At 39.0% G+C, this 72,089-nt stretch overlaps 4 protein-coding genes across 4 annotated transcripts; 2 read left to right on the top strand and 2 right to left on the bottom strand.

Annotated features, from left to right (window-relative positions):
* Window positions 1-21,882: 21,882 nt before the first annotated feature.
* On the bottom strand, window positions 21,883-44,595 carry nuak1b (NUAK family, SNF1-like kinase, 1b). Its single transcript, XM_067436068.1, has 7 exons — window positions 43,500-44,595; window positions 32,204-32,324; window positions 29,307-29,458; window positions 27,822-27,887; window positions 27,384-27,503; window positions 26,169-26,301; window positions 21,883-26,052 (listed from the first exon to the last, which is right to left on the bottom strand). The coding sequence occupies exons 1-7, from the start codon at window positions 43,710-43,712 to the stop codon at window positions 25,013-25,015; spliced, it is 1,845 nt and encodes a 614-aa protein (XP_067292169.1). The 5' UTR covers window positions 43,713-44,595; the 3' UTR covers window positions 21,883-25,012.
* Window positions 44,596-48,428: 3,833 nt separating this feature from the next.
* depdc7b (DEP domain containing 7, paralog b) lies at window positions 48,429-51,886 on the top strand. Its single transcript, XM_067435952.1, has 9 exons — window positions 48,429-48,576; window positions 48,656-49,100; window positions 49,189-49,316; window positions 50,291-50,483; window positions 50,559-50,809; window positions 50,885-51,027; window positions 51,113-51,238; window positions 51,310-51,385; window positions 51,616-51,886. The coding sequence occupies exons 1-9, from the start codon at window positions 48,465-48,467 to the stop codon at window positions 51,837-51,839; spliced, it is 1,698 nt and encodes a 565-aa protein (XP_067292053.1). The 5' UTR covers window positions 48,429-48,464; the 3' UTR covers window positions 51,840-51,886.
* Window positions 51,887-58,236: 6,350 nt separating this feature from the next.
* ppib (peptidylprolyl isomerase B (cyclophilin B)) lies at window positions 58,237-60,026 on the top strand. The gene is made up of 5 exons (XM_067435954.1): window positions 58,237-58,447; window positions 58,856-58,969; window positions 59,051-59,144; window positions 59,340-59,524; window positions 59,654-60,026. The coding sequence occupies exons 1-5, from the start codon at window positions 58,313-58,315 to the stop codon at window positions 59,774-59,776; spliced, it is 651 nt and encodes a 216-aa protein (XP_067292055.1). The 5' UTR covers window positions 58,237-58,312; the 3' UTR covers window positions 59,777-60,026.
* A 223-nt stretch (window positions 60,027-60,249) lies between these two features.
* snx22 (sorting nexin 22) lies at window positions 60,250-71,579 on the bottom strand. The gene is made up of 6 exons (XM_067435953.1): window positions 71,328-71,579; window positions 65,062-65,250; window positions 63,887-63,981; window positions 60,929-60,967; window positions 60,761-60,828; window positions 60,250-60,672 (listed from the first exon to the last, which is right to left on the bottom strand). Exons 1-6 carry the CDS (start codon window positions 71,415-71,417, stop codon window positions 60,479-60,481), a joined length of 675 nt encoding a protein of 224 aa, XP_067292054.1. The 5' UTR covers window positions 71,418-71,579; the 3' UTR covers window positions 60,250-60,478.
* Between the last annotated feature and the right edge of the window lie 510 nt (window positions 71,580-72,089).

Genomic DNA, 72,089 nt, shown 5'->3' with positions numbered 1-72,089 from the left:
GAGGCTGAAATAAATTGAACAGGAGAAACGGCAACATCAGGATGTCCGTCTCTGTGGTATGTACTGTATTTAGGGGCCTTTGTGAGTCTTTACGCGCAGTTTATGAGGACATAATTCGGTTTATGGACTATTGTATGTGACTAGACCTTAGAGGTAGCAAGCAAAACGGTTTTGCACGTCAGACTAGTGTAACGTTATACAGAACAACAATGGAGTAACCGTTAGCGCATTTGAATGACGAAGCACGCGATCGTATTGTTTACTGATGTTTACTCATGCGACGGTAGCCAATAGCAGAGACATTTGAAGTTGATTTACTCACCGGCTGCTTCCAAAGAAGGACCGAACCTTTATCGCTGGGACCGCTCTGTCAAAAACACACTTCTTTGGTATGATTTGGTGAAGTCCTGTGACAGCAGTGACCGTGGAAATCCACTTTGCGATGCGACTGAAGCGATGTTGTGAAGCTTCCCGTCATTTCTGCGTTAAAATCGGTTCAAATGCAGCGCTGCCTTCCCGGAATGCTGTGCTGAAGCGTTGAAGTCGCTCGACGTCACCCATAGGAATAAAGTGGACCGCAGCGCGTCATAAGTGTTCACGGACGACTGGATCTGCAGCTGAGAGACTGTTTACGGCGTGCATTTCCTCTCTCTCCCTCTAGTTACGCACGCGCGCGCGCACCCTACCGGGAGAAGAGCCCGTACGGCCCATACAAGGACCTTCCGATCTATTTAACGTCAAGTAGACCCATACTCGAAAAAAACTCGCCGAAACTTGTGAGAAACCGGAAGGAGTATTTTTAACACAGAAATACTCCATCAAACGTCCAACATTAGTTTTTGAAACTTTGTCTATGTTTAGGATGGGAAACCAAGTCTTTAAAGGTGTAAAAAGCTCAGTATGCATGAAACAGCATTTCACCCCCCCCCCCTTTAATGGTTCAGAAATAATATAAACTTTATTTATTTACATGATAATAGGATGCCCCGAAGCAATGTATTAAAGGCAAGTGGTGATAAGATGCTACATTTATTGTTTTTTTTTTAAACACTTTTTCTTCTTTTTTTTCAACTGGAATCTGTTTTGTTTTTTCAATCAAATTGATATTTCATTTTCCAGAGCCAAATATGATACAAAATATATAATAAGCTGATGATAATTTGATGGTTGTCAACTCCACTGATGCTCCGTCCTGACCGGGAAATGAATCTTGGCCGCCGGTTTAAGTGGACGGCTGGTTTCTTTCATTACTCTAGGGGTTTGTTTGTCTTAACTGCCCATTATTAGGACAGTGAACTTCCAAGCCCGTGCTGGAATGACTACCACATGTTTGTGCTTTGAAATTCCAGCCAAAACAAAAGAATAAAAATTCAGCTCGCAATTCCCATGAGGAGCACTGCGGAAAGAACCAGGCGGCCTTGCCATGGTATATATATATATAAGGAAATGCATCCTTTTCTTAACCGCACTGCCCAAGGGGTAAAAACGGGAATTCTGAACTCTCTGATTCTTTCCCCTGGAAACATTTGGGAATAATGGGAAATAAAACACTTTTCCTAAGGGCCAACATGCTGTACATGAACCTGAAAGCAAAGAGGCCTTAACACTACAAAGCAAACCTTTACTCAGATCTCTATGAAGGGTTAAAGTATTTCCTGGCAGTGATGCGCCGAAGGAATCTGCTGGTATTTGGTCTTTCTGTGGCACCCCGGGGCATCGGGTTTGGTAGGATCCAATCTGACCGTGTCTGGATGCAATGAATACCGCTGATGCGGTGAAGAGGAGAGGAGATATAAAACACACACTCTTGAGATAAAAGGACCTGCGAGCTGCGGCTTGAAGTGTCTCGACGGGTGTGTCTGTGGACGTGCCAGTCATTCCTGGTTGAAATCAAAAAAGTGAATCCAAATGAGGGTCTGTGTGGGTGGATTTGCGTGTGAATGTGTGTAAGGTCTGGTGGTGGTGAATGATTTTATGATGGATTGGACAGGAGGAGGAACTGACATCTGTGCTGTTAACAAGAAAGACTCGGTGAAATCAGTTTCATTAGTTCAGCAGATTTTGGTGTCCCTCCTATTATTAAAAACATTTTCTGTGCAGCAGGAAAACATCTGCATCATTCTAAAAAAAAAGAAAAAAAGATGGTTTACATGTATAAAACCCTGTCACAACCTTTTAAAGGGTCTGAAATAAAAGGAATAATTTGTGTAATGTTTTTCATCATATTTGAAATATTAAGTTTTTGTAGCCCTTTTACCCAAATGCAATTACCTGTTTAGAATTCATATTCACACTTAATGGTATAACATGCATTTTGAAACAACTTTGATCGATCGGAAAACGAGTAGACGGCGCTAAATACAGGTGTAAAACTTTTTTGAGTTTGTCCACTTTCGACCATTTCCAGAGAAAGTTGACACAAAGACCGCCACAAAAGACCGCCTAAACGTACCGAGCACTCACCCATTCGTGTTCGTCCTGGTTTCTAACACACACTCACAGTGTTCAGCAGAAATGAAAGCTGAATGCATGTAAATTGTATTAAGCTAATTTCATCCGTTAGACTGAAAGATCAGAAAAAGACGTTTACCCACCCAAAGACCCTACCCTTGAAGAAATCAGGACAGAAGTGGTTGATAGTGGAAAAAAGAGACAAAATGGATCTTAATATGTAAACAGGGCATACAGTTTTTGTGTGTATATCCCAATAAAAACTTATTCTGAAACATTACTTACCAATGCTAGACATGGAAACTGTAAGAGCATTTCAAATTGCACAGCTCATAAGGAAGGAACCTCATAAGTTAAAGTCCCCACTAGGGCTGTGCGATATTGTAGAAAAATGTGATATGCGATATCTTGATAAATAATGCGATATTCGATATGCAATACGATATTGCTATTAGTGTGTACAGTCCATTTAAATTATATTTCTAAAAAAAGTATTTAAAAACTGAGAATGATATTATATGTGATTCACATTCTTTCTGGGAAAATAAAGCATTGCTACAACTTCTGAAAGTGACCAGCAGTGTTTTAGCAAAAATTTATATCATAAATCTGACAATATAATTTTAACATCAATGTAAACAAACAAAAAATGTAATGCACATATTTAAATACCAAAAAGAAACTATTTGCTTGACTTGGTAATATATAGTTATATCAACCTAAAACTGAACATCAAGAACATCCAAGTAAACAATGACTCCTGAACCAGGGGTGGATGATTATTTTTGTTATTTTAATTTATCTTTGTTAGCTTTATCTCTTTTTAACATCAAGCAAGTCACATAAGTAAAAGTCGTGTGCCAGTCTATTCTCTGCTATATACCTCAACCTAAACTGTACACTTTTCACAATGTCGAAGTAACCTATTAAAATCATTCAGATATTGCGTGCCTTTGCGATATGCATATTGCGAAATACATTTGCGATATTTTGATAATTTTGATATATTGCAGAGCCCTAGTCCCCACCAGAATAGAAACACATGCACGCGCACACACGTGCGCGCACACACACACACACACACACACACACACACACACACACACACACACACACACACACACACACACACACACACAGTATTCAGTATGGAATAACATTGTACTCTATATGCAGTTGTTGTTGTTTTTCAACAGAGCACTACAACAAAATTCATAAATTCCCTTGGCAGCTAAATTTGAAGTCAAGACAAAATCAAGACAAACAGGTTCATATTGTATTTCTTATCTAGGGAACATAGCATCTTTTCACAAACATAACTGCATTCTTAAAAATAAAGGTTCTTTATTGGCCATGGAATTTATTTTTATAGTGTGTGAAAAAGGTTCTCTGAAAACCCCCCCAAAAAACGGAAACTGTGGCTTTAGCCTGTGACTATATTTAAAAGCTAAAACAGGAAATCAATGAAGAAGAAAAGAGAAGAAGCTGACAGAAACTCTGCAGGTGTCAAGAAATTTTGATCTTAACCCTTTCGTGCAATTAATCATCCAGTCAGGATTTTTCCCTGTGTTCATATTGCCCTATAGGACATGAAAGATTTGAAATGTAATTTTTTATTACATATTTTTCAAAGAAATGTTCAGATACTGTTCAGAAATGTACAGATACGGAAATACTTTGTGCATTTAACAATTGTATAAAATCACATGAAAAGTATAAAATACAAAAAATAAATATAGATGTGAAATATTGCGAACAAAATTTGAACACTATCTTTGATCTCAGACCATGAGGATGTGATTCCATCAAAGATCTCTACAACCTGTCAACTGTGGAAACCCAACTCAGACGCTCCTTCCACTGTAGCATGTCTATTGACCCTTATTAGCTAATAATTCTGATAATGTTTCTACCATAGCTCTCCTCTGACAAAATCTAGCGATCAAGTATTTTCAGTCTCATCTGAAGTACATAACGTAATCACATTATTTTTTTGATGTAACAAGTGGAGTAACACATTACAAGTCACATACAATACGTAAATCAACTTATTTACTTTTTTTTGATGATAGTACAAATTACATTATAATAACACAAATCCATTTTTTCAGTAGAAAAAAACCCCCTGCAGATTAAGTATTTTCAAAAACAACAGTCACAATAATAGTATTAATTGAAGCTGCAATATAGCAACTGATGCATGATGATTTTCTCCCAATCTAAAATCAATACTTTAGCTATTGCATGATGCTACAACATTTTACCTGCAAGTCTATAGAAGGTATGAATGGATATTCTGACTGGCCATTGGCCATCTTGGTTTGGGGGGGTGATATATAAAGGCTTGCCACTGTATAGGATGACGCACAAGGGTCAACTTTAGAAGTTGGTGTGCAACTATGCCATCAAAACCCATGCATATCCAAGAAAATGCTTTTTGAATAGCTGTCCACTGTAGTGACCTCTATGCGTGAAAGAGTTCAAGCACCAAGAGCTGCAATGCTTACTTTTAGTGTTTCTTTCTGTAATATTTGCAATCAATTTGGAAATGTTTGACGTTTTTCTTTGAAGCTGGTAACTGACATAATCAGATATGTAATGCACTCTTTTACATTGCAAAGCATTTTAAATATCATATTGATTGCTACCTTTTATTTTTTGCATACCTTTTTATTTGGCAATCTTTAAAGTTGAAATCTGTAACCTCAAACCATTTCCTCTTGTCCTCATTTCAACAACAGATCATGTGCAGGTTTAAACAGACCTGATGATGTTAATGCCGTTTCTGTTCCATATCATTTGTTGAACATCTTGTGGTTTTTGCATGCATGCATGCTCAATCTTCAAAAAGCAATGTTGTCTCAAAAGCTTGCTACCATAAGAATCTTGACTTGATCTTGACTTGACATGAGAATCTTCACTTCTTTCCTACTCAGTGTTTCATGTGAATTGAATGTGATTTGCTTTTGTTGCTAACAATTAGGAAGAAGAAGAAGCTGACAGAGATAACAAGAAGAAGCTGGTGTTATCAAGAATTTTTAACATTAACGAATTAAGAGCTGCAATGATTTCCTGGGATAATATTATGTTCTTAATAAAGGGAACCCACAAGAATTTTGACGTGATTGAGGAAAATGACACAGGCCTACCATCAGCAGATAAGATTAAAAATGGAGACCTTCTTATGAGGAAAATGAAAAATTTAAAATTTTACCACGTTGGGGTTTACGACAGAGGTCTCGTCATTGATTTTACAGGTAATAATTCCTCTTCATAAACTGATTTCTCATTTGAAAGTTAATGTCTGTCTTGGGGTTAAAAATTAACTAACAGAGGGTGTAGAAATATACCTTTAAAAAAAAAATAAAAGTTACCTAAAGACTTTGTTGTTTCTCACAGCTCCTGAAAATTCCAATTCCTCATGGTTAAGTAGTTCATCACGTAATGAGTCTGGGATAATAAACAAGAAAAGTGTGAAGATCTTCATTGCAAAAAGGCCATATCGTGTCGTCCGTCTAAGGATGGCTATTCCTGAGGATTTCTATGATTTGGTTGATGAAGCTATGGATTATGATGGGGTGTACAATCTTTTGACAAATAACTGTCTTCATTTCGCACTCAGACTGCTGAAGGTAGGTAAATGAGTCTGACAGATTACATATTCATTAATAAAAGTGTTATATGGCAATGCATGAAAAGATTGAACAAATGTTTATTTTTTCTTCTATGCAGCTGGAACCGGTTCCGATTCCAAAAAGGTACACTGTATTACTTAACCTTTATTCATGTCCAAAGGAACTGTTTATTCTAAATATTCAATATTAGAAGATTTGTTGTTATTTTTTAGTTATTAACATTTTAAATAACCATTAAATAACCAAATGTATATTTAAACTTGAAAAATGTTCACCAACTGTTAATGTTTTTCTGATCTCTTCTCCAGAATGCCACGGCAAAGAGGTGTTATTGTTTTCTGTCTTATTTTGATATATTTGAAACTATAATGGCATGTTTTCAGAATTCGTACACCTTTTCAAATGTCAAAGGATTTCAAGCACCCGTACGAATGATGTGGAACAAAGAGCTGCTTTGACACAGTGAGAAAGAGTTTCAAAACAACATGGAAATAAAGTGAACATTAAAAGTAGAAGATAAAACATTGATCAACTAATTATATTTGTAACATTACTAATATTGATTAATATCAAGCTACTGTTCCTGCCTCAAAGATTAGAAATTATTGTAATCCTATTTGATTTATGGCCATATGGACATCTTCAGTGTCACATGATCCTTCAGAAACCATTATCATATGATGATTTAATGCTCAAGAAACATTTATGATTACTATCAATGTTGAAACAGTTGTGTAAAACATTTTTTTAAGGATTCTTTGATGAATAGAAAGTTCAAAAAGAACAGCATTTATCTGAAATATAAAGCTTATATTTCTATATATTCTATCATTTCTGTGAACAAATAAAGGTAATGATTTCACATTAATGGTTTTATTTCATATTTAAAGTTTAAATACAGTTGACTTATAGCAAAAGGTGAACAAATCTCCTACAGAAAGAGGATATATGGTCATATCAGGAGAGATCGTATTGACATATCAGAGAGTGAACTATAAAAAATAGAGGACGAAGTGGTGAACGGTCTAATGAAGATGCAATGTGCAAAAATAGTAATGAGGTTTATTAATAAACTAGGCAAACAGATAATCCAAAAGGGAGCAAATACCAATGAAACAGCATGCCATGCACAAACAATACCAGAAAATAAACAGAACAAACGGCAGGACTTAAATATACATCGCTAATGAACTAAAATACAAACAAAGGAAACAAAGATGAGCAAACTAAAAGTGTTTGAGAATTTAAAAAAAAAACTGATTAAACTGAGCATAATTGTGACATAATGCTCCCTTCAAGTTTAAATGATAGGTAGGAGGTGGACAATCCTCCCACAGACCCTTTACAAACATAGCCTGACAAGCCAGACCCACATCAAGATGTTTGGTCTGGAAACTCACCATTGACAGCTCAATCCGAGGGGCGGGATAAACGGTTGTCTTGCAAACTCCCTCTGCACGCGATAGGATAGCGCTACACCAACCGGAGCAACGAAGGTGAAACGGAGCTCGCTGACTGATTAAACATTCGCCGTATCCGGTCGGCTAAACTCAGAACACATCTTCTCTTCTTAAGAATGACTTCAGTGCCGTTCTTTGTTCTTTTCTCAGAGAAAAGCTTAACTCCAAGTCCTCCAGTCACGCGGTCAAAGCTGATTCGAAAGACCGCCGTTCGCCAGTTCTGTGTTTACTAGAAGCACGCAAACGCAACTCGGCCGTCATTATATTAAGCCCCGCCCACCGACTCTATACACGATGTGATTGGCCCGTCCAGAGTTTGTTGTTTACAGCTCAGAAGGGTATTGAGAGTTCCTAGACGACACTCGCGGCAGATTAGATTTGCTGCGGCTAGGGTGAGTTTAGATTTCTAGGCTATTACAAACATATATTACAGCAATAATTACAGATCAAATAGATGCTTTTCATTTCATGCAACTTTTCTAAGAATTCATATATTTGTTAAGATTTATAGTAATAAACCACCTCAAAATGAATATTGTATCATAATTTACTCAACCTAAAGATGTTTCAAACCTGTGTGAATTTCTTTCTTCAGTTGAACACAAAGAAAGATATTTTAAAGAATGTAAGTAACCAAACAGTTGATGGTTCCCATTGACTTCCATAGTATTTTTTTTTTCCTACTATGGGAGTCCCATATTGAACTTTAAATGAGACCCATCAACTGTCTGGTTACTGACATTCTTCAAAATATCTTTCTTTGTGTTCAGCAGAAGAAAGAAATTCATACAGGTTTGAAACATCTTTAGAGTGAGTAAATTATGACAATATTAATTTTGAGGTGAACTATTACTTTAAAGCAAAACATTTATAAACCAGACTATACATTTTAGTGTGTGCCTAAAATGCTGCTTAGTTAGGCTGCTCACTATCTGGAAAAGGGCTAATGTCTCTGCTGCTAATTTTACCTATCAAGTGGAGATATATGATCTGTGAGTTTGTTTTGTTAGGTAAAATCTGAGGTGGTGAAGTCATCTGTGAGGAATGTGAGGCAGTGTGTTAATCTCGGCCGCTCAGCACACTCGCAGGATTGTGATTACCGTGCGATGGATGGCTGTTTGGAGAGCGTGAAGCCCTTCATTACCAGCTTTGATGTTTTCATGACTAAAATGCTTAAACATTTAACAGCTCAAGGACTTAAAGAGGCAGAAAGCAGCCTGCAGGTGCTCGCGAAGACAAGCCCAAAAGCTCTCAGCACTCATGTTTTGATAGAGACCAGCATAAATCAACTGAGAAGCAGAGCTGGCCGAGGTCCACGCCTTCATTCAGACCGTCTGTGGAGAAACAGCCGATCAACCAACACAAGTCTCCAGCTGGAGAGAGAAATTAACTTTGCAATCGATTGAAGAAGTTTATACATAAATATTTCTTACAGGCCATTGCATGTGTTTTTCATTGTTATGTATATATACTTTAAAATCTGAAAGCTGAACTTTCATCAGCCATTACTCCAGCTGTCAGTGTCACATGACCCGTGAGAAATCATTCTGATATGATGATTTATTATTAATGTTGGAATATTTTTGCTGCTTAATATTTCTTAAAACCTGTGATAAAATAACTTTTTCAGGATTCTTTGATGAATAAAAAGTTTTGTTTTTTAAAATTTAAAATAGAAATATTTTATCTATTTATTTTATTTACATATTTTATCAATACACACTATATATTTCAAATGTTTAGGGTCAATACATTTTCTTTTTTTAAATGAAATGAATACTTTTATACAGTAAGGATGCGCTAAATTGATTTAAAAAAAGTAATAGTAACGCCTTCTATTGTTATAAAAGATTTCTATTATATTATATTATTTTCTACATTCTATATATTCTTTTAATATAGACATTTTTTTATTTGCATTTAATATAAATGTTTAAACACTTTTTATCTATAAATTACCTTGCAACATTCCTAACATTCCTATAATATATTTGTGTGTGTGTGTGTGTGTGTGTGTGTGTGTGTGTGTGTGTGTGTGTGAGCCTGTTAATGTGGTTTATGAGGACACAAATTTGTATAACTACATGAGTATTACACTGGTATTACACTATAAATGTGGTTTATGAGGACATATCAAATGTCCTCATAATTCAAATGGCCTTAAAAACATACTAAATGATGATTTTTTGAGAAAGAAAAAATGCAGAATGTTTCCTGTGATGGGTAGGTTTAGGGGCAGTGTGTGTGTGTGATGGGTAGGTTTAGGGGCAGGGGCAGTGTTTGTGTGTGATGGGTAGGTTTAGGGGCAGGGGCAGTGTTTGTGTGTGATGGGTAGGTTTAGGGGCAGGGGCAGTGTAAGGGTATAGAAAATACGGTTTGTACAGTATAAAAACCATTACGCCTATGGAGAGTCCCTGTAAACCACATAGACCAACGTGTGTGTGTGTGTGTATGTGTGTGTGTGTGTGTGTGTGTGTGTGTGTGTGTGTGTGTGTGTGTGTGTGTGTGTGTGTGTGTGTGTGTGTGTGTGTGTGTATGTGTGTGTGTTTGTGTGTGTCAAAAAAACAGTCATATGGGTAATTTAATTTTTTTGTTGAAAATCTGGAGTCTGAGGATGCACAAAATATTTTGAAAATCACCTTTAAAGTTGTCCAAATTAAGTATTACAACTAATAATATTTTTATTCATATTTCAATAGGACATTTACAATTTATGATATTTAATATATCTCCATGGAACACAATCTTTACTTATTATCCTAATGATTTTTGGCATTAAAGAAAAATTAATAAAAAAGTATTGTTGGCTATTGCCACAAAAATACCAGTGAGACTTATGACTGGTGAAGTGCTCCAGTGTCAAATATATAAAGTTAAACATTGTTTAATAAAAGTTTTTATACATAAATATTAGGGATGTGCCGATATCAATTTTTCATGTTGCGATTAATTGATGAAGTTTTATCACGATATACGATATTATCACGATATTGAAATAAGTTGCAAAAAAAGTGTTGCCATAGCATAACAGCTTTAAGAACAAAAATAACTGAATGTTTAAATACAATAATGCACCAAAAATATATACAGCTCTGGAAAAAAAATTAAGAGACCCCCTCATTGAGAAATCAATTTTAAGTGGTCTCTTGATTTTTTTCAGAGCTGTAAAAGTACAATTTTCAAACAGATTAAATTGCAAAATAATTAGGCTATAAAGAACAACAGATAGGCTTACAAATTACAATAAGGTCTCATTATTTAATGCATTAACTAAGATTGAGCAATCTACATTTGGTACAGAAAGTATAATGTTTTTGGTAATGTTGGTTAAGAAATACTGATTGTTAGTTGTTCATTGTTAGCTTTATCTTAGGTCCATTAAAAAAAAGTTATTTTGATTTTGATTTTAATGTCATTAAACAGTAACTAAGAAATTAACATAAAATGATTAATTCTTTATAAGTATTTTTCATTGTCAGTTTGGTAATAATGAATTAACATGTTAACTAATGAAGTCGTATGTCTCAAAGTTTTACTGAACAATAACAAATAATCAGAACAGTTCTAATCATTAGGGCATGTTGTAGTCCAGATTAAAACATAAAAATGTTTGAAAATAAATAGCCTATTAAGTCTTTAAGTATTAAGTATTTGGTGCTGTGATGAACAACATTGAGATTACAAAAACGAATGGCTGTTTTAAAAACTACACGCGTTTTTTTGTTTGTTTGCTGGTTTCCGGGGTAACAGCCGCATTCTGCAGTTCATCAGCGCCCTCTGCTGTCACTGAGCGGCACTTCAGCAGCGCGTCTCCTTCACCGGTTCAGTCGTGTGCAAACGCACGTTGGGCTTGTTTATATCTGAGCGCGTCCCTTTGACGCAGAAAACAGCGGTGTTGAGCATTTATACGGTTGATGGGCAAAGTATTCTTGAGTGCATTTTAAAAAAAGTATAAATTGTAAATAAATTATTATTTACCATATTTTAAAGTGCCCACGATAACAATATCATGCATATTCATTATCGTGATAAATCGCATTATCGAAAATCGGCACATGTCTAAAAAATATATTTGGTTACTTTAACTATGTAGTTCAGTAAACCTTAGTTATTTAAAATAATATAATCGATAACCTAACCAAAATATCACTGTATGAAAATGAGAATCTGACTTAATAGGGCTGTTTGTAATCCGGCATTATTTTTGCAGTACCGTTGACTCTACTGGCACACCAAAAAAATGAGTTTGTCACCTGCTTGTTTATATTTATCTTGAGAACATCTCGCTCCTTATCTCGTTCCTTTCATTCTGCATCTCCTGTCCTCTCTCACCCCCTCCTTCCATCTGTCTTCCCGACCCTTTTCTCCTCCTCTCAGGTTTTCCTGAGAGTTGCGTGCGATGGAAAGAGGGGAAGGAGGAGGGGATCTTTCATCAGCCTGCCCGAGCGACTGGGGGGTCAGACCGCGGAGAGAAGGATTGCTTTTCAAAGGACTATCTCTTCATTTGTTTTCCCAGCAAAATTTCACTGCTGTTCTACAGAAGAGTAAAGAGTAAAAACACTCCCTTTTAAGAGAAAAAGGGGGCATAAGGCCATCCGTCATAAAGGGTGATTTCAGAAAGGCCAATTTAGCTTTGATATCAGGAGTTTTCCTCCCTTCGTGACAGCTAAGGAAGATGGTATTTTAAACTTTCCCTCTCAAAATAGCTGCTCTCACACACTCACACTACGGGAAAATAGGCTGGGTGTGTAAATCCAACGAGCCCTGAGTCAAACCTATGATATTCAGAATGATTGTGAGTGAGATTGCCTGTAAACAGTTCCATAAAGTCAAAATTGAGCATTTTAGACACAATTATTTCCCGTTGCTTTGTTCATCTCTCCTTCGCAATACTTCCAAATGAAGTCAAAGCAGAATTATAACTTTGCTTTTCCATTCAACATGCAAGTAATGCAATTCCTGAATGATTCAGTGTGGTTGAACTAATCAGTTGAATGAATGATTCAATTGCTATGTTTCCATCCAAAGTTACAAATGTAACTTACGCGCAAAATTGCAATATCACATAAAAAAATCCAGTGAGTCAAAGAGAACATAATCGTCACTTCCTGATAAATGACCGCTAAAAATTGTTATGAAAAATAGGAGAAATCACTATATATAATCTTTTTTATATAATAATAAATGGCAATAATGGCAATAATAGCATTTTAGCACTTCCAGTTCCCAAATCCCAAAGTCAATGGACTTTTTTGAATGAGGTTTTGGCTAACCTCTTTTGAGAATTTTCTGAAACTGACATACCCAAACAAATTTGTCCGAATTGTCTATTCACACCAAGTGCAAATTGCAAATAGCATGCCTTGTTGGCAAGTGCAATTCGCACTAGCTCCGCCTCACAATGCCTGGTTGTGCCCAACAACATAATAAAAACACTTGTGATTTAATATCTTCAGTGGCACAATCAGTAAAACGTACATCTAATCAAATGTTGTTTTGATGCGATCAACACGGGTTCGAATCTGCCTTTTGCAGAGCTTGCTCTTCTCTCTTTTCTCATAAAAATTCACATCGGAAAGGCATTTACTTTAAAAAAAAATTAAGAAAAATTAAGAATTAAGTTAAATTAAAATGCTCTAAATGTTGCTTAGGGGTCAGTGTAGGGAGGACTTTTAGTGTCCCTTTATGACGGCGTCCATTTAATACTTTAAATAAATATAATAATTTACACTCTTATTATTATTATCTTATTATTATATAATGATATAATTATCATTAAGAAAAGATGATATTTTCTCTGAGTGTAAATATAATCTAGTTGCTATTTACACAGTGCAAATAACCACTACCACAATTGTCTGCAGCTCTTAAGCTCTGCTAGCCTGACAAGCCAGACCCACATCAAGATGTTTGGTCTGGAAACTCACCATTGGCAGCTCAATCCGAGGGGCGGGATAAACGGTTGTCTTTCAAACTCCCTCTGCACGCGATAGGATAGCGCTACACCAACCAGAGCAACGAAGGTGAAACAGAGCTCGCTGACAGATTAAACTTTCGAAGTATCCGGTCGGCTAAACTCCGAACACATCTTCCTTTCTGACTTCAGTGCCGTTCTTTGTTCTTTTCTCAGAGAAAAGCTTAACTCCAAGTCTTCCAGAGTCGCGGTCAGAGCTGATTCGAAAGACCGCCGTTCGCCAGTTTCTGTGTTTACTAGAAGCACGCAAACGCAACTCGGCCGTCATTATATTAAGCCCCGCCCGCCGACTCTATACACGATGTGATTGGCCCGACAAGTGTTTGGCGTTTACAGCTCAGAAGTGTATTGAGAGTTGCTAGACGACACTCGCGGCAAATTAGATTTGCTGCCACTAGGGTGCGTCTAGATTTCTAGGCTAAAGCTCTGCAGCATATTTCGATTAATTATGACAGATGCAATATTGGACCCACGGGTGGGGCGCTGAGTTGAATTGGTTAAACCCTATGGTCTATATTCATAAATCTGGTCTTATTTTAAAATAGACACTTGGGTAATTTTGTTACCCAATAGTCATAATAACTCAAAGTAGTATAGGAACAGAGTAAAATGAGGGAAAATGCAAGTGACTTTTTTTTTAATAGATGAAATAAGGTCTGTGGTGAACACAGGCTCAAAACTTTCACGTTTTTCCTTCTTCTTTGCTGTCTACTTTTAATTGAATTGCTTGTTATATCTGTTATGTGTATGACTATGTATAATTGTACAATATTTAATTTACGGTATTTCTGTAGCCTCTTGGCCAGGTCATGTAAATGAGAAGTAGTATTCAAACAGTTTACCTGGTTAAATAAAAGGTTAAAAAAAGAACCAAAAAAACTTAAAAAAAACTAAGTTAGCTTCACTTCCTGTATACTGAGATACTTGGATGTCATACACCAATCGTTCCGCACAGCACCACTTCAAGATGAACACCTGATGAATGGTATTGTATATTAAATTGGTTGGATGGGATGGATGGATTCAATGATTCACTCATAAAGATGTCACTTTAATTTCTGAATGAATTCTGTGTCTATATGAATCGGTTGAATGAATGATTCGATGACTAACTTATACAGTAACTTGTCAGCACCTACTGGCAGAAAAAGTTTGAAATTGACTGTTACTGTATTAAATTAAGAATTTTAGAGCATCACAGTCGGCTTCCATCCTCTTAGCCTAGCTCAGGGCTTAAACTATTTATGGCCTGGTTTCACAGACAAGGCCTAAATTAAGCCAGGTAGGACATTTAAGTAGCTTTTATTAACATGCCTTAGAAAACAACATCTTGAGACAAAAAAATGGCACTGATATATTAAGATATATCAACGCAAGTTACTTTCAGTTAAAACTGCATTTTAGTCTGGGACTAGCTTAAGGCTTGTCTGTGAAACTGAGAGTATGCAAACACTCAGGATAGTCAGAGAGATAATGTTGTTGAGTGAGAGAAATTATGCATGTGTTTTTTGTATCCTGATGGAAAAGAGATAAAGGCTGTGTGTGTGTGTTTTTAGAGAGGTGACCTCACAGATTTTTACAAGAGCTGTGAACCACAAGGGCCAAATCTGGCATCATAAACCTTTAACTATGACAGGTAGAGACCACCACGAATTCAAAACCCTACTGGCTTTCAGCTTTGTGTCTTTGAATCCCATCCCTCTTTCTATTCCCTCCTCTTTTGGGTCACTCCTGCTTCTGTTTATTTTCAAGAAGGGTCTGTCCGTAGCAGTGGCGATTTCTTTAAGACTGCAAGGGAAGCTCGGCTTCCCTTATAATGTCACAAAATTAATGGTCAAATATATACTATTATATTAACATTGTATTGACTAAAAATGCGTTAGAAAACGTTCATCTCAAAGACGAGTTCGTTCAGAATCAGTTACATATAGCAGGTCGGCTGACTCGATTTCCTTCTCATACATTCCCGCAGAGTGCATTTCCCTATTGAAGCCCAGCGTCCATTGACTTCAATGGGGCTGCTTTGAACGTTTTTTTTCAGTGCTTCGAAACTAGACGGTCATTGGATAAACGCTGCGATTATGTCCCGCCCACGGACGCTCAGCGTCTCTGGGAGTGAATGGGGAGTGGGCTGGCCCGGACTCCGGGCTTCTGCGTGTTGATTGGACGGTCTGCATCTCCTTTTGACTGACAGCGATTCTGTACTATAAGGAATCACTGAAGCTATTCGCGCTCACGCCGCTCAGTCCCATCGCGGATTTCTCAAGTTCAGTCGAAATAAAAACTTCTGCAACGTATTTCTTTGATATTTGTTTGGCGAAATTGCTTGATTTTCATCATACATTTCACACAATTATACACCACATTCCTTGTTTCAGTTTTACAGAGTTTAATATTTTTTTAGATCGTTCACTCATTCACAGGGCAAAAGACCATTTTCTTGAAAAGGAACGTAGGGCAGAATTTACTTTTAAATAAATAAGACAATTGGCCAAAAATGAGCTTCCCCTCTCTGACAGACCAGTAGCCGCCACTGGTCCGTAGTGTACGATGGACACGTTACTATCCCATGAGGCCATAGGGGAGGATTTGTGATTGGCAGTGAAGTGACGTAACTGACACTGGTAGGTCACATGATAAAGACAACATGGCGAATATATGTCCAGATTATATTCATACTACACACACTCATACTATAAAGAACATACTCTTTTAACAGAGCATGAACAGTGTTGGAGAAAGTTACTTTGAAATATAATGCATTGCAATATTGCGTTACTTAGGTTTTTTTAAAGAAAAGTAATGCATTTTCGTTAGTTTTGCTCACACGGCCTGGGCTTTTTTATTTTTATAACAAAAAAGTTTTATTTTGAGGCAAATGTAAAGGCTGTTTGTTTGTCACACCAAAAATGAAATAATAAGGCTGAGGTAAATTCACGCCTGTAGCTTACAGCAGAGTGCAGCTAAAAAAAAAAAAAACCCTGTTTAAGTGCATCTACCGACCCTAAAAACGTAAAAAGTCGGTAAGATTTTTTCTACAATCACGTGAAAAAAACAGCCGCTCGGGTTCCTCTCCAATTCTAACGTAAATGGGGATCTTATTATAATATTATCACATTTTTCCACCCACGGCTAACAGTGAACAAGACCCTTGTGTGTATTTGACAGTTTAAACAAAACAACAACAACAAAATGTCAAAGAGAAGTTACTTACAAGACTTGACATCTGACAGAGTTGTCTGTGTGCATGTGCTTCAGAAAAGTGCACTTAGAAAACGATCCATTTGAAGTTTAAACAAATATAGCTTTAAAACACGTGGGAAAATACACTTTTATGATGAAAGAACTATGCTAGAGTGATCGCGATATAGAAAATAATTAAAACAAAGCAGTTGTTAGTATTTGGCAGAGAATCCGATTGAGACAGGAACTGTGGAGAGGGGGCGTGGCAAGCAGCAGCTCATTTGCATTTAAAGGCACATACACGAAAACAGTATGTTCTTGACTGTGGTCAGAAATGGGTATCTATAACATGGATTTATATATGATCTGTCTGGTATTTTAAGCTGAAACTTCATAGACAGATTCTAGAGACACCTGAGATTAAAAGGGATAGTTCACCCAAAAATGAAAATTAGCCCATGATTTACTCACCCTCAAGCCATACGAGGTGTATATGACATTCTTCTTTCAGACAAATAAAATTTGAGTTATTTTAAAAAAGTCCTGGCTAATCCAAGCTTTATAATGGCAGTAATTGTTGCTCTGTTTTTGAAGTCAATAAAAAATGCATCTGTCCGTCAAATAACATGCTCCACATGGGTCCGAAGGTTAATAAACGCCTTCTGAAACAAATCGATGTGTTTACCCATATTTAAAACTTTATAAAATACCGATAAAATTTATTTTATATTTTACCTTTATAAAATTTATTTGTCTGGTAGAAGAATGTCATTTCACCTAGGATGACTTGAGGGTGAGTAAATCATGGGCTAATTTTCATTTTGGGGTGAACTAATGCTTTAAATTATATCTTTAATTTAAAATGTTTAAATTTACTTAAATTTACATTTTTGCTTATGATTTAATTGAATCATCGAAGGTCTGCAGCAAGTGCATTGGTCAATAAAGTGAGATAAAATGCATAGCATACATTTTGTTTAATTTAACATATTTAATTATTGGAGGTTTGCGTATATTCTGATGCATTTCACTGATTTTATTCATTTCTTTCTTACTTATTTCATTTTATTTAGACCGTTGCCAAAATGTTGGGAAATTGAGCCCTGAACTTTTTTCTTTTTTTTTAATGATCAAAAAGTAATACATTTTTCCAGTTCTAAAATGACTGAAATTCTGCTGGTGTAACAAAGCTGTATAGGCAGATCCAATCAAATCAGGATGTCCTGCCACAAAAAAAAACTTCACTGAGACAACACAATATGGACGTTTTTTAATGAAAATAATAAAAAGCAAATTGAGAGATGATTCCAGTATGCGTTCTGAGGCTTTAGTGAGCTCTTAAAGAATAGAATCCTACACTTTTAACAGGACGAATCAGTCACACATCTTATTTTCCTATGGCTAACGTGCTCTATTTCCCCGTTTATCATGGGCTGGGCTGAAATCAGGCCACGCTTGTAATCCCGCCTGAATGAAGGTTAACTAGAGTCTTCACATGCCAAACGCTCTCGGCTTCGCTTTAAATCTACGGCATGTAGAATCCATCAGCAGTTTCTTTAGCGCTTTCCCACAAATAAAATCTCAAAGATTCCACTCACAGCCCGTTCCAAACTGCTCTCAGGCATAAACGCTTTTCCTCTCTCAGATTCAGACGGTAAAGTTTATTTGAAGGAGGCTGAATAAGAGAAAGCGAGAGGAATGGAAAGAAGGATAAAAGAAGCTTTAATCACAGAAAATCGGCCCTGGAAAAAAATCTGAGAAGTTGTAGCTGGGCGATGCATTCAGAAGCAAAGAGAAGATCATCTAGGCTACTTCATATATTTATTTGGCCTATGAAATGTATTTTAATGATTTAAATAGCACAAGAAAGATGTAAAAAGAAGATGCATTTTGATCTAATCATTCAAACCAGCCACACAGAATCACATTGAATTTGCAGAGTAAACGCTATGCTAAATGTAATAACTTTAAACGAGTGAACAGATTCACAATTCTGTAAACAAATCTGTCACTGTGAATCAGTTCGTTGAGACTGAAGAGCCATTTTAAGGCCTATCTGTCTTTGTACTGAATCACTGACTCTCAAATAAAACACAGCTGCAACCCCAAGTGTTTGCTTTAAAACTGTTTCCATTCCTACTAAAAAAGAGGGCAGATGTTCCAAAAAATCTCTCTTCCTCCACCAACGAGAGACATAAAGCTCTTTATGCATCAGTGAGTGTTTCCCGCAGCTTTAAGTATGATATCAAAAGATAGAGCACAAGTGGTCGGATGGAGGAAATGAAGGCTTCCCAGCATCCACAGAAGATATTTCCTGACTTCCTCAGAAGTTCCGAACACAACGCTCGACTCGATGGGTGCTAAAAGAGTTTCAGAGGAAAGAGCTCTTGAGTTGATGGACAGGAGTTTATCCTGGGATAGAGATGTCTAAATGAGAATATTTTGGTGGTGTGATATTCTTTACTGTGTATTTACAGCGCTGGTTAAAACACAGCAGGAGCTCAGAAACTGAATCACAGCCAGACACATGCTAGAACTTATAGTAAAGGTACTGTAGAAGAACCATGGTTCATTAAGATAGTAATATCATAATTTAATACAAAAACTACCATCATACTGCCATGATATTTTGGTCACGTGTTCTTGGAAGAACCATGGATATCTAAATATAGTATGCTAATCATTCAGGATTATATAAAACTTAACATGCTACCATGTTTTTTGGGGGTATTACCATTAGTAGTACCATGTAACTACCATAGCACATGCTATTATTTTCAGTACCATTGTATATTTTAAAGTACCATAATATTACTGATCTGCTCTTTCTGATACAGTACTTTTTTTTAAGGATATATTTCTGATATGATAATACTAGGCTTTTTGGACATTTGCTGTGGCAATACCATTGTATTAATTGGAATACCATGTAAATACAGTACATTGGTACATGTTTATAAATGTGTGAATCATTCAGCATCAAAACAAAATGTACCATGTGTTTGGACATGCACTATAGTATTCTTAGAAATGCGATGGTATATTACCTTAGTATGACTATCTGACTTAATACATGTATGACAATTCTACGGTAGGCCTATATGTTGAATTACCTTAAATGATAAATACATATAAATATGGTAATCATTAAGCATTACTTACAAAAAGTATCATGGTACTACCATTGTTTTTGGACATGTATAGTAGGCTACTGTGTTCTTTGAACGACCATATGCCATGTAAATACATGTGTGGTATTATTTATGTGGTATGTGGTATTATTTTTTAGAACCATTTCAAAGTATTAGTATAACCATCGGTCTACTTGCTATCACTGTGCTTGCAAAGGTGTATTTTCTGGACATAAACCATGGTAATTGTTAAATTACCTTGAAGTGTTGTATAAATACAATCTATATGCTAATCATTCAATAAAAAGTATCAAAACAATACTATTTTGCCTGGTATTATTTTCAGTACCATGGTATATTTCAGTAGATTGCCTGATCTGCCGGCAGTTTGATTTCGCCCGGCAGCTCAGTCTGGAAACCCATACATTAATTTCTACTGCTTCTGTCACACTTTTGTGGGAACCAATCACAGACTGGCTTATCCACCTGGCACACTATTGGCAGGTTTAACACGATGACAGATAGAGAAGTGATGGGTCGTTGCCCGGTGCTCTGATTGGTTGAAGGACTGTCCAATTGCGCACAGAGTCATTTGAACTATGCCCGTTGATCACGCCTCTTGTGCATTAGAAAATACAGAGCAGACTCTCCAGACCAATGTTCAATTTTAAACTGAGCTTGTTCTCGTGATAGCCAGACCAATATTCCAATGTACCACAAACCTATTATAGCTATCTGATACCATGCTAAAGCAAAAGTACTTTTGTTTTTTGTAAGAGTAGGCCTACATTCACAGTAGTGGCAAAAAAGGTGTATTTGGAATATTGTGCTATTACCATTGTACCTTTTTTGTAAAGATTAGTCTTTTTTTTTTACTTAGCACTTCATGATCTCTTTATGGTTCTATGGATATGGTGGTATTTATTTCGTAGGCCTAGCATGGTGCCGCCAGAGTATCCTTTTTCTAAACTTCTTTCTTACTTTCATCAAATCGTCCTCGTCTCTATTTTTAGCCGCTGTCCTGCTATTCTGGAATTCATTGCTGACTGGCTGCTGCCGAGCGCAATCCTTTCAGGAATGTCTGGAACTTTCTCAAACCACTACAGAGAGAAAGCGAGTGAGAGGTTGAGCCGTGGGGAGGGGGGAGAGGAAAGAAGAAAGCAGATGTGTCTGTTCTTCTGTTGTGGACTATACAGTAAGTCTGAATATGTGCGAGTGCGATCAGGTCTTCGTCCATGAGCTTATACGTCTCTTGGATTGATTAGCATTAGCGCGTGAGATGACTTGTCTTTCTGTGTGTGGTCCATTTAGCAATCAGCCATAAGATCTCAGTTCATGGATCGGTATTTCAGCATCAAAGAACAAGATCAGAGTAAAAAAAAAACTTGTCGAAAACCAATCTGTCCCATGGGTCAAGTTTTGCCTAAATTGCATCAAAATAGTGCCTTTGTCTTCCTACATTTTAACTTTTTGAAGATTTAAGAAGACATAATGACATTTTTGGCAAGTAATTATAATGAGTAACCTATGCCTATTGGTTTTTAAGGTGCATTCTGGGAGTTTTTCCTGCCATTTCGACAATGGGACTCCTTAGGAAATGTATTACTAAAGTAGACACACAGAGGGAGGACCGTAGTAGAACAACTGTATTTGGGTCGGTCTGGTTCGTGCAGAAAGTCTGCTAAATTTATTTATTTTCTCTCTGGCACACGGCAGAAATGGTCTCTTGTTCTGTTTCCTTTGGTCTTGGAGAGCAGCTCTGGATCAAATTAAAGCTGGCAAAGACAGCTGCCGCTCCTTTATATATTTCTCCCTGCAGATCTTGTCTCTCTTGTTCATGTGCACTTTTCCGTACTCTGGTCGTGTGTAAAAAACAGAATTCTGTCATCATTTGCTCACCCTTATATCCGTTATAAGCCTGTTTATCTGATCCAAATCAGTGATCCAAGTGGTTCATTGGTCTACTAAATAAGAAATGTTAGATGCAGAATATTCCTTGACTTATGCATGCAAGAATAAAGTGCACGCAAATAAAGTAGACACTGATATCAGCTTTGAAATGATCTGTTTATTGAGTTGGTTTTACACAGATTTGGTTTTGTGGTACAAAACACTGCTGGCTAGTGAGATATCTCCACCAAACAACAACCAAAGCAGCTGAATACACAACCAAAGCTTTACAACACAACCACAATGCACCGTCTTTCCGTTATTTTGCTCTTCCAGTTGTCTTTCAGTGTTTGTTTGTGTCTAAACAACACACACTCACACATGCACACTTTGTATGAGTGCCGTTAAATGAAATTAAATGGCTTCACCACCAATAAATAGAGTATAAAAAAAATGCAATTGTAATTATTTTTATTATAAAAAATAAAAAAAATCAAAAGATAGCAAAGGCACTGAACGAAAAATACCTTGGCAGTCCAGGTTTTTCAAACTAATACCAAACCCCCAAAAAAGATTATGGCATTGACCAACAAAAGTAATTAACCATAATAAAACAATGCATAAATAACATAATACTAATATCCAGTCAAGTTTTCCTCTATGCTGACTTTTGACTAAAATGCACCAGGTATTTCCAGTTTGGCTGAAAGCATGTTTGCATTTGATTTGCAATGGCCGCCTCTCTTATAATCTCAGTCACGCTGGCACTTTGGTTAGCAATGACATATTTGAGTGGATGCGCAACTTTGTCCTAATGTATTAAGACAAATAAGGTTGATAGCGAATATCGTGACACCAAATATTGGGTCAGACCTGTGAGACGGCGTTTGAGATTTCTAACACATCAAATGACCCTGATAAAACTGCAGTAGTTGTGATTTATCATCTGTTTATGCAAATGCTATACATTAGCATTAGCACTGCATGTTTTGCACTGAAAACCTGTAGAATCCAGAAGGAATCGTTGATTATACGCACAACGTCCTTCTGTAAGGTAAATCAAGAAAAACGATATTTTGGAGAATCAAAAACAGAAGCGCAATAACATAAAAATACTAACATAGTATAATTTGATCACTGAATCCAGTTGACAATACAATGCAATACAGAAATGCAGTACGATATGATACACATTAGGTGTGTCTATAATATCTACCCAGGACCTCCTTTAAACAAAACGCATCCCATTATCTTTTTTCTTTTTTCGGTGCAAAATGTATTTTCCCATTCTTAGCTGATTAGCTAACTTAGCATCTCTTTGACATTTCTACCCATAAACACCTTCTTTGGTACAAAATACTTCCCTTATCCTTTCATCTACTTTCTTCATCTCACTATTTCTACACATGCACTAGTCTTTCTTCACATGTAGCAAAATACAAAGCTACATCGCACTTTCCAGTGAATAATTCCGTGTCCCTCTTACTGGAAAAGTGTCCTTCATCCATAAAAGCGTTCATGAACATACCTTGTTAAATACCTCTTTCTACAACAGCTACTTCACACGTACCTTCTAAAAACATTTAGACAACAGCCTTAAAACTAAAATCGCACTTTCATTGCAGGTAGACTACAAAGGACTAAAAATTCTGAAACAATAAAGCTTCTGTGCCATTAAACCTACAACACAGGGAAGCTCTCTAGTCCAAACATGTCTCTAAAGAGCCTTTGGAATTTGCTGCCTCATCACGGCTTTGAAACTAATCGGTCTACTTGTTATTTTAGCCCTAACAGGAGTGTTTTGGGCATCAAAGTTCAACAGAGAACCAATAATCCGGTATTCTTAGAGCTGAGCAATTATGATCCCTAAGCATCAACAGATAAACCCCAGGACAGACAATGTTCCTACAGTCAAAAACGTTTGGAAATAGTCAAACAAGCTTGTCTTCTCCTGACACATTCTTTAGAGCTGAGCTTGTGTCTGACATTTCTACCTTGTGTTAAACCTTGTTAAGGTGAAGTTGTCCAGAAACCCCAAACAGTCAGTCACCTAACCCAATCAAGAAACCACAAGAGTATCATTCCAGAGAAACACATGCTGCATGCACACGTTCCTGTCAGGACCGGATCAGAAACAACCAATCCAGCATGCTGGAACTTCTGGAAATTAACTCTTTTTCAAGGTGATCACAGACTAACTATTCTTCTTCTGGAACAATGGACTGCAAAGCACTGGTCTCTTGTTAGTAGTGGGGCAAATTGAACCTTGAAATCAGGTCGTTTTGTAGGGTAGGCTTTGTGCTCAGAGGTCCTGGGCCTCTTCTAAGCATTCAATACAAACTCAAAAATAAAATTAAAATAATAAAATTAAAATAATAAGACGCTGTTCAGCTGATGACAGCTTCCTCTGGCATCTCTCTCCACCTTAAGGAAATGACATACATAATTTAACTAACTTTAAAAATAAAAAAACAAACAAAAAGGCACTTCTATAAGTCCATAGATATGATTCTACTCATAGGATCAATATGATTTCGATCGTGACATACACAGTTTAAATGACATATCGCAATAACCAAGAAAGAAATATAACAATTATATATGTCAGTTCCAATCAAGGACAAGGAGAGATTTGAGTTTTCTTATTCTTCCAGTACTGCCAGACCACACCAGTTTTGTATCACTAAATCTACAAAAAAATATTAATAAATAATACATATCAACAGTTCATTTGGAGCAAGACCCTGGTTTCTTTTGTTTTTTGGAAGTAAAGACCACAATGTGCTCTGTGTGAGTTTTAAGGTGCTTGATAAACTCCGGTTGGCTCTTATTTTTGTATCAAAGGCTGCCGTTACATGATGCCTTATTGTGACTCTAACTCACCTTTTACTTAATATGTAAACATTTCATTTCTTGCCTGTAGGGGGGATAATGTCACAAAGTAACCAACTTTGACTATGACTTGAAAATTTGACTTACTTCAAACCTTTGAATCCCCCAAGGCTGTACTTCCCCAAGTTGTATTTGATACAAATTTTGAATATGTATAAAATTGGGTACGGTTAAGGTAAGGAAGGATAGGGTAGGGTAGGATTAGGGTTAAGGGTTAGGAGTTAGGAGTTAGGTTTAAGGTTTGGTTGTACACAACCTCCAATATCATCCCATTGAAAAAGAACTCACATTCATAGAATCCCAGTTTTGCACTGGTCGTCAACAACATGCCAAACTAACACCTTCCACTTGCTCCGCCTTCTTTCTTTCCAGGCCCCTCTCAACTGGCCCCTATCTCTATGACAGATTGTTGCTGATGTCCAGGGCTTGTTGGTACACCTGAGTCATATCATCAAGATCTCCTAACAGAGAGAAGCTGCTGTTATCCCCTGGAGAGCCCTGTGTTCCTCGACTGAATTTCCCACTATGTATGGGAGGAGCTGCCTGGAGACCTTTAAAGTTGGCCAGCTGAAGGAGGTTTTCTGCAGACACGCAGCCTCTGATGTTAGGGCGAGTTCTGGTTGGTGGCCAGTCAGTGCCGCTGAAGGAACTGTTGGTGATGGGGTCGCTATCCTCCCTTACAATACTGGATGGGCGACTCTGACTGCGGGATAAACCTGAATCGGCAGGTGCCGGTTCCCCAAGGACACTCATAGGAGGAGCGCTGCTGTATGTAGAATACTTCCCGTTGCGTTTCAAGATGCCTTTTCTACCAACCGCTCGCTTTGGTGGTGAGCTGGCGGCGAGAGGTGTGACGTTGCCACCTAGAAGGTCAGAGGACTCACTGCGCTCTGGGGAAGAATAGTACCCTGATTCCCGTTGTTGGTTGTTCTTTAGGATTCCCTTCTTTGGAAGGATGGACACCGTCTTGGTAGGAGAACTGCCTGTTAGTCCCTGCTCCTCCTCGCCCTCTTCACCCTCAGGCCCAGATTCCTTCTCTGGGGTTCCCGGACCGGACTCTATCTCCTCCAGACTTGGAGAGTGTTGCTCTTCAGAGGTTCTTGTCTTCAGGATGCCCTTTGGTCTCTTTAGGCCCAGGCTGTCCTCTCCATTACAGTGGGACACTCCAACATCATTCTCTTTCTTGGACTTTTTGGGTCGTTGACGGACAAGCAGGAATGGTTCAGACCGGATGGCTTTAGTGGCTCGTGGCTCGGTCCGGTTCTGCCAGTCAATGAGACGAGCCAGCATGGGCGAGCCAGCATCCCTTTGCGATTCACAGTCACACACACTGGTCTTCCATCCCCAGTTTACCCACCAGTGATTGGCGATGTCTTCCACTGTGGCCCGTCGCTCAGGGTTGACCATCAGCATCCAGCGAATCAGACCACGAGCATCTAACAAAAGACCAGATCCTTGTTTAGCATAATCAGAGACAAGTTTACCAGGATACACATTTCTCTATACAAAAGGCATTTTGAACTTTGTCTTCAGAGTTTAATAGTTTCAATACCTGATGACTGGGATGGTTCTCGATACTCTCCATTGCTGATTTGCCGAATTAGATTTTTGTGGTCCCCTCCATCGAAAGGCATACTGCCATAGACCAGTGTATACAGCAACACACCCAGAGCCCAGCTGTCCACCTACAAATAATGGATGGCATTGAGGTCAGCTTAATCTGAAAGAACATTGAGTTACCGCTAAATGTTGAATAACACTTCAGATATCCTGTCATACAGAGGGGGTAATAGAAATCACTTGACAAGACTGGGTTGGTAAGACTGTGCTTTCAAGCAAGAATTTATTTATAGCACAACTTTTTGGACTTTTTTGGAAATCAATAGGAGCCGTAACAGCATTAGACGGTACCAGTCTCCCGCTTTTGCTGGTTTCAGGGTGTTTTTTCAGCTTCAAAACACTTTATGCTATCCGTCTGCTTTGAAGCATTCGATTACACAACATATCACCCTGAGAAGTCAGTTATGTAAGTCCTGTGGAGGGTGAGGTGAAAGGACAAGGTATGTAGACTAGAAATCTCATGACCGCCCCAGCAACCTGAATGGCTTTCTAGGTCCTTGAGTTGTCAGTTCACAGGAAATCACTAATGGACCTGAGTGATTGTTAGCTCAAGGCGGCCACCATGGCAAGAGACTTAATTGATTGCGAGGTTTGGCTTTTTGATGACATTGTAGTGTTTTCTCTACCCCTGAGGAAAATTGCAGCAAATGATTGCATGCTAAAGTCTATAAAGTACACTGAACTACTTCTGTCTTAAAATGCCCTGGGCTTTATACCACAAGAGAGACGCATGTAAAGCTCTAAAGAACCTTTTAACTCTGACCCAGGATTGACATATATAATAAGAGATACTTGGAGAAAGAAACTCCAGCTGGTCTCCACGTTCATTGGGGAAGCAGCACAAGCGTGTGTTTGCCTGATCCCGGGGGTCTGTGGAAGGATAATCCCATCAAAGAGCAGAACGAGGCTTCACTAACCACACAGACTGTCTCTGATAGATCACAGCCGCTCACAGTGGATTTCACACGCTAACATAATGAAACCATGGGGTGTTTCATTTACGACGATGCAAACCTCAAGGGTTTATGCATGTGCATCACGTCATGCAGGCCTGAAGTAAACCATTCCAGCATGTTTTTATGACCCTGGAAAGAAGTTCAACATAAAGAGTGGCTTGTGTAGCTTTCTTTATCTGAGCATGCCTCACCTCTGGACCACGGTACGGTCTGCCGTTGACGATCTCCGGGGACGCGTACAGTGGACTACCACAGAAGGTCTGGAGGAGCTTGTCTTTATGATACAGGTTGGACAACCCAAAATCAGCAATCTGTATGAACAAACAAACAAGTTGTTCTGTTTTAAAGAACCAGCGCAGCTAAAATTGTATTTTTCTGGTTTAGTAAGTGTTTGTTTTCATGAGGAGTTTCATTGTTTTATTCAACGTTCTACAAGCGTTTCATAAATGAAGCCCATAATTTCTTAATTTTTAAGTTCACATGTTTACATTTGAATCCTACTGAATCCTAATTAAAACAATGTACTGTTATTTGAGATGCACTAATCCTAATGTGTTAAACTATATAGTGCGGATGTCAACTAGGAGTAGCCACAGTTTCAGGACCACAAAAAAACAAAACCTTCTCACCTTTATGTTACAGTTTTCATCCAGTAGCACATTTTCCAGTTTCAGGTCCCGGTGAACAACACCATTCTGTAAAGAAAACATAAGAATACATTTTAGAGATTGGAGATAATATTATCATAGCCAACAGAGTACGACCAAATAACCACTGACATCTGTTCCACAAACACTATCTCTAATTACAGTTCGGTTAAGACACCAGCTCTCGACTGGAACATGATTGTGCAGTTAGTCCTTGTGTTATACAGCACACCCGGAAAACCCAATCCCAAGAGCTTTAAGATCTGAGAGAGTTCATTACAGATGTCTGACGGCCTTGAAAGACGCATGTGTTCAACATGCGCAGCTTTTAGCAGATGGACTATAAATTGACAGTTTTACAAGGCTGCTTTCTTGTGTTGTCTGGCGGACCCCACCCCAAAAAAAAAAACCCACATTGTGGTTGCCCATGGTGATGATGACTTATTACCCTCCCCTCTGGTGTCTGGGAGCTCCCCTGCCCTGAAATATGACATCACGTCATCTTCAGCTGCAAACCAGCCCACCCAGTGCAGGTCCACGGAGACCTCGATTGACTCTGAGCAGTGCATCATGGGGGAACGGGACTGTCTCATTTGTTAGATGTGATGCAAAACTCTAGTCTAGGTTTCAAAATCTAGTGATCTGCCTAATTAGACAGCATTTTAATGTGCTGTTCTATAAGGCATGTGAACGCAATCCCACAATGCATTTCAACAAGCACAGGGATAATAAAAAATCACCCATAAATGGTGGATGAAACCAGAGAAATGTCAGTGTCCCTGACCCAAATGGCACACTTTATATGCACTTTCGGGTCTTGTGGACTTACAAACGGCTGCTGCATGTGTGTATCCGTTTAGTCCATGAGACTGTAGGATGTCCCATTTGTCATTTTAGGTTTCAGAAGGGTCATCGTGAGCCTTCGCGGTCGATACGTGCCCTCGATGCGCACTTTTGTTGAGCACGCACTGAGGCGAGCTCCGCCGTGACTTTAAGTCATGAAAGTGTGGACTTGTAAGAAGACTTGCAAGTGTTTAAGGGGCCATATATAGATATTCACCGTGTTGACAGGTTTAAAAAAAAAAATCTATTCAGAATGGGTTTTCTTTTATCTAGTATTTTTTTGGGTTCATTTACAAGAAAAGGTCTGATTGTAAGAAACTGGAAAGACCTTATTCACAGAAATGTACAGTTGGCCGGTTTATTACACCATTGACAGCTCTGCTAAAAGATAGAATGTGTAACCCATGATGCAAAGCTGTTTCACATCATTTGTCTGTTCCAAGATTCCTCCCAAACTAACAAGAGCCAAAGATAATAGACTCGCACTGCAGAGCCCGATTTCATCGAATAACTGCACGTGCAGGTCTGCAGGAACCCCCGATGACACATGAGGCTCTTTTTGGAAAGAGAAAAGGATTGAGAAAGAGACAGAGTGGAAAAGAGAGAGATTGGAGAGGTGCGTACCTTGTGGCAGTAGTGCACAGCAGAGACAATCTGCCTGAAGAAGTGTCGGGTTTCTCTCTCGGTCAGGCGTCTTCGTTCGCTGATGTAGTCATAAAGTTCGCCTTTACTGGCGTATTCCATGACGATCACTATCTTGTCTTTATTTTCAAACACTGCAAAACAAAACAACATCATGCTGAAATATATATATATATATATATATATATATATATATATATATATATATATATATATATATATATATATATATATAAATTATATTTGCATATGTATGTTATAATATAGATGTAAGAAAAATCTGGATACATTTGGAGCCCTCTGTAATTGACCAGTTGGTTATCGTGACCTATGTCTAGTTTAGGCCAAGTCTTCAATAAGGAGGCGTCCAGTCAAAAATAACATGTACGGTGGCGCCTTGTTTCTTCAGAATGCAACCCACAATGAACAAGTACAAGTAAAAAAACTACAGGATGCATAACATTGAAAATACTTTGTTTTGTAGTGGCCAGTCCAGAAAGTTCATCATCAGTCACAGCAGAATCCACTAACGACCAGGAGAAGCCGAAAAATCCAGAGGAACAAACACTGCAAATTACAGTCCGACACAGCAGAAAGTGGCTGTTTCTGCAAAACCCCAAAAATCCTTGTACGGATCACCCCACCCAAGCGTTTGGCGCTGCCGCCGGCTCCTGTCACACGTCCAGAATCAGCTCTCATCTTTTTACAGAATCTCTTGCGTCCGCCACCACTTTCCACAGAACAGCAGGGAATGTGAGCGCAAGGCCTTCTGGGATTGAGCAAGATTGAGTTTAGAGAGCGAGGGTAATCGAGTTAACAGCACAGTCACAGTCTTCTCAAAGTGCTGCATACCGAACCTCAGTGACAAATTCTACAGTCATGTGAGAAAATCTATCTGACAAATCCACCGTGGCCTGAAGGAAAGGAAAATCACAAATGAGATCTCCGTAACTGTTTTTCCTAGGTCACAATGAGCTAAATAGAGACGTTGCTCAAGTCTCCTCTTTCTCCTGTAAATTAATGAGTTAGTTGACTAAATTGCAAGGTTGCTTACAGATAGTTTAAAATAACCAAAAACAAGACCCCAGTCATTTCAAATTTCTCACTGTGCTCAAATTTACCAAACAAGTCTGCAATCAAAGGTCAGAGATCTCAATATGAGCATTGGTTTTATTGTCTTAGTGAATGTTAACAATTGTCTCAGTTGTGTGGAATTTTAGGAGAAGCAATCGACACACTTTCGACATTTGAACCATAGCCCTAAATCTCCTGAGCAATTAAAGAGCAACCTCTGAGTAATAAAATGTTCCTCTGGGAAAGTTAACGCTGCTTAACGGGCACGCAAGCAATTCACATTCATTCCTCGATTCGAAAAATTCCACGACCAGCCCAAACCCATAAACATAATTTAACACGGCAAGATTAAATTAAAAGAGAAAGACACTCTGACACTGGAGCAATGAAAGACAAAGCCAGACACAAGAAAAAAAAGTCTCTGGAGACTCATTTAAAGCTGGTAACTCCAGAGACTTGTTTAAAGAGGTGTTCTCCCTTCTTTGAGTCGAGCCAACCACAACACAGGCGGAGTCATGACACAGAACAAAGATGAATACGGCAAACTTTTCAAAAAATAAACTGCCCTATAAACCCAGACGGACTTTGAGCGGAAAACCGCCGAGTCAGCGCGCCGAGTGCTCGCCAGGCCCGCCGTGGCACAGAATCAGCAGAAGAAACCAGACGGCAGCAAAAACGCCTTTAGAGATCATCAACAGAGGGTTTCACGGGAGATATTAACTGTTGAAACTCATGCTGGTCAGGAATGAGGAGGGTCATATTCACTGAGGCTCATCATGTTTAATTAGTTTAGGTTAACACAAAAGGCCTTTACTTCACAACACAAGCCTATTAGTCAATGAAAGATTCCTATGAGCCATTAGAATTGTATTTTTATTTATTGTTGAGTGGATTGATTAACAGACAGACAGACAGATAGACAGATACAGACAGACAGACAGACAGACAGACAGACAGACAGACAGACAGACAGATAGACAGATAGATAGATAGATAGATAGATAGATAGATAGATAGATAGATAGATAGATAGATAGATAGATAGATAGATAGATAGATAGACACAGACAGACAGACAGATAGATAGATAGATAGATAGATAGATAGATAGATAGATAGATAGATAGATAGATAGATAGATAGATAGATAGATAGATAGATAGATAGACACAGACAGACAGACAGATAGATAGATAGATAGATAGATAGATAGATAGATAGATAGATAGATAGATAGATAGATAGATAGATAGATAGATAGATAGATAGATAGATAGATAGATAGATAGATAGATAGATAGACACAGACAGACTGACAGACAGATAGATAGATAGATAGATAGATAGATAGATAGATAGATAGATAGATAGATAGATAGATAGATAGATAGATAGATAGATAGATAGATAGATAGATAGATAGATAGATACAGACAGACAGACAGACAGACAGACAGACAGACAGACAGATACAGACAGACAGACAGACAGACAGACAGACAGACAGACAGACAGATAGATAGATAGATAGATAGATAGATAGATAGATAGATAGATAGATAGATAGATAGATAGATAGATAGATACAGACACAGACAGACAGACAGACAGACAGACAGACAGATACAGACAGACAGACAGACAGACAGACAGACAGACAGACAGACAGACAGACAGACAAATAGATAGATAGATAGATAGATAGATAGATAGATAGATAGATAGATAGATAGATAGATAGATAGATAGATAGATAGATAGATAGATAGATAGATAGATAGATAGATAGATAGATAGATAGATACCTTCATATATAGAGATGATATGTGGGTGGCGAAGAGACGACATGATCTCGATTTCTCGTCGAATGTGAACCATGTCCTGTTCATCTTTAATCTTCTCCTTCTTAATAGACTTGATGGCAACCTGAAGACAAGAAAGAGTTTCAAATGTTATTCAGTCTTTAATCAAATTTAAAAAATGCTATCAAAGTGTTTGTAAAAGATGTTCATTTTGGTTGATCTGTAACTAAATTACCCTGGGACACACTAGACCGATTTTAAAACCACGGGAGGAGAGACCACGGGCATGAGGACAGTTTCAACCCATTTTAAACATTACAATTCTCCGAACGCAAACACCAGACAATTCGGCCAGACCGTGAGACCACACACCTGCCAACTGTAGTAGCGATTCAACAGACATGAGATCTCACAGAAAGTCACGTGAACAAATGTGACTTCAGAAGAAAAACAAATATGGATGAAGATCGTCAACGTCAGCCGGGGCTCCTGCCGTGAACGGTACATTATAAAGGCACTCGTACTGCTGCCACAGTCAGATCTGCTTCCTCAATACTCCCCTGTCATGACATGTTTATGGCTGCCATGTTTCATCTATAAAAACACACAACATCCGAATAGTGACGCATGCTCGCTCGTATTTGTCATTGAATCATTCATTCAAGAGTTTCATTAAAAAAAATAAAAAACATGAAACTAGTGAAGTATTTATGAATCATTCAAAAGTATTCTAATTAATTAAACACTTTCAAATAAACTGAAGCAATTCCTATTTTGTCAGAACCTGAATTGTGCAAGCCTGACAAGTCAGACCCACATCAAGATGTTTGGTCTGGAAACTCATCATAGACAGCTCAATCCGAGGGGCGGGATAAGCGGTTGTCTTTCAAACTCCCTCTGCACGCGATAGGATAGCGCTACAACCAACCAGAGCAACGAAGGTGAGACAGAGCTCGCTGACAGATTAAACATTCGCCGTATCCGGTCCGCAAAACTCTGAACACATCTTTCCTTTTTAAGAATGACTTCAGTCAGGGGCGTGGGACTGGGGGGATAAAGGGTACTGAGTAACCAGGGCCCAAGGCAGGGAAGTCCGTTTTCTATACATACACATACATGGTACGGGGGCCCAGCAAGATGGTTTGTACCCAGGGCCCAAAATTTGGTGCTACGCCCCTGACTTCAGTGCCGTTCTTTGTTCTTTTCTCAGAGAAAAGCTTAACTCCAAGTCTTCCAGAGTCGCGGTCAGAGCTGATTCGAAAGACCGCCGTTCGCCAGTTTCTGTGTCTACTAGAAGCACGCAAACGCAACTCGGCCGTCGTCATTATGGCCCCGCCCGCCGACTCTATACACGATGTGATTGGCCCGACAAGAGTTAGGCTAATACAGCTCAGAAGGGTATTGAGAGTTGCTAGACGACACTCGCGGGCAGATTAAATTTGCTGCCGCTAGGGTGCGTCTAGATTTCTAGGCTAGAATTGTGCAGCTTTACACACAATTGAGGATTTGATTTGGACATTTTTTGGCTTACAATCTTCAAGTGTTTGGCCAGCATTAGCCACTCTTCTTCTTCTCCTTTTTTACAGGAAATGACAGCTAAAATTGTTCAAGCACGTGCACTAACCACTGTAACAAACACATCTATTCTTGAATGTCAGAAAAACACCTGAGTGGATTCTTCAGACAGAGAGGTGCAATCATCCCATCACACACACAGAATTATCCCATAAACACCTCACGACGGAGCATCGTTTCAACCTCTTGCTGTGTAATTTTAAAGTTTTTTTGTGGTTTTGTTTTTTTGGAAAATGAGGGTGCGGTGTTTGGAAGTGGAATAAAGGCTACCTTGTGTGTTTATTGGGCTCCCGCGGCACGGACCCTTAGGACACTGCACTGACGTCTCTATAAGAGCATCACATGACCTGAACACACCAAAACTGGAGATGAGATGTGACCTGATGGATGATGTCATCAGGAGGAAAGAGGAAATGATATCTGGGTAGTGTTTTCCTGTCTATTTCTGTCCCAGGCGTGTGCTACACGTCCATTTAAAGAACAAATGGAACAATGAGTGAGCCGATGACAGACCATCGTCGGAGTCCTTTATCAGTTGTGTTTGTTTTGTGAAGTTATACACACTGACCGGTCACTAAAACAGGCCTATCCGCTCCAGCATGTGGCTTCTCATCATCGCTCTAGTTCTCAGAACAGGGTCTTCTTCACATTAATGGCGAGCATGCAGGCAGACCGCTGCTTTTCTCAGAGAAACCAAAACCACATGTTTCCGAGGAGCTGAAGGTAAATCACGACTACATCCATAAAAGGAAAGCCCTAGCGGAATGCTTCAAAACTGATTATGTGGAATAAAAAGACATAAACAAATCCAGAAACCGGGGCCTGTTCTCGAAAAGCAGAACGGGCAAGTCCTGCTCTTTATTGGAAAGCCATCACGGAGTGTTTTCCATGAGCTCATGAAGTTATGCGCAGTTGAAGGTATTCACCTCCCGCCAGGTCCGCTGGAGACGCCAGGAATACTAATGTTGCAGTTTGTTCATACGCAGCAGGAGCGAGAGTTTAAAATAATCTCCAGGAAGATAGTAACAGGATTCCGGCCAGTGGAGCTTTTTATTTGTTTATCTGTGTGCAAGCCAAATGATCAGACAGTCCTAATAAAAGTGTAGATGAGTTTTCGCATTTCATTAATGATGTTTGCAAAGAGTTAGGGATTTGAACAAGTATTATGCTTTGGTTTTGTAACACAAATTCTACCTCAAAACTTTCAGTGGATGTCGGTGATATAGCTAGCGCGCCGATATATAGCGCAACTGAGTTGGATTCCCCAGCTCAAGGTCCTTTGGCGATCTGTTCCCCTCTCTGTCCACCCGCGTGAGTATTACATGTTCAGTTTATTTGCGCGTAGTGTTTCTTTACAAAGTCACACCGCCATCTACTGGCATTAATAATAGTGTTTTTAGTTATTTTCGAGGATCCATGTGAACGGGGATCATTTTGACAACGACGTTGATGTCTGTATGCAAAAAACACAAAGGAAACGATTCTGTTTTTAGTAGATGTTGTCATCTAAACGTGCATTCCCTTACTTAATAAATAAACATTAGCGGCCATAGGCGGAGCCAATGATTTTGTCTGATATAAATAAAATAAAATAAAAAATATATATATAATCATATTTTCTCATTTTATTTGTCTTACCCTTATCTTATGGTGACATCATGCACATGCATGTTTGATATTCACACATGAGTATTACATGTTTGCGGGGTGTTTTTTGACAAAATTACATCGCCCACTAGTGGCCTGACATGCATAACACAGCCTTTTTTGTCATTTTCGCAGATTCGTGTGAACTGGGACTGATGTTTTTAGAACACCGTTGTCTGTAAACATACCCTCATTTTATTGGATCTGTGCATCTCTTAAAGTGACAGCAGCCTAATATTCCAGTGTCCATCAGTTTTTAATGTTAATCAATCAACCGACTCACTCTCTGCTCTTGTGCTATTGCTTGTAGCTTGCTCGGCTGTTTACTTGACTTTGATAGTGTTTGAAATGTATATTTTTTATTTATATATTACATTTATGCAATTTTTTCAGTTGCATTGTTCTTGCATTCCATGTAAAAAGTCTGCCGAGTAAAATAAAAAATGTACTAACCAATGGCTACTCGAGTTTAAGGCCACATTTACATATGCCGGGTATTTCGAGAAATTAATACCCCCCCCAAAAAAAATAACATTGTGCACAAAACATCGTTTTCAAAAAAGTTGTTGTTTATATATGGGCGGCAGTGTAGGGAGAAGGATAAAGCCATGCAAGCCAATCAGAATCCTCAAAATCGACAACAACGAATAGCACGAGCGACTTCCTGTTCCTTTCAAAACAACAGACATGACGCAAGGTTCGTTTGTGTGGACAGACAGTGGAGTGGAGTTAAAAGCGTTTGCACTAAAGTAAAAATGAGTACCACCTTAAAGCTACACTGTGTGATATTTTCCCCCATCTAGCGGTGAAAAGGTACATGACCATCCAGTGAATATTAGTTTCTGTTCCGCTCAATTCTGATTTTGTTTTAACTCCTACGGTGGCCCATTTAGTCCAAGATTAACACGGCCATCCCCTCTTCACATTCGACACGGTGCCATCGAGTGTTAAAACGTGAAAGGCGAAGCTTGAGTTTACGGGTATGTCCCTCTTTGGCTAATGTACTTTCAAGATGAAGGGGCAACATGGCGACCGGCACTCGAACCCCTCACCCGTATGTATTTTCAATGGCATATTATAAACTTACGAGAATACTTTATTACTTGAAAGAAGTAAATAAACATTAATGAGCACATATATTTTTGAAAGAACTAAGTGTTTTTAGCTAAGAATAGAATAAAAAAGTTACACAGTGTAGCTTTAACAGCATCCATGATCAAACAAACTCTAAACATAGGGTGCTCACATGACGTAATTATTTTCTGGTGCATAATGTGACATTTGAGAACTTAAAACCCTGTTTTTCCTAGTTCACACGGCAACACATAACAGGTGTTTTCAGAAATCTCCACTTTGGCCGGAGTTTTTAGAAATAATCGTTTTCTGGGATAAAAACTGCGTTTTCGTGTAAATGACAGGACAAAACGAAGGGCAATATCTGCGTTTTCCCATCGTGTAAACGGGGCCTAAGTGTGTCCAAAGAGGGTTGAGAGGTATGCTGCTTTAATTAAATAAAACAGAAAAAATATCAGATCCATGGAGGCAGCCACCTACAACATGCTGGACTAATTTCCTGACAACTGTCTCCACTACAACCGCAAGAGGCCGCCAGCTTCCTATGAAAACACTGAAGCAAACACCAGATCAGTTTTGTTTCCTTTTGATGACCGAGAGGATCTCAATCATAATTCAGAGCCTCTTGCCTTTCTATTATGCAGTTTTGGCCCTGTACAGGATATTAACGCTTTCATTTCCTGCTCAAGATGGACTTGTTTGTTTACTTGCACACTGTCCCAGTGACCTTTCGCCTTCAGACAGACATGCACGCACAAACACACTCATATGATAGACAGGACCAATTCATCACACGCCGTGGAAAGAATGCTCGCCGTTATGTTCTGTGGACATCCGATCTTGTTTGTACACTCAAATGCAATGCAAACACGTAGAGAACTGACCTCATACGTGCGAGAGCTCACACACACACACACACACATGCTCTCTGTCTGTCTGCTCCGGTCATTAGGCTGTATCAGAGGCTGCTAAAGCCATAAAGAAGAATATGTTGTGCAATTTCTGTGCCACAGGGTAGGGATAAAGGTCAAGACTGAACTGGATTGTAGCTAACATATATCAACAGTTAGAACTTTGTGTTTGTCTGTGTACTTGATAACAGATAGTAAAGCATTATCATGGTAAAATAAACATTTGCATTCAGCAACAAAAGTATGTTTGTTTAACAAGGGACATCACCAAGAGGCACTAAACTAAATAGATGAGCTGCTTGTATTGGCTGGTTATGGAGGTTCATCTGTCATATCTCAAGAGATTTAGTGCAGATCTCAGATATGTTTGATTTAAGTATTAACAGTATCATCACGTTTTGAAAGTAACTCGACTCCTCAAATAAAGATGGTATCTTTATTTGTATTGTATTGCAACGTTACACCAGTAGATGGCGACAAGTGTCTTAAAAATGTATTTGTCATTGAATTATTAATTCGAGATGTGCTCAAAAACACTGATTCATCCAGTAATGAAACAACCTTATTAATATTTTGTCAGAACCGCTACAATGTAAAAACAATTTGGTTGGTTTTTGTCGGTTTAACTTTAAAAACTAAGTAACCTGGTTGCCTTAAAATTTTGAGTTTATTGAAATTAAAAATTTGAGTTGATACAACAAATGAAATTTGTTTAATAAATAGAAACTCAAAATATTATTGTATCTGAACCACATAAAAATTTTGATAAATCATGAAAATAGCACTATTTGGCATGTTTCACTGCGTTATCAGAAATAAAACACACACAATTACCCAATATGCTTACAAAATCTTTTAATAATATTTTAATAAAGGTTGTCGAATCTCAAAAAATGTTCATTGTATTAACTCAAAATTTTAATTTCAATGAACTCAAAATTTTAAGGCAACCAGGTAACTTTTTTCTAAATAATTTTTTACAGTGTGTAGTCAATTACATGTTATATATAGAATCGTGATCTCAGTTTATCCAGAATCATGCAGCCCTACCTGAAATACAATCCACGCCAAGATTTAAATTGTTTTTGAGAAGCATGTCAGAATGCAATATAACACCATGCAAGTATGCGAACATAAGCACTTCTAAATACGCAAGTGCAGTTTCCAAATGTCATAATACTATTAACACTACACAGGCAGAAAAAAAACGCAAATGTTGCAAGGTTGATTTAGCGCATTGTTGCAATATTCAGCGCTATTCATAATATAACGCAAGTATGATTTTAGGTACGTAAGCTCTTTGAGCTGCAAAATTAGAATGCAGTTTGTACCACAATGCTAGTATACAAATGCTAGTGCTGTCAATCGATTAAAAAATGACTAATTAACACTTTTTAATATAATTAATCGCCATTATTGGCACCTGTATTTGCCAAACGCATTACACTTTTAGATATGCAAGTTTGATTAAATGAATCGTTGCATTCTGATGTGTTTTATTACACACAACTATGTGAATGCAAAGGACATGTTGCAAAGTATGTCCGTACGCAATTATTAATAATTCAATGCAACCATGCAAGCGCTTCTTAGTGCGATTTTACACATTTTTGCACTCCGAAATGAGTCAAAACAGTATTAAAGGGGAACTTTAGCGCTGGGAAGATGAATCTTTATTTAAACTGGGTCATTAATGTAGTAGAAATGTGAAATTATTTTTGAATTCGGTGCTTTCTAGACTTAGACTGACAAGCCAGACACACATCAAGATGTTTGGTCTGGTAACTCACCATTGACAGCTCAATCCGAGGGGCCGGATAAACGGTTGTCTTTCAAACTCAGATTAAACATTCGCCGTATCCGGTCGGCAAAACTCCGAACACATCTTCCCTTCTTAAGAATGACTTGAGTGCCGTTCTTTGTTCTTTTCTCAGAGAAAAGCTTAACTCCAAGTCTTCCAGAGTCCCGGTCAAAGCTGATTCGAAAGACCGCCATTCGCCAGTTTCTGTGTTTACTAGAAGCACGCAAACGCAATTCGGCCATCGTCATTATGGCCCCGCCCACCGACTCTATACACGATGTGATTGGCCCGTCAAGAGTTAGGGGAATACAGCTCAGAAGTGTATTGAGAGTTCCTAGACGACACTCGCGGGCAGATTAAATTTGCTGTTCAGAGTTCAGGTGCGTCTAGATTTCTAGGCTATTCTAGACTGAGAAAAGACAGAAATGTATGACGTGAAAAGAAATGAAAAGATATATTCATTTGAATACACGATCATTTGAATATACTCCAGGGTTTCTACTGATACAAAGCAATATGCTAAACGCTGAAGTAACCCTTTAACAGTGCAAGCAAAAAAGCAAGTTTCTGTGCACGGCTTTGATTTTGTGAGTTGTTGCGCTATTAATAATGCAATACAAGTTTCAAACACAAAAGCTTAAGTTTGCAAGCTCTATTTGAAAAAAGAAAAATCAGAATCCCCTCATAACTTAATGCAAATATGAAAAGACAGTTTAATGCAACGTTGCATTCTGACATGTTTAAAAATTCGATTCGTAGTGCAATGTGAATGCAAACATTTCTCAGTATGCTAACCAAATTTAAAATGCTGCATTGCAAAATGCGTCACAAGACACTTAAAAATGCATGTAAACACATTTAACTATGCAAGAGTTTTCAAACGTTGCTACATTGTAAAGTGTCGAAATGCAATTTATAACACAATCCAAGTACACGTTGCATTCTCCCCGAAGCCACAAAGGGGCGTTAATGCTTCTTTTGTGTTCCACAGATGAAATAAAGGGTTAGTTTACACCAGGGGTTTTCAAACTTTATGATGACAAGGACCCCCAAATATGATGAACCTTCATGGGGGACCCCCTTCCTCTATCCATCTATATATTTTTATGTATGAAAATTTATTTAAACTGTTAGATAAACAGTTAGAAATTAAATAGTTAGATTGTTCGAAAGACTTTATCCATTTTTGCTTTGTCTTTTAATCCTCTGAAATTTTCTGGGGACCCCATAGAACCTTGTGGAGGACCCCTGGGGGTCCCCGGACCCCAGTTTGAAAAAACCCTGGTTTACACGACAACTATGTGCTGAAAACTTTGCGTTTTTCATATACAGACGGCAACGTTATCAAAACAATACCCGTTCACAAGGATCCTCGAAAATATTAAAAATACTGTATTCTGCTGCCAGGCCAGTAGATGGCGATGTCACTTTGTAAAGAAACACTATGAATCAATAAACTGAATATTTAATATCACAGATTTGCTAAACCCGTTTTCAAAAGTTTGTGTTTTCAGGCCACCAAAACGCAGGTTTCTTGTAAATGAACGGCCCAAAAAAAGTTTTTAGTTGAAAACAGTGTTGTGTAAACGGACTTTAAAGTCACACAGAACTTTTCTGATCCGTTTTTGCAATGATTTTTAGGGTATGTTTAAATGACAATGATGTACTAAAACAAAAGTTTTTTGCATACAGTGAAAAAAAAAAAAAACGCTGTACTCTGCTGCCAGGCCAGTAGATGGCAATGTCCTTTTGTAGAGAAACACTACGCACCAAACTGAACACTTAAAGGTCCTGTTTTTTGTGTGTTTTTGAAGCCTTGATTATGTTTACAGTGTGCAATATAACATTAGTTCATGTTTCGCGTGTAAAAAAACAGTATTTTTCACACCATTTACTTATCTGTACAGTGCTGTTTCCTCTGTCCTCCTCTGAAGTCCCTCCTTCAGAAATACATAACGAGTTCTGATTGGGCCAGCGCTTCCCATGTTGTGATTGGACAGCAGCTTAGCGCACTTTGCCCGGAAAGGTCCCGCCTCTTACCATAACGGGGAGATGCAAGCTGAATGCGCGCTCTTCTCCACGTGAGAGAGCAACAAGACCACGCCCCCTATTTTGCGTGTTCTTGTGGGCAGAGCGTTAGTCAACAAACGGTTCTAGTGACGTCATTCCTGAAGGAAGTGCAGCGCTGTAGTCCAAACCGGCCGTTCGCTGTAGGCTTTGAAAGGGAACTTCTGTTAAATAAAATATCTCGCTTGGCATTGAACTTTGAGCTTTATAATTTTACAGGAAATATTTATGCTGTAACAGCAACATTACACACTAACTAAAGTTTGAAAGATGGAATCGCGAAGAACAAGACCTTTAATAATCATGCACATGACATCACTGTTTTCAACAAATTCATGTTTTTTGTAGTTTACACAGAAATGATTACCGTATCGTTTTCAAAAACTTGCACTTTGAAACCCGTGTTCAAAAGTTTGTAATTCAGGCTACCAAAACACGGTTGTCGTGTAAATGAATGGCTAAAATGGATAAAAGGTTTTCTGTTTTCAGTTGAAAACGCTGTTGTGTAAAGTCATATAGGTTTAGAACATGAGAGTGAAAAAAATGACTGCAGAAGTTTCATTTTTGGATGAATTATCATTTTAAGCAATGTATATTAAAATAATCAGAATACCGCAGTGTGATTTTTCTTTCCTACGGGTGTGGGCGTGTCTTAAGACTGTGATTTCTAATGTTTAGTCTCTGTGAGCAGTTATCACCGGTTTCTATGTCTGTTATCTATACGTCTGCGCTATAACTCTTTGCAGACAGCGCGTCCGGCCGGTTAACAGTTTTTCTGACTAATTCCTGCTAAGCGCAGTAAACTGGTGCCAGAAAACAACACCGTATGTCTCTCTGAGTGACTTTATGTTTATGGGCCCACAAACACGCATGACAAATTATGTTTTACCATGCGTCTGAGTTTGAGGTAAATGAAAAAACATGTATATGCGTGTGTGTGTGTGTGTGTGTGTGTGTGTGTGTGTGTACGGTTTTATTTTTAGGTCTGTTAGCTTGCTCATACATTCTTCAACAGCCTGCCAACACTCTTGATGGCACACTGCCTACCGATACACTCAGACCTGTGCAACTATAAGTGTTGTGAAAGAGCCTGAACTGTAAATTATTAAACTGAAAGAAGGCTATATATCTGCGTATAGCACATAACAGCCACCAACAATATTGTTACCATGGAAATATACATGACTAGAGGGTGTTTCAACTGCTAGGGCGCGCCTCAAGAATGGATTTCAGGTTTATTCAGCAGTAAAAAAAAAATGCTAAATGCTAATAACAAATCACAAGTTAGTTTCCCATACAATAAAACTCTACTGTAGCTAGTCAAATCAGCCAGATGCTAACACTGTCCTTAAAACCATTAACAAATCTACTCACAATAACGACATGGCAACGACAATTTGAACAACCCCATTGACTTTCACTGACTGGACCACTGAGAAGTTTTATCTGCTTTTGTCCTCCACAAGCAGAAAGGATTGACATATGGCTGAGTAAAACATGGCAGAATTTTCCTTTTTAGGTGAACTTCAGCAGAATAGAGAAATTGTATTGTTCCCAGCAGCTGTTCTGGGATCTGCGGTGACCGAGCCACAATGTTAAACAACAACCAAAGCCACGTGCCGCAGCGTGCCGAATGAATCCGGTATGTTTGATTAATGAACAAACGAACACTGAAGCCCTGCCTGACCTAGATGACCACAGCAGAATTTGGCAACTAGGTCACTGTGACTAGGTCAACTATGCCGGTCCATTAGTGACTCGAGGGTCAAACCCCAAGGTCTTTAACACAGTTCGCATTATTATGGTGAGCGGACAGCAGTGACCTTTGAACCCAACTGCAACAGAAACCGCCAATTGGTTTAAGTGTGATGCGTTTCATTGGGGGCCATTAAAGCAATTTCACCAGAGATTTAAAGCATCTGCTCTTGCACAAGTGAACGCGTGCGGAGCACACGCATGGGGTGGACGTCCCATGAGACGGACTGAAACGGGCCAAACACAACAACGTATTATTATAGCTTAGCTGACACACTAAACGACAAACTACAGCCGGGCCAAGAACCAGACCACTGCTCTACATTTACCAAATGATTCAAAAGTTCAATACATCAGTGTATCATGGTATTACCATACTAGAGAGGTTAGGTATCTTGCAGGGTTTGAACCTGCAACATTTAGATACCTGTTCAGATGAATACCTACGACTGAATTAGCAGATGCTTACCTCTCTTCCAGAATGGCGCTCGATGGCCTTCTTGACTTTGCCGTACGTTCCTCTCCCCAGGGTCTCCAGCAGCTCATATCGATGCTTTAGGTTGTGTTTGTGATGATGTTTCTTCACACCAGAGCTGCTGCGCTTGACCTCACCGGGGCCCTCAGGGGCCTCCGCCACCACCACTGAGGGACCCGAGGGGTCACCTGGCCTTTGAGTCTCCATCACGCGGGAGGATATTTAAATCCTCCCTCTGTTTAAATATCTTGACTAAATGCTTTAAAATATTGTTAATATAAATCCTAATTAATATACCTAATTAGCATATAAATAAATAAATTATTGCAAAGGTTTAATTATGTTAACATATAAACTAATTTATGATTGTCAATAATGACTCATATTTTAATGAGGTGTCTATCTATTCTACCTATAGCCGGCTATGGTAGGCTATCTACAGAAAAATAATAATCCCAGTCTAATTATGAACGATAAAACCGGGCTCGATATAGATAAAAACGGACTAAAAAGGCATATTATTAAAAAAGAATCTAATGAACACGTGCCAAGTGGTTTTATGGCACTTATAAAACTGCTACAATGTATCATTCACAATTAGAACGACAATGTATCTATTGTGCACTATTCTATTATGACGCGTTCTATACCATTATGACGTATACTACTCCGTTATGACGTGTTCTCTTTCCCGTGGCGCGTTCGATCATGATTTCTCCGTTATTCCTTTGTTTCAATCTACCGTAGAAAATCTCAGGCGAGAAAGCAGCGACCACGCCGGCGTTCTGGACGTAAATCACCCTCATTCTGGCCTCGGATCATCCGTGGTGTCAGACAGCTCGGTTCTGGTGCCGGGGATCCGTGATATGAGGCTCGGTGTGCGGGGATCGGACGGGAGGATGTGCTGCGGTCTCGTGTCTGCTGTGGCCATGATTCGGTGTGTTCGGCCCGTCTCTCCTCCTGCTGTCCTGATCTGTGATTCTTTCTCTCTGTCCTTCAGGCTGAGAAACACACTGAATAAAGACTAAGGGGGGGCGGAGTCACTGGCAGTGCGTGTGTGTGTCTCTCTCTCTTTTTGAATGTGCCGTACTCTGATTTTTGCTGATTTTCTTATTCTGCATCACTAGAGTGAAAATATAACGGTATGACTTTTTTAAAAATTAATATTAACCATCAACTGAGGCTTTTAAGTCAAGCCAAGCCTGTATGTATTTTAAAATAGCACATTATATATATATAACTATAACTATATATATAATTATATATTATATTATATTATATTATATATATTATAAATATATTATATGTATTATAACTATTATAGCCATTATATAATAGGTCCCCCTTTTGCTACTAAAACAGCCCTGACCCATCGAGGCTGGACTCCACCAGATTCCTGAAGGTGTGCTGTGATATCTGGCCCCATGATGTTAGCAGCAGATCCTTTAAGTCCTGTAATTTGTGAGATGGGGCCTCCATGGATCGGACTTGTTTGTTCAGCACATCCCAGAGATACTTGATTGGATTGAGATCTGGGGAATTCAGAGGTCAAGTCAATGCCTAAAATTCGTTGTTGTGCTCAAACCATTCCTGAACTATTTCTGCTTTGTGTCAGGAGAATTATCTGCTGAAAGAGCCACAGCCACCAGGGTGAACAAGGGTGAACATTGTCTGCAACAATGCTTAGGTAAGTGGTACGGGTCAATGTTACATCCACATGGATGGCAGGACCCAAGGTTTCCCAGTAGAACATTGCCCAAAGCATCACACTGCCTCCGCCGGCTCGCCTTCTTCCCATAGTGCATCCTGGGGCCATGTGTTCCCCAGGTAAGCAAGGGGTCCCACAGGGGGTCAGAATGGGGACCCTGACTGGTCTGCGGATATGCAGCCCCATATGTAACAAACTGTGATGCACTATGTATTCTGACTCCTTTCTATAAGAACCGACATTAACTTCTAGAGTAATTTGAGCTCCAGTACGCTCGTCTGTTTGATCGGACCACACGGGCCATCCTTCGCTCCCCACGTGAATCAATGAGCATTGGCCGCCCATGACCCTGTGGCCAGTTCACCACTATTCCTTCAATGAAGTACTTTTGATAGAGACTGACCACTGCAGACCAGGAACACCCCAGTTTTGGAGATGCTCTGACTCATATTCAGAGCAGTCTACCCATCACAATTTGGCCCTTGTCAAACTCGCTCAAATCCTTCCCCTTGCCCATTTTTCCTGCTTCTAACACATCAACTTTGAGGACAAAATGTTCACTTGCTGCCTAATATATCCCACCCACTAACAGGAACCGTGATGAAGAGATAATCAGTGTTATTCACTTCACCTGTCATTATGTTATGCAGATCGGTATACACATGCCTTTTTTATGAGCTGCACTTTATGGGAGTAGATCAACATTTCTGGAGCATGTGCTTTGGTGTCATAATTTGCATAGAAGCTGCTTTGCTGTCATTTGAACATCAGACTTTCAAAGGTCTAAGAGCAAAGGTCTGTTGAGTTTCATAACTTCCATAAAGCGGCAAAGATGCATGAGCCTAATGTTGCCACATGTCTTGGGTTATGGCTGTCATAAATAAACCAGTAACCTTTGACAAAGTTTGGTTGAACTGAAATACCAAAATTGATAGAGTTAAGTTATTCTCCTGTCTGCCTCACCTGCCGCTCAAACACAGTCTGAAACCTTACCCTGCACATTCTGCCTCAGCCAATCAACTTTGTTTTCTTTTTGTTTGCTTCTGTTAGGGTCAGAGCGGTATAATTTAGCCGCTGATTGGTGGAGTGGAAGTTTGAGTCAAACAGACTCCAGACTGGGCCGTTTGATCTGGAGAGCGCTGGGAATCTGGACCGTCCTGTGTTGTGGTGAGCGCTCGGGCAGCGGACTTCAGGCCCAAACAGTAACTGTGTACATGTGTGTTGCTCTAAGATTTGCATCTCAGATGAAACTTGGCCTCAGATGCACCCTGGAATCAGGTATCATGGCAGACAAACTGCCCTCTAGTGGTGGAAATGCATGTGTGGGTCACAGTTGTTCAGCTCAGTGCCAGAGCTTCTTCAAACCAATTTGGACAAGAGAAATAAAATCTGATTTAGATTGTGTGCCTTTGTTTGCTCTGTTGTCTCTTTTGAGTGTTTTATTTTTATTTTATTCAGACCATGCTAAATGTTTTTCTATAAAGCTATTCTAGTCTATTTTTCATATAGATTTCTTCTCTAGACTGTACTGTGTGATTGATCGTTAAGAAAAAAAAATTATGTAACAAAGATTTCAAACAAAAGGCCTGCTGAATTATTCATATGCTAGCATCTCCTTGATCCTTAGACATGTTATGGTTTCATTTTTTTCTCTTGGACATCAAACAAAGATTTGTTTTAAGATGTTTCATTCAGGTATTTGAAGCCCCTCGGGCATCTGGCAGAGTTTTTGCCGCAACTATTTCAAGTTCGGCACAGAAACCTGCACAGAGACATTCCCTACTCTCACCAAATTAAAAACAGCAGGAGCCACGAAGGACAAAGAAAGATGTGGGGTGAGAGAGAGAAAGAGAGAGAGAGAGAGAGAGAGAGAGAGAGAGAGAGAGAGAGAGAGAGAGAGAGAGAGAGAGAGAGAGAGAGAGAGAGAGAGAGAGATGACCACAGAGAAACACAGATAACAGAATGGTATATTAATACAATTTTATCATAGGTCACATGGCTGTGTTCAGAGAGAGTGTGTTTGAACCTGAAAGTGATACGACAAACATATCCTTTATTTCAAATGATGACAGGAGAGATCCATCTGCCTCTGACACGGAAAACAGAAACAGCTGCCAAAGAGGAGAGACAGAAATACACCTATAGAATGTTACAAACAACAGATAGATAGATAGATAGATAGATAGATAGATAGATAGATAGATAGATAGATAGATAGATAGATAGATAGATAGATAGATAGATAGATAGATAGATAGATAGATAGATAGATAGATAGATAGGAAATGTGTTTACAGACAGACAGACAGACAGACAGACAGACAGACAGACAGACAGACAGACAGACAGACAGATAGATAGATAGATAGATAGATAGATAGATAGATAGATAGATAGATAGATAGATAGATAGATAGATAGATAGATAGATAGATAGGAAATGTGTTTACAGACAGACAGACAGACAGACAGACAGACAGACAGATAGATAGATAGATAGATAGATAGATAGATAGATAGATAGATAGATAGATAGATAGATAGATAGATAGATAGATAGATAGATAGATAGGAAATGTGTTTACAGACAGACAGACAGACAGACAGACAGACAGACAGATAGATAGATAGATAGATAGATAGATAGATAGATAGATAGATAGATAGATAGATAGATAGATAGATAGATAGATAGATAGAAAATGTGTTTACAGACAGACAGACAGACAGACAGACAGATAGATAGATAGATAGATAGATAGATAGATAGATAGATAGATAGATAGATAGATAGATAGATAGATAGATAGATAGACAGACAGACAGACAGACAGACAGACAGACAGACAGACAGACAGACAGACAGACAGACAGACAGACAGACAGACAGACAGACCATGAATCAAAACAGCTCATTATAAGGTCTATTTGAGCACAGAGTATTGTGGGATTCACCCAGTCTAGTATGCTTTAGTTGTGGGTAACCCTAACCCTAACTGAAGTCAAATGTAGCAGACCTAGATCAATTTAAATCCAGATACTTACCCACTGCACACAGTGTTCAGACTGCATCCTGAACATATCAGCTCGGAGCTCTATTCCAAATGTAGCCTCGTTTATTTAAAGATACTTTGCTGCCATCTAGTGTTGCCTCTTGTGTTTGCTTTTTGTACTAATTTTCACTGATTTCACTGATGTTAGCCAATCATGCAGAGGTCGCTAATGAGCTGCTGTTGATTAATGAGAAACTGATGAGTTTGAGTCAAACCTGCAGAGGAAGCGAATGCATGGCTTCAGTGCAAGATAAAGTTGCTGCTTTAAATATCGTGGGGAAATTATACAGTCCCATGAACCGACCTCTCTGTAAAGTATACTTTAAGCTAGTGTGTGTTTGAATCTTAAGCATAGATAAACACAGTAAAATGCTTTTCTGTTTCTTCAGATCACAGACTGATCAACAGACCTCAAGATGAACAAACAAATGTGGTTCAAAACAAAGAAATCTGGAGCCACATCATCAGTGTTCTCCAGGCTCAAGTGAAGGTCAAGAAACGCTGGCAGCATCTGAAATCTCACGAGAGCTGCTTCCTGGGCTCTGATGCCGTGGATGTCCTCCAGGCTCATCTTACTCAGAACCGGGTTCTCGAAGATGCCCTGGTCTCCAGAGCAATGGTGGCACGGCTGTGTCAGGTGCTGCTGGACTGTAAAGTGTTTGAGGCGGTGGGAACCAGAGTAATCCTGGGGAAGGTCAGTAAAGCAGGAGTCTTCCAGGACAGCAGCAGCAGCCTCTACAGGTTCCTGAACGCAGAGGATCTGTGCCTGGACATGCTTGAAGTGGCTCTTTTCCCTCACAGTGAAGAGAGCATAATGAACATCACCCCATGCAGGTGTTTCAGACCGCTGTAGATGTTTATGGTGCTGAATGCTTTTATTCTACTTGTGAGTTATAATGGTTGCAATTATTGACCTTTTTAGGCAGGACATCCTGTTGTTCTCTCACAGTACACCTGTGAAGTCAGGCCAGGCCTTAGGTCGTCTTATGGAGAAGCTGGACTTGACCGGACTTGTCGGTTCTCCTCCTGGTGAATTTCTTCCACCTTCTGGTGAGACCTTTGTTCAGAATTCCTGCATGTTTGAGGTACAAAGGCTGTACTGGTTATTTAATACAATAATATAATTTCATGTTACATGTTTAATTCAGTTATTGGCATCGATCTAACTAAATGACTATCGATTGGTTATTTAAAGCTGCAGGCCGTAACGTTTTTTTGGGTTAAAAATTATCCAAAATAAATTTGAGCAAGTACATAACCAGCCAGTGTTCAAAACTATCTGCTTACCGTAGCTTGATTTACAGCAGTACGCTTGTCATAATATTTTTAATTCCAGTGGTACTGGTGGATTTCCCTGGGAAATTCAAGCATTATGTTTGCGTCATTACGTCACATCTGTACACATAAAGAAGGAGTCCCGGTTAGCAGGCTATCGCATGTGAGAATGTTGAAAGTGGAGATAGCCTTTTGTCACACCACTTGATATAATTAAACCTCTCAATTTAATGGCTGATCCAAAAAGGTTCAAACGACAGTCACCAGTGACAACTGGAGATTCATCCGTTGTTAAATGCAAAAGTCTTCGGACTTCGGAGAGAAAAAAAAAGACTTCACCCGGGCGATGGGAAAACAAGAATAAATACAGGTGGTGTGAACTCCGTGGTGTGAACCGTTCAATGGTTGAATTAGGCTATGTAACAGTAGCACTATCCTAGAAATCTAGACCAACCCTAGTGGCAGAAAATTTAATCTGCCCGCGAGTGTCGTCTAGCAACTCTCAATACCCTTCTGAGCTGTATTCGCCTAACTCTTGCCGGGCCAATCACATTGTGTATAGAGTCGGTGGGCGGGGCCATAATGACGACGGTTGAGTTTGCGTGCTTCTAGTAAACACAGAAACTGGCAAACGGCGGTCTTTCGAATCTGCGTTTATACTTGTACAGGCTGTACATTTTTATTGAAAGCCCATTTTTGTCAGCGGTGCTGTACTCCTTTTAACAGTTTTTCCATATAAACTCCTTCAGTGGTCAGAGAAGTGTGGCATGAGCAGACGGTGCGGAGGCTGTCGCAGCTGATAGATCTCCCTCTGCTGGAGGGGGTGCTGAACTGCGCAAAGATTGTTTCTCCCCCGTCCCGGGGCAGTAATAACGAGCCGGACCTGCTCTACACCAGCAACTACCTTGACCGAGAGGTTCTGAAAGCCTTCAAAGAATCACAGTGAGAAATCTTTACCTTTAACCATCAAGAAATGAAACCTCAGATGAGCCTAATAATTTGTTTTCCTCCATCCAGAGCTGATGATTGGTTGTCGGCAGCCATAGACCTGCTGGATTTCCTTCCTGATCAGCTGGTGGTGGAGGTGAGCAGAGAGATGCCCACGTTTTCCTGTGAGGAAGAGGATGGACAGGTCACACCCTCAGGCCATGATGAATGTAAACTACTGCTGTTTCATGTGCTGGACAAACACTACGGACAGATGGACCGCAAGCCTCTCCTCTGTGACAGCATGGCAGATGTCTACAGCGAGATCATGGATCTCCTGGGTGAGTCTAACGCTCATTCTTTCCTCAAACAAAGTTTTTCTTTGTGTCTGAGCATCCGTTTACCTGTGTCATTAGCGAATGGAAAGTTTGAAGGAGCGCTGGAGGTTCTGCAGCTGACGCTGAAGCTGCTGTCTGCATCCGCCCGAGAGGAACTGCGCAGACTGCTGGAGTTTATGGCAGTGGCTGCAGACGCCACCAGTGTCCGGCTGCACAAAGAAGTGAGGAGTCATAAATCATGCATGTGAAGAGTTATTCACCACATGTCCGTCGTGTTTAAACTTGTTTCCCAAAATGATTTTTCAGATTGAAAACCGGGTGGTTGTGAAGAAGACGTTCACCAGAGCCGTCATCCAGAGCAAGAGTCTGACCAAAGGAAAGATGGACCTGCTGATGCTCTTCATGCTCGACAACCACCAGGAGATCTTCAAGGTTTCTCTCATCGACGTGCCTTTAATGAATTAAGGGAGTGAAGCTCTTGTGCCTAACTGACTTTTTATTAGATTCCAGGTTCTCTTCACAAACTGGTCAGTCAGAAACTGGACGACATTGTGAAACGCAGAGATTCTACGACTGCCGGTATGACGTTTAGAATATACATTTTTATTTGTAATGTTTAAACTTCGCTTTTATATTTTCAGGTTTAATTCTTTCTTTTTTTTTTTTAGTAATGATGCTTTTATTTCAGTTGTAGGTAACTTTAAAGTTCATTAAATTACACTGAGTAATGAATATTTATACTTGTATTGTAGCCATGATAATGTTTGAATATTTAAGCATTTATTGCATTTCTCTTCTGAATGTACTAGAGACCCCACTTTGTCAGCGAGTGCCAAGAGACGCATACACTGAGGCCATAAAGGACACGACTAAAAATGAGCTGTACTCTCTCCTGAAAAACATTGACGAAAACACCAAATATTCCCTGAAAGAGAAGCGGCGGCTCCTGGCACAGTTTTATAAGGGACATCCGGATATCTTCACGCAGTATTTTGGGTCTAGACTGAGCACGCTAAACCTTCTTGAAGTATAAGTTCACGGTGTCCTGCAAATGCTTTTTGTGAATGTCTTTATTCAAATAAATCAAAATAAACATTTAAGTGTCAAAGTTTGTGTCTTTGAATAGTAGCCTATACGTTAGATTTTCCACCTTAATGTGAAAATCCTTGATAGGCCTACAAATACAATATCCTTCATTAATAATACTGAAAATACTTTACAGTTAATACTTCTCCACCTGGCACGCTACTGGTGGGTTTAACACGATGACAGATAAGCGATGGGTTGTTGCCCGTTGACCACGCCTCTTGTGGTCTGAATGGTTGAAGGACTATCCAATTGTGTACAGTCACTCAAATAATGCTCGTTGATCACACCTCACAGAGCAGACTCCCCAGACCAATGTTCAATCTTAAAGGTGTCAAATGTATACTGTTGTCTGAGGTCAACTAATGATATGTGATTTTTACATTCAAAAACATCATAATAGGCTATTTTCTACACTGGTTTTGAGGCTGTCCTAAACGCTGGGTTTTGATGGCCGTGCTGCACTGGAGACTTGGAAGTAAACGCCCACGGCTAGGATTGGAGAAGATTTGCATATTTAATGAGCTTCAGCTCCTCAGTTCACATGAGGGAGGGATTGTTTTGAAAGTAATTCTCTTGACCACAGGGCTAATAAACGTCTTTATCAAACAAACAATGATTTATTTCTCATCCACCCACAGTTGATTGGACTATTGTTTTTGTATTACATAGCCCGCACGATTGTTCGATATAAGCACAAACTGCGTGCACTTCAAATGTCACGTAAAGAGGGAGAAAATAGTAGCGTAGAAATCTAGACGCACCCTAGCGGCAGCAAATCTGCCCGCGAGTGTCGTCTAGCAACTCTCAATACCCTTCTGAGCTGTAATCGCCAAACTCTTGCCGGCCAATCACATCGTGTATAGAGTAGGTGGGCGGGGCCATAATGACGATGGCCGAGTTGCGTTTGCATGCTTCTAGTAAACACAGAAACTGGCGAACGGTGGTCTTTTGAATCAGCTTTGACCGCGACTCTGGAAGACTTGGAGTTAAGCTTTTCTCTGAGAAAAGAACAAAGAACGGCACTGACGTCTTTCTTAAAAAGGGAGTTTTGCCGACCGGATACGGCGAATATTTAATCTGTCAACAAGCTCCGTTTCTCCTTCGTTGCTCTGGTTGGTTGTAGCGCTATCCTATCGCGTGCAGAGGGAGTTTGAAAGACAACCGTTTATCCCGCCCCTCGGATTGAGCCCGGTCTATGGTGAGTTTCCAGACCAAACATCTTGATGTGGGTCTGACTTGTCAGGCTAAGAAAATAGCAGAACAAGAAAGGAATATTACGAGATTCATCGGCCTCTAAATCAAGACGTTGAGCTTTGCGAGCCCTGGCCCATACATGTCTAGCAAGTCCTGCAAGCGACTAGCTAGCAAGCAACTGTGTTCTTCTGTGTTCTTCCACAACCAGGAATAGCCATATCTTGCTATCTTATTCTGCATGTTGTTTATTGCCGCTGGCTAGCGCAATCCGAACAGCTCCATGAGTTGGTGGGCGGGGCAACTGAACTACACATGCTTATTATTCTGTAGAGGTAGCGTTTTTGTCAGTAGATGACGTCAAAGTGCGAACACGATCGTTTTCTGGGCCTGGTGTCTATAAAAGCTTTTCTTTGACTAACAAGGACTATTTTCAGCTCTGGAACTTTCAGGATATTCTTATATTACCATGACCTTTTATATATCTAAAGCTCAAAGTAAAGTGGATTTCTCAATTCATCACCCCCCTTTAAAGTGAGCTTGGTCTGGACTCTGGTGATAGCCACACAAAGCGGCAGTAAGATGTGGTTTAATTTGTCATAGATATTCATACTTTTATGTATTGTAGATATGTATATTAAAATATCTTATTAAAATACGATCATTACTTATTTCTTTCTCTGTATTGTTGACTGGAAGTCTGTCAGTCCAGATGTGAGGAAGAGTGGAGTTCGAGCTCACCAGGTGTGATGGCTGTGGGTGCATCTACAAAAACACCACTGGATACTGTGGCAATGGAAAGAAGGGGATCTTCAGAGCTTTCTTTTCAGACAGAGATTTTGATGGATTCTGATCGATGGACTGCTACTACAGCATGAATGTGAATGGATGGATGGATGGAAGAAAAAGAAAAGAGATTTGTTTGGGGTCTTTCTTTCTTTCTTTCTATCTAACTATCTATCTATCTATCTGTCTATCTATCTATCTATCTATCTATCTATCCATCCATCCATCCATCCATCCATCCATCCATCTATCTATCTATCTATCTATCTATCTATCTATCTATCTATCTATCTATCTATCTATCTATCTATCTATCTATCTATCTATCTATCTATCTATCTATCTATCTATCTATCTATCTATCTAATCTATCTTTGAACCCAAGTCCTTTTGAAATTGAAACTGAATTTTAGGATAAAGCTGGGTCTGTGCGTTACTAAATTGGTTAGTCACTCGACAAAAGGTTACTAAACAATTATTTATCAACCATATAATTTGTCTCTATCAGACAAAACATTGATTTTAGGGTAACGCTTAACAAGGTTTCATGTTACTGCAATACATTTGATACAGTATTTATTTATCTTTGTTGGTATTATGTAATAAAAAATACAGCTGTTCATGTTCAGTAAATTATTTTTAATGTATATTAGTACGTTGGTAATACTTTAAAATAAGTGCTTTAAGTAATGCCCAGTGGTGGGCCGTCAGGGCCAGCAGGGCCTTCTCTGCTAGCCCTGTCAAAATCACACACACATATATATATATATATATATATATATATATATATATATATATATATATATATATATATATATATATATATATATATATATATATATATATATATATATATATATATATATATATGAGTTACGATTATATTTCCAGAAAGAATGTATGTATTTTTGGTGTATTTTCCATATGTCATCATCTAAACGCATCACAGCCCCGAGGACCAGCACTAGTAGAATAGCTTGCCTCCCATTGAAGCTGCTATTTTCCATTGGACCATAGCTTTGACTGACGTGGGTCATTAGCCAATCAAAATTTGATGTGTAGTGATAGACCGGCCCAGAGGCCCAGCGATGTGTCGGTGTGCTACCCCCTGCTGATGTCATCAGCCGTCTGAACTTTTCGCGGGTTGTGAGAATTCTGTGTGACATAAACTATGGCCGCCGCGGATGACAGGCTGCGTGCGAATGATCGATCCTGATGTCAAGCCGGTAATGTTAGCTAACAAGCAGTGTTTTTTCTGTTTCTTTGGATGTTCTGTTGGTCCGTATTTTTGTTTGTTTAAGAGTATTTGTGCCAGCTGATTTTGATTCTTTTCACCATTTGCCTAAACGGCGACACGTGAGTGCAGTATCATCAATAAATAGTCAAATTGCCTTTTTGTCTCGCGTGTACTTTTTGCTTGTCCCCTTCCCAACGAACACTATGAAAGCAAAGTTCGTAGTAGTATTGCGTACAGTGCATTATTGTATTTTGTATGTGTGTGTGTGTGTGTGTGTGTGTGTGTGTTATGACACACAGGAGAGGGTGAAATATGAGGACATTGGCCATGTCCCCACTTTTCAAAATGCTTATAAATCATACAGGATGAGGTTTTTTTAGAAAGTAAAAATGCAGAATGTTTCCTGTGATGGGTAGGTTTAGGGGCAGGGGCAGTGTAAGGGGATAGAAAATACGGTTTGTACGGTATAAAAACCATTGCGCCTATGGAATGTCCCCATATGTCACAAAAACAAACGTGTGCGTGTGGGTGTGTGTGTGTGTTGTTATGGCGTGGGGCGTGTTGATCGTTAGTGAAGGCCCTGACTAAAACCCCACGGTACGCTACTGGTAATGCCCAATGTGCAACGTGACAGTCACACAGGAATTATGTTAATAAGTGCTGTAAGCGCAATACGTGTTGGTTATCGCAAGCCATTTTAGCATTTAAACCTTTGTCTGACTATCTATAATTATATTTAAAGATAGTAACAATTGTATTTTGACTAGTGATAATTATAATTCGACTAGTCAAAATTATCGCAAGCCATTTTAACATTTAAACCTTTGTCTGACTATCTATAATTATATTTAAAGATAGTAACAATTGTATTTTGACTAGTGATAATTATAATTCGACTAGTCAAAATGACAATTAGAGATATCTGCAATTATAATTGCACTAGTAAGAAATCTGATTCGAGATATCTAAATACATTTTGACTAGTCAAAACTCTATTAAAGATATCTGTAATGAGGTCAGAGATATCTTCAATAGACGCGTCACACATACGCAAAGGTAATTAGAGATATCTCTAATTCAATTTCGACTAGTCACAACTCTATTTTAAGATATCTGAATTGTACCTGCTCCTAGTTGTCACATGCCTGTCCTGTCGTGTGTGCACTTGTGGGTTTTGTTATGTTGAGCATGTGCTCGTGTCCCTGTCAGTTCCCTCCCCCTTGTTACCTGACACTAGTCAAATCTGCGCTGTTGTGTAGGGTTGTGACGTGAGGACATTTTCCACCAATAATCGACGAGTGACAACATTTGGATGCATATGATTAAATGTCTCCAGCAGACCCAGTCAAAACATTTAAGAATGATTTAAAAAAAGATTACTGGTTAATAAATGTTTAAATAACATTGACATGATGTAGCTACTGATTACATTGATTAGTACATTGCGTTGTGTTTACTCGTGTCATAAAGGTAATAATCCACAAGGTGGGAGTGGTGTGTTGTATTATAGCAAAAGATCTGCGATGTGATATTCTGCTGTGTTGAGTGATGAGCGCCAGTGCGTTGAAAAGTTATTTTAAAATTATAACATATGTAATGTTGCACCAGAAATAAGGCCAAATGCTTAGCTTTAAATGTGTTCGTTTGGGAATGAAAACTAACACAATTGAATCCACAGCATGCACATCTAAACATTGTTTATTACTTTAATATATAGCCTAGAATTAGACAACAACCTTCTTGATCTTCTCAGCATATTATATGTCACTTTTACACATGTCCCAGGTACATTTTTTATTTTCATTCGTTTGATTTCCTTCTATATAAATGAGCTTAAAATGACCAAAGACGCAGGACTTTTATTATACAATTCTTAAACAAAATGGCAGATGACAACGGTTTCCACGGTAGGATTGGTTAATACAATGTTTAAGGTGTGGCTTAGCTAAGGCATATTTGCATGCATGTTTAAGATATCTATAAAGGAGTTTTGACTAGTCAGAATGTTAATTCCAGATATCTACATTTATATTCTTCCTAGTCACAAAGCTAATTGCAGATATCTCCAAAGAAAGATCTGTCTAGTCAAAAATCAGACAGAGATATCTATAATTAAATTGCAGATATCTTTAAATGTGTTTCGACTAGGAAGAATTCCAATTCAAGATATCTCGTATTAAGTTTTGCCTAGACAAAAATCCAATTCAAGATATCTTCAATTATAAATTGACTAGTAATAAATTATTTGCAGATATCTACAAATGTATTTTAGATATCTTTAAATTTGATGAATTAAAGATATCTTAAATGTGATTATGACTAGTCAAAAACCAGTTAGAGATATCTCTAATTATAATTTTTACTAGTGCAATTGTAATTTGAGATATCTCTAATTAGAATTCTGCCTAGTATTAAATCAATTAAAGATATCTTTAATTACAATTTCTACTAGTCAAAACTCATTTGAAGATATCTGGAAATATTTTCCAATGGAAGTCAATGGACGAATGTGACTAGTCAAAATAGCATTATAGATATCTTGAATGTATATTATGACTAGTCGAATTAACATTGTAGATATCTTCAATCCATATTATGACTAGTCACAATCACATTGTAGATATCTGGAACTGGAATTATGACTAGTCAAAACTGATTTATGACTAGTATGCGAAGCTGTATTTAATGCTAAAACGGCTTGCCATAGTTGGTAACACTTTACAATAAGTGATCTATGCATATACTTTGTACGGAGGCATTTATATTAACTTAGCTAGCCTTTTATTACCTTAATTAAATTTGCAGCATGTCATCACAAACATCACCTTTTAATAGCGCGTCCTGTGCCTTTAATGCTGATGCCTCTTCACTCTCCGTGGCTCCGTCCTTTCTTTACGCGTTTCAAACTCTGATTGGCTCATCAACACTCGACAGGCATACGCTCGTCCAATCAGAATCCGTTGATTTGTGACACGTCACACAGAGCAGAGTGCGCTTCCAGCGGTCGTTCTCAGATCAGTTTGAGGCGCCGCGTCTTCCTATAGTGACTGTATCTCCTTGGCTGTTCCTGGATCAGTTCTAGCGCTCAAATCCCGCCCGGGTCTGATCCTGATGTCTGGGCGCAGCTCAAATCTCCTCCCCGGATGCCCCAGAAACCCTAAAACACAGTCATCGCCACACACACAGTTTTTTTCGGGTCGTTCATGGTGCGGATCTGCGAGAGGAGGATGAAGTTTTTGGTGGCAGTCACATTGATCGTTGGCTCGGTGGTTTTCCTGCTTTTCCCGAGCGGATCGGAGGCGGATGAGAAGAAAAAGGGACCTAAAGTCACGGCTAAGGTAACGTACAGAGACGCCGCGCTACATTCACTGCTACGTTGTATCAGGCCTTTTGCATACAAACGATATAATTCGGATCTCAGTTCGAATTTCTAATGTTGCATTCACACTTAAATTCAGCGTGCCAGATCGACGGAGCCAAATTATTATTGCTTGCAAAGTGTCCGTGTGCTTTTTCATATGCTCTTCCCCACGTTAATTGCTTTTGTGCAAAATATAATCTTTTACGGCCAGTAACACTACACAAATGCTTCATAATTTAATCGTGCATCATTATTTGTCGCTTAACCCGTAGTCTAATGATAAATGGGGGGTTTATGGCCTCGTGGTAAAGTGGAATTCCTATATTAAAATGCATCTGCACAACTGATTTTCCCTGCGCGACTCTGGATTTGGTTGTTTTCTCAGGTTTACTTTGACATCAGGATCGGAGACGAGGATGCAGGACGGATAGTCATTGGACTTTTTGGAAAGACTGTCCCTAAAACGGCGGAGAATTTTCTCCTGCTGGCCACTGGAGAGGTGAGCGCGTCTTTCCACTGGGGGTCAGTATTCATGAATCACAAATGAAATGTGACTAAATGATGCGGTTCTGATTTCCAGAAAGGATTTGGTTACAAGGGCAGCAAGTTCCATCGGGTGATTAAAGACTTCATGATCCAGGGAGGAGATTTCACCAGGGGAGATGGAACCGGAGGTATCAAAATACTTTAAAAAACTATTTAAAATCAAGTTATCTTTATTATTCATCTTGTTTTAAGATTAGAACTCAGTCATTAACCCAATACATCAAGTATTATTATTTTTAGACATTAAAGGGGCTTTGAGGTAACTCTGATGCCAAACAAACAATAAAAATAGATTTTTAATGCATTTGTATGTCATTATGTAGGTAAGAGCATCTATGGAGACCGTTTTCCTGATGAGAACTTCAAGCTGAAGCATTACGGTCCTGGTTGGCTCAGTATGGCCAATGCCGGCAAAGACACCAACGGCTCCCAGTTCTTCATCACCACGGTCCAAACGCCTTGGCTGGACGGCAAGCACGTTGTGTTTGGCAAAATCCTGGAGGGCATGGTGAGGATCTCCACTTTGTCCATCTGTGGAGATGTTAGCTGTGCTTCCATATTTATTTCACTCATTGAGTTATACATATTACTTCAATTATTTGTGGTAATTTTGAGCATTGTCTTTTCACTCTTCTAGGATGTGGTGAGAAAGATCGAGGGTACGAAGACAGATGGGCGAGATAAACCTCTCAAGGACGTCATGATCCACGACAGTGGCAAGCTTGAAGTGGAAAAGCCTTTTGCAGTAGCTAAAGAGTAATTTAAGTTTGAGGGAACAACAGGACTCTGGGTTTAAGGGGATTGTATTAGGTGCCACTAGAGATCTAGTGGAAAGTATATGTGCTTGTTGGAGCTCCGCCCCCCTTGCGGGAATGTCTCGCATCAATCCTGATCCGCAGAGCGGCACATCCTGGGTCCAGTTCTAACAGGCATTCCAATCGGTCAGATTTCTGACCCACTTCAACCTCCTTTTATAATCAAATCTTCAATAAAGGATCCGGGTTTTCTTACTGCTGTTGTCTTGCTTGAATAATTCTTTAACAGAAATACTCATCATAAAATTGTTTCAATGCAGACGAATGGCTTGACACGGTCAAAATCAGTGACCCAAACCCAGGTTTGAAATGTAAATTTCATGATGAAATGTCAAGGTTATATTTTCCTAATTTTAAAGGAAAAAATATAGCTCATAAAATATTTAATTTCATAAGACCATTAAGATAAGTCTGAAAATCAAGGACAAAACCAGATTTTAATATGGTATAAAGGTTTTTTTGTTGTTGTCTGTGCAAAAAGTAACACTGTAAATATACATCATTTGATTGGGGTCCCTAAAAATATGCTTTTAACTACATTTTATGACAGATTTGTAAAATTCACATGAGACATTCATTCGATTGTAAACATGCAAAGGGACATTTAAAGCTGATGGAGTTGCTAGGCAACACTGCAGCGATTGCGCTTATATTCTCTGTGACTCCGGCAGTGAGCTGATGTCGCTTCTGTTTATGGTAATGGTGGGGATTCTGGGATGCACGGGCAGCTCTGGTGCACAGGCGAGACTGCCGGGTTTACCGCAGCTCTTCTTGAAACTCACTTTGACGTCTCTGGGGTACAAACCCTGCAGGACACCGGCCGTCACAATATCAGGGAGATCTGAGGGGGACATGACCACAATATAATGTTTCTCAAGATAGTTTCTGGGAGTAAAAAGGACTGTAAGGACATAATCTGCCAGGTTTACCTGATTTGCGTTCAAGCTGGTAAGGGTCAGTCGCGAAACCAACTACTCGCTGATGGAATGACTGAAATCTATAAAAATACATAAATACTGTTTAGAATAAATTTCTCTACATTTGAATCCAAATGTAGGCGGAATAAATACAGTTAAATGAGATGAGGGTGAACATACCTGTATCCTTGCTCTTGACAGTCATCTGACTGGTTTTCACTGAAAAATGACAATTAGAACCTTGATAAGTTAAAATGATTTAATTCACATTCACATTAAATTATGGAAAGTGCCCTATTAGGCTATTTCAAAGGTTCCTATAATATTGTTTTGGAGATCTACAATAGGTTTACATGCATTCAAGGTTAAAAAACAACTTTTCTCATGATACACATTGCCGCATCACCATTTTTCTCACAGTGTCTGAAATGGTTAGATACACTTCTTTTCTAAAAGTCTACTCTGATTGGTCAGATGGCCCAGTCTGTTGTGATTGGTCTACTCTGATTGGTCAGAAAACTCATTAAAATTTAGTCGGTTAATGCCGAGTTCAGACTGCACTATTTTCAAACTGGTCGGATCGCTGCTGATCGGATCGCTGCGGACTAGGGCTGCACGTTTTCAAGTTTTTCATTAACCGTTAACCGAGGCCCTTAGCGGTTAATACTCGGTTAACCATAGTGTGTGTCAGGGTTATTTTTAGCTTATTAATTTGACGACCACCATCTCCGTAGTGAACGCGCCTATATAGAGAAATGCACATCATGGATTACCTAATCAGAAAGTAGCCTATTTCTTTTCGTTTTAAATTGTTAAAAGACATTTCAAGTTTCTTAAGATCTATTTAATGTCTGCGAGGCGTACGCTGAGTTTCGTTAAATTAGGATGAGATGCGCTCCAGTTCACGAGCAATGCGAGTGGCCACGAGGGCGCCTGCACGATTAGAGCATGTAACGTTAGTAAAATATGCAGCCGAGAATGATTCACACAGACAGCGTTTGACTCGCGCGGCTGATGAGCCTCTCCCGGCAGAGAGTTCAAGCATCTGTGGACTCGTCCCTTCAGCTCTGGCCATCTTGCTTTCAGTCCGCGAATAGCTTTTTTGTTTTCTTCATTACAGTTAAAGTAACGTCTGCTTTTCTCTAGTCATTTACAAGTTTCTCACTTCAAAATTTCTTTCTTCTGATCCGTTATGCACAGCGCGGGCGGCTCCCGCTCTGCTTCTGCCCTAATGCGACTTTTACTCCAGTGCGACGTGTTATTTTCCTCTTCATGATGCATATTTTGACTGATGCGACTCATACTCCGGAGCAACTTATAGCCTGAAAAATGCGGTAAGCACTGCATTGCAATACTTGAATTTTGCCCCGTCACTCTCATTTTTAAAGTGCTCCCACGCTTTCTTTGCCCGCTTCATTGCCCGCTTAGAAAGCTGGTCATGACTTCTTCTTGTGGATATTACAAATGTCTGGGAGCGCTCTGGCGGTCTCTAGGGGTGCAAACATATATTACAACTAAATTCAAGGCACGTCATTGACGTCACTTAACCGAGCAAAATGTTTCACTCGGTTACGCAATTTTTAACGGTTAATCGGTCAATCGGTTAACCATGGACACCCCTACTGCGAACACTGCATGACTATCTGGGGTATCATTCAGGCCCCGTCCACACGAAGCCAGCGCTTTCCCAATCCGAATTTTTCCCCCCCTCGTTTCAAGAAATATCTGCGTCCACACGAAATTACCGAAATTGACTAAAAACGATGTAGTTTGCATGCCAGGCCCGTGTGTGGCGCTGTAATTCTGCCACAGAAATACACTAATAACGGAGAAGAAGAGTTGTGGCTAGAAGGGGTATAGCGGTGGTAGGATGTGAGACAAAATCAATAAAATAACAATATATATATATATATTTGCTACTTAACAGATGTGTTTTATTAATGCCTACACCTACCCCAACCCAAAACATACCCTTACAATAATGTGGATACGGTAATTAAATGACGCGATTTTGATGTGCGCATGCCCAGTGCCCGTAGTTGTATCCCTTAACTCTTTCACCGTGCTGGACGTAGTGCGATGACATCACCGTTTCAGAAAATATACGGATTCGCTGTACACACAAAAACGCAAGATTGTCATTTTCAGGTTTATCCACTTTGGGATCCGGTTTCGAAAAATATCGGATTCATGTTTCCAAAACACCGGATCCGTGTGGACGAAACGCTGATACCGTACAAAATGTATACGTCTCCGTGTGGACGGGGCCTCAGTCACTGCTGTGTTCACACTGACCGATGGATCGGCGACAGGGGTTCACACTGCATGACTGAACAAGAGGAAGAACTCTCTTCCAGTGTGCTAACTACGTTTCCCAACTAAACGCACGAGCGATGTGACAAGTAAACAACGCAAGATCACACACGTCAGACTGGAATTGTTATTAAAAATGATAAACTGCAGAAAGTTTGCTATCCAAATGATCTGCGCTGATTTGCAGTGAAAAGGAGAAAAATAAAAAAAAAGGTTATGGAGGAGGAAATTGTTGGGGAGACAGAGGAAGGATTGTGTTCTGCAAAGAGAGTTTGAGGCAAATCATTTTGCAATGTGCTGCTACTGCGGCTGGACCTATAAATGTTTGGGATTTGGTTCTGTTTGATAGAACTGTAAATATATCTATTAAAATACTGATATTCTGTCTATAACTCCTCTCTGAACCTCCTGCTGCCCTGTTTCTCACTCTCTAATTGGCTGTAGGTCATCGCCGATGTGAATTTCAGTCAGAACACATTTCACACAGCAGGAGTTTGAATCGCGTCCAGATATTTAGCATGCCAAATGTCTCGCGGGTGTCGTCGACTCGTCTGCGATTCCCTCTGATTGCGTCTGACTGGCCTTGTGCAAATGCGTTACAAGCATGCATTGGTACGCAGGAAGTACAGGAGTTACTGATGACTCGTTTCAGAATCGGTTCTGTCTTTTAGGTGACAATCACTTTGTGATTCTTTGACACTTTAAGTGACTTTGTGATTTTTTAAGGCAATATGAAACCAGTATGTGAAAAAGCATAAGAGGGGCACTTGGATGAATATTTAGAGACATTGCTAGATTACACTGTGATCTGGAATAAACACATACTCAGAGCTGCAGTTCTTGCTCGCTGAATGAAAATGTTTGACCTGCAGGAAGTCCAGGAGCTCTTGAGGGACAACATCAATCTGATACAGAATCACCTGCAATTGGCAGACAATGAAAAACAACATTACAACTTCAGTATGACATTATCTTAATATAGTCCAATATATTTGATATATTAAAATGATATGTAATATACACAACAGTTCGATGTTGATGTCGACAATTTAAAATACAAATATGCAACTTTGGTGCTCAAGAAACATTTATTATCGATGTTGAAAACAGTTGTGCTGCTTAATGTGTTTGTGGAAACTGTGATAGATTTTTTGAGAATTCTTTAATGATTAGAAAATGGACAAAAGAACAGCATTTACTTGAAAACGAAAATTATTATTAAGTTACTGTCAGTTTATAATGCTTCCTTGCTGAAATGTCTTCACACACAAAAAAAAATCCTAAAAAAATAACAGGATTTATTTCACATCATTATATTCGAATATACACCCAAAACAAAGCAATGAAGGGTGAGAGTGATATTGGAATAGCATAATATGTTTGCAGTATGTTGTACGTAGCATAGACCAGGGGTTTTCAAACTTTATGATGCCAAGGACCCACAAATATGATAAACCTAAATGAGCGAACCCCTTCCTAAAATCCATTTATATTGTATGAAAAACGTTAAAAACTGTTAGATAAGCAGTAAGTGTGACATTATAAATACAATATTTTGTTTCCAAATTAAATAGGCTATTCTTAATGTTGGATGAATAAACCCGAAGCAGAACATTTTTCAATTAAAATGTATTTGTATAAGCAACTTTCACAATAGATATGTAAGCAGCTTACGTCCTGCGTTAATAACACTGGCTTAAAACCCCAGTGAGCGAGATAAAGGGGCCGCTATAGTGAGGAAAACTCACTACAAAGATACAAAGCAAACTTATACAATTCTAGAAAGTATGTATATGGCAAGAAAGGAGATGAAAGAGTAATTAGATTGTTCAGTAGACGTTTCAAAATTTTCTGGAGACCCCTAGAACCTTCCGGAGGAGACCCCCAGTTTGAAAACCCCCCGAGTCTGAGACTGTACAAATTTGAGAAATTATAAGCTATATAAAGTAATTCAAATTATTATTAAAATCCCTATAATAGCATATATCGACGAAGCTCACCTGAATGTAGTCTTCCAGTTCCTGTCGTCTTTGCTCCAGCGGTTTGGTCCGCAGGTGCTGGTTTCTCTTACTGGGGAAATCGGGAGCACGCAGAATCTTCTTCAGCTTCCTGTGAAGCGTCTGAAATTCACTGTATCGCCGTAAAACAAAGTGTTTCCTTCCATTGAAGAGAATCTCAACCCTGAAGAGCTGAAATACAAGGAAGTCCATATAAATAATAAATAAAAAACGCTGTAAACTATTAAATCAGACTAAAGTACACCGTGCAGTGCTGATTATTGAACAGCAGGAGGCGCTAGTGCTCATTCTCCTTCGTTTTGCATCAGTGCGCCCTCTCGAGCTCTCATGTGGTCACGGCAGGTTACAACAGTAGAAACAAGTAATTATTAATCAAATTAAAGTATGTCATTAATAAATACCAAAGACTATTCGCTGTGAATTACCTCATTAAAAATGACTGTACAAATGTGTAGTCTTAATATAGGTCATGTAAGTTTACACAGGTGTGGCAGTTCCTCCAGGATCACACCCTTCAGCATTGAGAATGGCTCTTTATAGAGACTCACGGGGCTTTATTGTCCAAAACACAAAGAAATGTCAATATGACATATCTAAAACCCTTTGTCTCCAGAGATCCTGACAGAACAACAGCGTTACTGCTTCTGTCAGCCACTGAACTCCATCTGAGACTTTTTCTTTTCTTTTTTGACATGTGACGACAACTGATGTGTTAATTGTTGCATAGTGGCAATAGTTTTGAATACTCTTAGAATTCAGTGTGTACTTCACTATAGGCCTAAACTCCACTCAACTGCCAGTATTGCTATCTTGGTGTGTGTGAGAGCAGATCTGAGAATTAGCAGTTTCCCATTTTCCACCCATAACAAAAGAACACAGAACATTCAGTTCCACCAAACATTTCCCACTGTGAGCTTAATCTTTTGCTTCTCAATTACCTCAAATATTTTCTCACTAAATCAGAGAGCGAGAGAGAGAGAGAGAGAGAGAGAGAGAGAGAGAGAGAGAGAGAGAGAGAGAGAGAGAGAGAGCGAGAGAGCAGAGAGAGAGAGAGAGAGAGAGAGAGAGAGAGAGAGAGAGAGAGAGAGAGGAAAATAAAAATGATTGTTTCTCGAGCATGTTTTGACAAGTCAGTGCTCAAGCATGCTCAACACGGTGATAGGGAATATCTTTGCAATGTTATGATCTGCTAAGACTAAAATTAAGAGCTATTCAAGTATTTAAAGGCACAGGTATTTATATATATATATATATATATATATATATATATATATATATATATATATATATATACACACACACACACACAAACACACACATACAGATGAACATACAAACTTAAAAATAAACGTATTATAATTAGTGCTGGGGATTTTTTTTTAGATTAATATGTGTATATTGTGCATAATTATTACTATAAATACACAGACATGCATTTACATATTTAAGAAAAACATATTATATTTATATTATATATATATATATATATATATATATATATATATATATATATATATATATATATATATATATATATATTTCTTAAATATATACGTGTGTGTGTGTGTGCATGTATTTATATATACATAATAATTATACACAATTCACACACATATTTTGTAAACACAAACTTTTATTTTGGATGCAATTAATCGCGATTCATATTTCCCCAGAACTAATTATAATATAAATATGTAAATAAATGTTTAAATAGATAAATATATTATATTTAAAATATTTATTTCCATACAATGAGAACCATTATTTATATATATATATATATATATATATATATATATATATATATATATATATATATATATATATATATATATATATATATATATATAATTGTATAAATATAATATGTATTACAATAATATAGTAATGTTTTGCATTATTCACAGCACACAAGGACACATCACAAAAGTAAAAGCATCACACAATACCAAGAAAATGTCTTTTAATTTCTGTATGATTTGAATGGTTTGGAGTCCATATATACTATTTTATGATATATTTTTTTAAAGTATTGGTGCATGGTAGCCTCAGTCCCCTTCACTTTCATTTGATAGAAAACAGCAGCCAGGACATTTAACAGAAAAACTAATGGTTTGAGGAAAAAAAAACTCACATCCAAGGTTTGGAACAACATGAGGCTGAGTAAACGATGGCAGAATTTTCATTGTTAGTTGAACTATCCCTCTATATCAGTGAATGCTACACAATTAGCCGTGAAATTCTAGTACAGACCATACGTCTTTGTTCTCGCTGAGCTTCTGGGTAAAGTGAGTTAGTGCAGGCGGGTGGACAGCATTCCTGGTTAACCATGCCGAGGACACACATCTGTTTTGGGCACCAGATTGTGTGTGTTTTGGTGGTCACGAGGGCTCGAATTAAACCCAGTTTCTCCCTCTCTCGGTCTTATAGAGCACTCATTGTTGCTGATGTTCAGAGCTGGATACTTCCGCTGGGATGAAGAGCATTTTTCTCACGCACAAATCACTCTATTCATCTGCAGTACAGTTATACTCATCTTTCTCGGCTGTGACCTCTCGACCTCCGTTCTTCTGAAGTTCCTCAGTTCACTCTGTTCTGAGATGTTGACTACTCGATCTGACAGGTGCGAGTGTGTGTTTGGCATCACGGCTTTGACTGACATCAGCATGTTGCCGTGTGGTTTGTGATTCAGCTGTGATTTAGCTGTTCTACTTTTAGCAACTGCCCCCGTTAAAGCCTCTCGTTCAGATTTCTGACCACAAAAGCTCCACCACTTCTGATAATAAACTTGTCAGATCATACAGAAACACGGGATGTGAGAGAAAGGCACATGTTCTAGTTCAAAACAGTAAAATATTAGGGTTTGCTCAGATGATTTGACTGTATCGTTTTAACTAGAGGATTCACAAAACATCTTTTAAGTGTTGTGAAAGCACAGTGCGTTCTTTCCTTTACTCTTGGCTGGGTCGGTTGCAGCTGGACTTCACGCGACACACTGGTTCTACTATTTAAAAACCAGAGAGCACAATGAACAGTGTAAAATACTCAAATAATCCAGAAATTAAGAGTAAAATTCAACATTTAGATCCAAAGACGTGATACCCCCATGTCTATTTACAGTAAGTACAAATAGCCCACATTGTTGGCAGAGGTTATTTACACTAACTCCATCCACTGACATCTGGCTGTCCGCAAACAGTGACGATTGTTGCCAAAGTCCCTTTCAAGGAAAAGTCTGTTCACTCTGCGGCCATATTTGCAATGCCTCTGGGCAGCTATTTCAGGCATAGAAGACCAAGACCTATTTATTTGAGTGCCTGAAATCTCAAAAACTGCGTGGTGAACTCACAATAACATATTTCAAATCAGCAACAAAATCTTATTCTTTTAATAGTAAATAGTTTAGTATTCTCAAATAGCTTTAAGAAAGCATATTTTTCAGCCAGTGCCGATGTGCAGTCCTAACACTGCAATTACACAGGGCGATGATAATTGCCCGAGAAGATTGTCTGAAGACCGCCATAGGGAGAGAGACAGCCAATTACATCACTGGGCTAGGGTATTTGCATAGGCAATCTGATTGGCGTACACCTGAGTTAGCACTTTACAACATATTTCAACCTCTGCCATGAGCAAGCGACAACCTCCCAGAGTTTCTGTTGAAGCCAGTACGGAAGTGACTTAAATGGTAATTCCTCGACTGGCCACTAGGGACAGGCTCCAGAAGGGAGCAGAATCTCATTGAGCCCCATGTTAAAGGTCCCGTTTTTTGTGTTTTTGAAGCCTTGATTGTGTTTACAGTGTGCAATATAACATGAGTTCATGTTTCCCGTGTAAAAAAAACAGTATTTTTCACACAATTTACTTATCTGTACAGCGCTGTTTCCTCTGTCCTAAAAACGGCCTGATGATTTCCTTGTTCTATGAAGTCCCTCCTTCAGAAATACATAACGAGTTCTGATTGGGCCAGCGCTTCCGGTGTTGTGATTGGACAGCAGCTTAGCGCACTTTGCCCGGAAAGGTCCCGCCTCTTACCATAATGGGGAGATGCAAGCGCTGAATGCGCGCTCAATGCGCATGAGAGAGCAACGAGACCACGCCCCTTATTTTGCGTGTTCTTGTGGGCGGAGGGTTAATCAACAAACGGTTCTAGTGACGTCATTCCTGAAGGAAGTGCAGGGCTGTAGTCCAAACCGGCCGTTCGCTGTAGGCTTTGAAAGGGAACTTCTGTTAAATAAAATATCTTGCTTGGCATTGAACTTTGAGCTTTATAATTTTACAGTTAATATTTATGCTTTAACAGCAACATTACACACTAACTAAAGTTTGAAAGATGGGATCGCAAAGAACAAGACCTTTAAATTGCCCAACGTTACAGCAGAAAAAAAAAAAAACATTTACAGCCCGTTACAAATTGTGGTTTTGGTCTATACGGCAAATTTTGCCCTTCATGACAACTGTGAGGGGGGTGAATTTTGTTTACAGTCTATGGCCAAGAGCAACGCCAGTGACGAGACGCAGTAGAACCCACAATTAGGTTCGGCAAGGCATGATGTCACCCATACAAAGTAAATGAGAAGTGTTAATGCAGACGCCCCATGTAAGTGCACCGTAAGCGCGAGCCTCAGGTTTCTATGGGAACCGGAGCTTCTAACGGCAGCTGCAGTGACGCAATGACTTTATCAATCAGCGATCTTTTACTTAGAAGATGGGATGTATTCCACGTTGCAGTGTCCTATATCTATAGTCTTTGCAGTTGCATAACTATGAACAAAATTCAATGACGCAACGCTTGATTGTTTATCAAGGCACACGTGATCCAAGTTGGCCGTTACACTTTCTCTAATATTAAAGCCATAGACCATTGTATCTCCTAATAATAAGACTCTGGCTGTGTCATCCCCGATACCCTTTAATATGACACTATTTAAGGGGACACCCACTTGTAATGGTGTCCAGAACCATTGTGGACATTATCTAATGATTGGTCAACAGTATCAAGAATTTTTCGAAAATGTCACGCCCCTTACCATAACCAGCTTGTCAGGTGTAAAATCTAACTAATGTCGTCAGTTTTGCCTTATCAATTCGATAAATTCAGGGTGAAGATATGGAGACAAGACACTACTAATGCAACTCAACCAGGCCCGCCCCTTTATTATGCATGCCTTGGGCGAAAATTATGTAAATTAGGAATAGTGACGTGTTTGTTCCCAGAAGAAAATTCAAGACTACAGTAGAGTCGTTTCAGGGACCTGAACTGATATAGAGAACTTCCCTCAGGAGGGACTTTGCAGATCTTTTTCATGCTTCAACAGCAACATCACACACTAAAGAAAGTTGAAAATATATAAAAAGCATAATAAGTTCTCTTTAAATGTGTCGAGATGTTTCAGACAACGTGTTGCGTCAAACAAGTTCTGTCATATTCCTGCTCCTAAGCGATGCCAGTAGAGTTGAGCATTTCTATTCTTTAGAATTGCATATTTCGTAATTTGCCCCTAGGCGTTCAAATCCGCTAAAGACACACCTTAGCACTTAACCAACTTGTTACCTTAAATTTTATTGCATTTAAAAGCTTGCATCTACTGTGCTAATAATACCATGCCCGTATTTTCTCATGCTGCTTATTGAAGGCAAGGCAAACACGTGCAAATAACGTTGTGACATAAAAATATAAGCGCACAAAAAAAGAAGCCATCCGTAGTCGGAAGATCATCTAATTGTTGCACCAGCCCTCTTGCATTTTACATTTCTACATGATTACAAGCAACGTTGCAATACTAACAGAACATTATTCAGCAATAACGTGTTTGTTGTTGTCTGTTAAATAAATAAATGTTTCTAACTTTTGTCATGCATGCATTTAATATAGGCTATATATATATATATATATGACAACATGATGTCATGAAAGCTGACAGTGCATCTTCTAAGGATTTGAATTCTGAAATTCAAGGGACTGCAGTAATTTATCACAGCAACCATAGCTTTGCCAAACTTAAATATATATAGCCTAGTAAACATAAGATATTTTAGAAATACACTATACTTCTCATTAATTCACTATAGTTTACAGTGATATAAACAATAGTTTGAATGGCTAAAGGATGCTAATAAATTAATTTTCAAAATTAATGACATGACCACAAAATCACGTGCGAAACGTCAAACTCACGTTCGCGCTCTATAATATTTCAGTCCTAACTGAGGAACCACACATATCCACGAGTTTCTGTCTGACTTACTTTGCGCAACTTTCCCGTCTCGTCCACTTCCCTCGTGAGAGACGGAATAAAGACCTCGATGACTGGAGACACACACTGATGGTCCAACATCCCAAACACAGATCACACACTGAACTGAAGATCAGCAGCCTCATGAGTCCTGATCTGATCAAACCGCCGTGGATCTCCAGAGCCCAGAGCTCCTCCTACCCACACACACACTCACACACAATCGCTCTCTCTCTCTCTCTCTCATTCACACTCACACACACACACACACACACACACACACACACACACACACACACACACACACACACACACACACACACACACACACACACACAAAGCCATTCATACAGCAGGACATGCTTTTCGTTAAGAAGAGCTTATGTAGCCTAAACGTTAAAGACTTGATGTATAAAGTAATTAATTAATTTGCATTAAATGAAAAAACAATACAAACCACTCCCATATGTTAAAAAAAAGGGATTCAAAAATATAATTCTCATAATGTGTATCAAATTATTTTGTCCAATCAAATACTCTCTAGAATAAAAATGTCCCGCCCACTAATGTTGCCAGCGAATCACTAGTCACCGTGGGTTTTGGCGTTAAAGGCACAATATGTAAAAAAAAATTGTAATAAAAAATCTAAAACACTTGCACAGTGTGATGTATTTCATGCAGTTGTGTCCTCACATTATCCCAAAAGTTCCTCCACCAAAATTCCATTTTAAATATTGTTTTCATCGTCTTGGGGTGCGTCTCAGCTCCCTAGTT

This window comes from Pseudorasbora parva, chromosome 25 (assembly GCF_024679245.1).
Source record: "Pseudorasbora parva isolate DD20220531a chromosome 25, ASM2467924v1, whole genome shotgun sequence".
Classification (NCBI taxonomy): Eukaryota; Metazoa; Chordata; class Actinopteri; order Cypriniformes; family Gobionidae; genus Pseudorasbora; species Pseudorasbora parva.
The sequence above is the reverse complement of the archived record's forward strand: the minus strand, read 5'-3'. Positions and strand labels throughout refer to the sequence as shown.

Coding starts and splice junctions, on each gene's coding strand:
- nuak1b (XM_067436068.1), bottom strand. CDS start 43,712: ATGGAGACTCAAAGGCCAGGTGACCCCTCGGGTCCCTCAGTGGTGGTG. Junction 29,459..32,203: donor TATCATCTCTATATATGAAG/GTATCTATCTAT, acceptor TTTGTTTTGCAG/TGTTTGAAAATAAAGACAAG. Junction 27,888..29,306: donor CTGTGCACTACTGCCACAAG/GTACGCACCTCT, acceptor TTTTCTTTACAG/AATGGTGTTGTTCACCGGGA.
- ppib (XM_067435954.1), top strand. CDS start 58,313: ATGGTGCGGATCTGCGAGAGGAGGATGAAGTTTTTGGTGGCAGTCACA. Junction 58,448..58,855: donor GACCTAAAGTCACGGCTAAG/GTAACGTACAGA, acceptor TTGTTTTCTCAG/GTTTACTTTGACATCAGGAT. Junction 59,145..59,339: donor CAGGGGAGATGGAACCGGAG/GTATCAAAATAC, acceptor GTCATTATGTAG/GTAAGAGCATCTATGGAGAC.
- depdc7b (XM_067435952.1), top strand. CDS start 48,465: ATGAGTTTGAGTCAAACCTGCAGAGGAAGCGAATGCATGGCTTCAGTG. Junction 49,317..50,290: donor TGAATTTCTTCCACCTTCTG/GTGAGACCTTTG, acceptor AAACTCCTTCAG/TGGTCAGAGAAGTGTGGCAT. Junction 51,028..51,112: donor GTGTCCGGCTGCACAAAGAA/GTGAGGAGTCAT, acceptor ATGATTTTTCAG/ATTGAAAACCGGGTGGTTGT.
- snx22 (XM_067435953.1), bottom strand. CDS start 71,417: ATGTTGGACCATCAGTGTGTGTCTCCAGTCATCGAGGTCTTTATTCCG. Junction 60,968..63,886: donor AGCAAGAACTGCAGCTCTGA/GTATGTGTTTAT, acceptor GTCATTTTTCAG/TGAAAACCAGTCAGATGACT. Junction 60,673..60,760: donor CCAGCTTGAACGCAAATCAG/GTAAACCTGGCA, acceptor TGTCCCCCTCAG/ATCTCCCTGATATTGTGACG.